Source organism: Panthera tigris, chromosome C1 (genome assembly GCF_018350195.1).
Source record: "Panthera tigris isolate Pti1 chromosome C1, P.tigris_Pti1_mat1.1, whole genome shotgun sequence".
Taxonomy (NCBI): domain Eukaryota; kingdom Metazoa; phylum Chordata; class Mammalia; order Carnivora; family Felidae; genus Panthera; species Panthera tigris.
This window is the reverse complement of record NC_056667.1, coordinates 3,549,280-3,619,626: the sequence shown is the minus strand read 5'-3', so window position 1 is coordinate 3,619,626 and position 70,347 is coordinate 3,549,280. Positions and strand designations below refer to the sequence as shown.

The following is a 70,347-nucleotide window of genomic DNA, read 5'->3' as shown; positions in this document are numbered from 1 at the left end:
TTGGGATGGTTGCCACGGCAACAAGAGGAGGATATGGGATGTGTTTTGTAGATGGAGCCACTGGCCTGTCAAGCTCTGCTGGAGACCTCGTGACTTTTCACGCATTAAAAAATAAAATAAACCCTAAAGCAAAACCAGGCAGATCACCGTCCCTGCGGAGCAGCGTATTCCTGCCTCCTGAGGGCGGGACTCATTAAGAGACAAAATTTAACTGACTACATTTTGAAGCTCTGACTGGCTTCATTTCATGATGCATGGATCGGGCAGCATCCCATCCAGCACGCGGGAGGGATATCCGAGGAGCTGCACAAAATGCCAGGCTGTTGTAGGCACAAGGGGGACGGGAGTGAGCTGTGTCGGGTGCAGTCGCCTTCCTCCGGGGGACGAAGGGTCTGTCCGGCCATGACCTCACCAGCCCCGCGCGGAGGGTTGGAAGCTGCGATTAGTCAGGTTTCCTGACGTGGGGCTTAGCACAAGCGACTTCCTGTTTTAACAAGCGGAATCGCCGTCGTTTCCCTCTGCTCACTCTCACTTCCTCCCCTCCCCAGAGAGAGGAGAGTTTTCTTGCTGTGGCTCCCTCTGTTACTCCGCACCTGCTTGGGCTGCTGGGCTGGGGGCAGCTCTGCCCGCTCCGCGTGGCTGCAGGGCGGGATGCATGCGGGCCGCAGGGGCCCTTGGCGCTGGGTCCCCAGCATTCTCTGTGCTGGGCAAGGCTTCAGGACCCAGAAGTGGTGGGCAGTGGCTCTGATCTCAGCCCCAAGAGCACTGGGCCCTCCAGCCTCTGCGGGGGGTAGCGTGGGGCGTGGTGGGGGGGCTCCCATGTCTGTTCTGCTGAGAGCAGCCCCCTCCCCTACTCCTCTGTGTTGGGAGGGAGAGGCGCCCGGCGGGGAGGTTTGCAGCAGGGTGACAGGAGGTACCCCGACCTCGTCTGCCGTCGTCTGCAGGGGAGAGGGAACCAGATCCCTGAGCCTGGTGTTTCTGTTGCTTCGCTCAGTGTTCCCCCCACAACGTGGGGTGCTGAGAATACGTACGGCTTCTTGTGGGATCGGGTGAGGCATGTGCGTGAGGCATCTGTACCCTGGAGGGACGGCCACGGGTAGTGCCCTTGCTCGGGAAGTAAAACATTTTAGATGCGATCACGGTATCTGGAAAATAAAAGCCCTTCTCTTTGGGGCTACTGCGCTCGAAGCATTTAAGCACCGCCGAGAGAAATCTTTGTGGAATCCCTGGGGAGGGTGCAGCCCAGATGCAGCGGCCCTGGGGGAGACGTCCCGAGGGTGTGCTGCTGGGGAGCAGAGGCCCGGCCGGTCTCTGACCCTCCCCTGGCCCCACACTGGGCCCCTCTGGCGGGGGGGGGGGGGGCTCGGAGTTCTCTCCACTCAGCAGCAGTCGTGCGGACCAAGCCTGAAGCGTTAAAGGGCACTGGTGCCTTTTCTCTTTGGCTGTCAGGACTCTGCCCTGGGAGTGTGTTCGGGCCGGCCGTGGGCTCTGCATCGGTGCCCGCGGCTCTTTGTGGGCACATGCGCGTGTGTGTATGTGTCTCGTGTATAGTAAGTGCCTGGCGGGAGGCGGCCACTCAGCAGACAGCCACCTGGATTGAACGTGCGCCGGCCGCCCAGCTCGAGGAAGGGCCAGGCCGCCCCCGCCACGCGGCTCCCCTTTGAGAAAGCCCTCGGCGATCTAGAAACTGACCACCGAGTGACCCTGCTTTTCCCCTCCTGGGCTTTAAATCTGCTCTTGTATTTATTTATTTTTAATGTTTTTCATTTGAGAGAGAGAGAGAAGAGAGAGAGAGCGAGCCCAGGGGAGGGGAAGAAAGGAGAGAGAGAGAGAATTCCAAGCAGTTTCCGTGACCAGCTCGGAGCCCAGCTCGGGCCTTCATCCCACGACCCCAGAATCATGACCTGAACCTAGACCAGGAGTCAGATGCTCAGCCTACTGAGCCACCCAGGAGCCCCTCTGCTCTTATATTTTATTTATCTATTAAAAGAATTTTTTTTAGCATTTATTTATTTTTGAGAGACAGAGACAGAGCGTGAGCCGGGGAGAGGCAGAGAGAGAGGGGGACACAGAATCCGAAGCAGGCTCCAGGCTCTGAGGCGTCAGCACAGAGCCCGACGCGGGGCTCGAACTCACGAACCGTGAGATCACGACCTGAGCTGAAGTCGGACGTTCAACGAACTGAGCCACCCAGGCGCCCCATGCTCTTATATTTTAAATTCACCAATAAAGAGGGAGCCCATGAAACCCCGGGCCCCTGCCTCCAGCCCCATAAAGGGCAGAACCTCCAGTCTGTACTCTCTCTTCTCTCTCTACCTGCCACCTGGCCGTGTGGCCCTGGACCCTCCAGCCCTGAGAGTTGATGAACCTTGATTTTTCTGAGTTCCCTGATGGTTGTTGCTGAGGTTTGTCCGGTGCAGCCGCGGCACCGGCTCTGAAAGGGGAGATGTGGGTGGGGACCCGCCCAGGTGGTACCACCCAGATGAGTCTCCCAGGCATTGCTACACTGCTCTGGATAGGCTGAGGCCAGCGAGAAGCAGCATACGTGCGTGTATATACATCTTGTGTGTGTTACGTATACATATACGTTTTATATACACTTCAAATCATTTTTAAAGCATAGTTTCGAGATTTATAGAAAAGTGGCGAAAAAATAGTGCAGAGTCCCCACAGACCTCCCACTCAATTCCCCCCCTTGTAACACGTTACATTATTCGGTACATTTGTTACAAGTAATGAACCAACGTTGACGCGTTATCATTGGCCAGACACACGTCGAGCAGGTCTCACTGGTTTTTCCCTAATGTTCTTTTTCTCCTCCAGGATCCCACTCAGGGCACCGCATGACATTTAGGTGTCATGTCTCTTTAGGCTCCTCTTGGCCGTGACAGTTTTTCCGACTTGCCTAGTTTTTGATGGCCTTGACAGCTTGGAGGAGGACTGGCCAGGTATCTTGCCGAATGGACTCCTCGGGATTTCATGTGGTCGTTTTCTTGTGGTCGGACTGAGTGACAGGTTTCGGGAGGAGGGACAGTGCTCTTCCCATCACGTCACATCAGGAGTGCCAGCCGCCACGACTTACCACTGCTGACGTGACCTTCGTCATCTGGCCGAGTCTGCCTTTCTTCTCCACTGGAAAGTTTGTCCGTTGCCCCCTTTCCATACGGTCCTCTCCGGAAGGAAGTCACTCTACACAGCACACACGGGAGGGAGTCGTGATCCGCTTCCTTGAGGGGACAGTTTCTGCATAAGTTGTTTGGAATCCTTCTGAATGGGAGATTTGTCTGTTCTTACCCTTTTATTCCTGTATCCAGTCATTTATTTTTGCCAGTATGGAATCATGGATTTTCTCTTTCTACTTTGGGTTACATTTATATTTGTTTGGCTGCTCACATTGCTGCAGCTTTGGCCTTTCACTTGGCTCCTGTGTCCCTTTGATATTTCCCCATCACTTTGTGCTTCTTTTTTTGATTATCTATCTATCTATCTATCTATCTATCTATCTATCTATCTATCTATCACTTTCTTATGTTCTGGCAGCTGCAGGCTCCTCTTGTATACCTCCCTGTCCCAACCGTAGAATCAGCAGTTTCTCTGAGAATGGCATTTAGAAGCCAAGATCTGGGTAATGGGTGTGCTCATTGCTGCTGGGACATCACTGCTTCTGGGCCGTCTCAGCGGACAGAGCAAGGACATAAATGTATGTTTACTAACTAAAAAGTGTTCTGAGACCAGTTTCCAGTGTGTGTGTGTGTGTGTGTGTGTGTGTGTGTGACGGGGCAGTTCCCCCCACATCCAGGGGATTCTCTGCAGCACTGGCTGGGCATCCTACGTTCAGCCCACTTCTGCCACTGCCTACCTGGGGACAGCATCAGGTCCCACAGGTGCAGGGCTCAGCTCCATCAGGCCGCCCTCCCTTTCTGATGCCAGTCTCCAGTCCAGGTTGTTGCCTGTGCTTCTGCCCCATCAGCTGTGGATCGGAGGGCCCAACGGCTCCCTCCTTGGGTTTGATTAGTTTGCTAGAGTGGCTCACAGAGCTCAGAGAAACATTTTACCTACTCAGGTACTGGCTTGTTAGAAAAGGATATAAATAAGAAACAGCCCGAAAGAAGAGATACATGAGGCCACTATGGGGCTTGGAGCTTCCATGCCCTCTCTGGGTGCGTGACTCTCCTCATGTCTCCGTGTGTTCACTAAAGCAGATGCTCTGCGAGCCCTCTCCTTTTGGGATTGTATAGCAGCTGCATCACACAGGCACAGTGGATTAAATTGTTGGCCGTTGGCAGTCGATTCATCCTCCATCCCCTCTCCCCTCAGGTCAGGTCAGGGTAGGGTGGGGATGGGGACTGAGAGGTCCAACCCTCTAATAATTTGCGTGGTTCTCCTGGCAACCAGCCCCCATCCTCAGGTGTGGTCCAAAAGCCACCTCACTGAGATAACAAAAGACAACTTTGTTACTCTAATCGCTTGGGAAATTTGGAAGGTTTGGGGAGCTCTGTGCCAGAAATGAGGATGAAAAACAAATACGTATTTCTTGTTATAAATCACAATATCACACTAACCCATTGTATATATGCAGATTATCTATATATCTACCTATCACCTATCACCTATCTACCTACCAAATCTATTGCTCTATCTCTCCTTCTGTGTCTATATCTCCAGCTCTAATCCATGATCACTTGGATCCTTCTAGCCTCCTCCCTTGACCTTCAACCTCCACTTCGACAGTGGGAAACCTGGATCCCACTCTCTTCCACTTACCTCTTTATTCATCCTTGGGCTATATATACAGTGGTTCCAGGATGGTTACCCAGTACCCCCCGAAGGAAGCAATGTAACCAGCTGGAGTACGGTGCTGTGTGCAACTTTTTTTGTCTTTCATTCAACAGACTCCTCTCGTTTCTGGCGTGGCTCAGATCAGTGCCTCCCCCACCGCCTTCAGTGAGGGCATGTCCTGCATCTGTATTCCATTTAGGGTCTTTCTGTCACAGTCTCCATCACATCCTGGGATCCCTGACTTCCTAATTTTTTTTTTTTCTAAGTTACACACATTAAGGTTCATTCTTTGTGCCACAAAAGTCTATGGGTCTTGATAAATGTGTAGTGTCACATACCTACTAACATCACGCAGAATTCCTTCGCTGCCCTAAAATACTCCCGGTGTTTCACCCGTTCAATATCTCCCTTCTCTAAACTTCTGGAAACCACTGCTCTATTTTCCGTCTCTGTAGTTTTGCCTTTTCAAGAATATCATATGTCTGGAATTGTAAAGTATAGAGCATTTTAAGACTGACTTCTTTCCCTTAGTGATATGTATTATGGTTCCTTGATGCCTTTTCATGGCTTAAAGCTCACTTCCTTTTTCGTGCTAAATACTACTCCGTTGTCTGGATCGACCGCAGTTTATTTATCCACTCAGGTATTAAAGAGGGCATCTCGGTTGCTTTCAGTGTTTGGCAATTATGAATAGAGCTGCTATAAATATCCTTTTGCAGATTTTTGTGGGGTCAGGTTTTGCACTCATTTGGGTGCGAACCACAGAGCACGAGCGCTGATGGTATAGTGAGAGCATGTCGGTCATTGTAAGAAACTGCCCACTCGAGTTTCTTCCAAATTGGCTGCGCCATGTTGCATTCCCGCCTGCGATGGATGAGAGTTCCTGCTGCTCTGCACTCTCACCAGCGTTTGCTGTTGTCGGTGTCCTGGGTCTCGGCCGTTCCAATAGCTGTGCGGCGGTATCTCCTGGAAGTATATTTCAGTCCATCTCACAGACGGAGATTGCTTGTATACATCCGGTGTGCTCAGCGACCCTTTGTTGTTGAGGGGCACCTTTGGGAAATACTGGGGAGTTCTGAAATCCTGTTGAAGTTCCTTCTGTGTGGGGTGGGGTGGGCTCCCCGGGCCTTTGCCTTTTCATTGTTCGAGTGCACACAACTGGCCACATGAAAGGCACTCTGGAAGAACCTAGAAGCACAGTTAATCGATGGGTGACTTAGTGTTTATGCAGCAATTACCCAACCTAGTAATGTCACTTTAGGGCAGGAAATATAGATCTTTCCCTCCCGATAAATCTGCTGACCTTCACTGCCACGGGCATTTGTTTTCAGGAGTGGGTGACAGATAACCACCACTAAATGACATGAGGACTTCCTTTATTTTAAAAATATGGATTGTGATTTCTAACCAGCAGCTGAAGGCGGCAGAATGTGAAGCCGCTCGGACTCGAAGCAAATTTAGCGGAAACACAGTGGCGTGCGGGTGAGGCTCATGAACGAAGCCTTTTTCTTCTCTTTCTTTCTTTCTTTCTTTCTTTCTTTCTTTCTTTCTTTCTTTCTTTCTTTCTCTTCTTCTTCTTCTTCTCCTCCTCTTCCCTCCTCCTTCCTCCTCCTCCTTCTCCTTCCTCCTCCTCCTTCCTCCTCCTCCTTCTCCTTCCTCTTCCTCCTTCCTCCTCCTCCTCCTCCCTCCTCCTCCTCCTCCCTCCTCCTCCTCCTCCCTCCTCCTTCATCCTCCTCCTTCTCCTTCCTCTTCCTCCTTCTTCCTCCTCCTCCTTCTTCCTCCTCCTCCTGCTTCTTCCTCCTCGTGCTTCTTCCTCCTCCTTCTTCCTCCTCCTCCTTCTCCCTCCTTCTCCTCCTTCCTCCTTCTCCTCCTCCTTTATCTTCCTCTTCCTCCTCCTCCTTCCTCTTCCTCCTCCTCCTTCCTCTTCCTCCTCCTCCTTCCTCTTCCTCCTCCTCCTTCCTCTTCCTCCCTCCTCCTCCCTCCTCCTCCTCCTCCTTTCCCCTCCTCCTCCTCCTTCCCCTTCTCTTCCTCCTCCCTCCTCCTCCCTCCTTCTCCTCCCTCCTCCTCCTCCTTTCCCCTACTCCTCCTCCTCCTTTCCCCTTCTCTTCCTCCTCCTTCCTCCTCCCTCCTTCCTCCTCCTCCTCCCTCCTCCCTCCTCCTCCTCCCTCCTCCCTCCTCCTCCTCCTCCTTCCTCCTCTTCCCTCCTCCTCCTTCCTCCTTCTCCCTCCTTTCCCCTTCTCTTCCTCCTTCCTCCTCCCTCCTCCTCCTCCCTCCTTCCTCCTCCTCCTCCTTTTTCTTTTCCTTTATTATGTGTGTGTCAGTTTTTCCAAAGTGCTTGTTGATTTGATTTTTGAGATAATGGGGCTTTTGACTTGTAGCATTTCTCAGCAGAGCAGAAAATTTGGAGCCTATTAACACAATCTAACACACAACGTGTGTGTGTGTGTGTGTGTGTGTGTGTGTGCACGCGCACTTGCATTTTTGATAACCTTCAAAAAGATTTTGCAAGGTGTCAGGCACAGACCTGGATATTTATGGAAAAGTAACCAGGGCTCCATTCAAAGACATGCCCCTGGTGGAATGAGACAGACAAAGAAACCAGCAGGCCATTCAAGGGAGCCCTTTGTGCTGGGGAAGCAGGAAACGGGGCTGCTCCATGGGCAGGGAGGACAGCATCCATGCAAAGTGAGGGCAGGGAGCTTTCAGAACCCTGGGGAGACGCTGCCAGGGGGCCAGCTGTGGCTCAGCCTCTCCCCAGTTGCATTTGAAGCCGGGCTTATGGCAGCTTGCCTGTTGGGGAGGTCAAGTTCACGGTGGTACACGGCTGAATTACAGTAGCAATAATGACAGACCAACTGACTGGTAGTTTATAAGGTGCTTTCAGACCTGTTTTCTCATCTGGTCCCGGTGACATCACCAGGAGGCACCTGGGACTCCTCAGCAGGATCAAGGCACAGCAATGTCATGCCTTGCCAAGGTCACACAGCTGGGAAGTGGCAGCTGGGTTCTCAAACTCGGTCTGTCTGATTTAAGAAGGTTGCTAATAATAGCTCAGCTCCTCGGCTAAGTGATCCGCACGTCGTGAGGAGTTTCTAGTGCGAGGTAGAAAGTTGCTCGCGAGAACATCCCTAACGGAGGGCCTTGGAGGCTCACCCATCACAGTGTGCAGCCAGATGTTCAGACTGTGTTTGCTGAGTGCCCACTATGGGACCAGCCTTGCTCTGCACTGGCACTCCCTACCCCCGACAAAGTTCCCGCCCTTCTAGAGAGGCAGCCAGTAAGCACGTGCGCACGCACACACACACACACACACACACACACACACACACACACACAGCTAATGTGCATCTAGTTGGTCTAGAGAGGATACAGAGGGTGCAAGTGTGGTGGCAGGGGTGGGGTGTGATGTGGCGGCCGGAACCTCCCTGCACCTCCCCAGCACGGCTGCCACCACCTGCCCAGAGGCTGCTGTATAAGCGGAAATACCTTGGGTGGGAAGGCCACAGTCGCTCCACTTGGGGATGGAGCCGGGCCGGGGGCGAGCTCAGGGGGAACACGGTCTGGGTGCCCATGGGGACGGTGTGAAGGCAGGGCACCCATCTGATGAGCAGAGCCTCCTGGCCAGCCCGCTCTCTCCAGCCAGCACTCCTAACCCCTCAAGGGAGCCCGGCCATTTTCCCAAGGCTGCTACAGATTCCTTCTGTGAAGGCCCTGAGCCCTGCCTTTGGTCTTTTGGTTCTGGATGACTTTCTCAGCTGGTTCTAGAAGGAAGCATCAGGTGGGATGTGGGGCCCAGCTCTGAGCATCCCGCCTGCAACCGTCACCTGCCTTCCCTGGCCGCAGACATGGCACCTCTTTCCTCTCCTGCCCCTACCTTCTTTCCTCCACTCTGCACACTGAACCCTGACTGTATAGCCAGTTCCATGCTGCATTGTGTGTGGTTCCTACCCTCAGGGACCCTTGGTCCCTTTGTGTCTGGTCAAAGTCAGCATCGGCAGTGCGGAGGTGGAGAAACCCTGGGGGGAGGGGAGGCCACTGCCTCCAGGGGGCAGAGCCCAGGGTCTGGGTGGGCAGCAGAGGCTCCCTCTGTCCAAAGGGACAGAAGATGCCTGGGCACTGTCACACACCAGACTGCAGTGCTGACCCATTCACGAGCACCCAGGAGTCCACGGCCTGGCCTGCCTCCCACGTCAGGGGCAGACGTGTGCCCATCCACTGGGTCCTGCAAGGCCTGCCTGACCCTGGGTGTTGGGGGCTCTATTAAATTGTTAATGCAACCATTAGAGCGTCAGCATATTATCTCTGCCTGAGAGGGATCAGATGCTATTCGCACTTCTGTCGGTTCATTTTTACTTATCTGGCTTTCACCTTGCTGGCTAACAAGTTTATACACAGCCCCAGTGGAAGGAACCAGGAGCCAGGAGCCAGGAGCCAGCCGCATGGGGGCTGCGCAAGAAAAGCCCCAGGACGTTTGGATGTCACACAGGGGTTATTCCAGCTCCAGGAGCCATAGGAGGTCAGGCTACAGTGGAGCCACCGCAGACTCGATCGGATCTGCTGGTTCCCTTATCCACCAGTCCTTCTGTCCCAGGTGCCTGGACAGCTTCAGGGGTCAGCAGCCCCTCCCGGCGCGGGGCATGCAGTGGGGAGGAAGGCACGTTGTCCGCGCCTCCATGGGGTTGACAGTGGTGACCAGTGACCCTGAGCCACAGGCGGTTCTGTCCTGGGGGAGTTTGGCAAAGTCTGGACTTGTTGGTTGTCATAACCGGGGCTACGGAGGGGCTCCAGCGACAGAGTGGAGACCGGGGATGCCACCAAGCCCTGTGCAATTTCCAAGTTAGCACCCCAGATAGAGACTGATCTCCCCAGATGTCAACAGAGCTACTAGAAGAAGGAATGGGCTGCAGGCAGGGCCTGTTGGGGCGTCTGGTCCACACTGGCACACTGCCATCGAGCAGGAGAAATTGGCAGGGGGAGGTGTGTGCGTGTGTACATGTGTGTGTTCGCGTTGGGGGGGAGGGAGGAATAGGAAGAGTGTCCCACGCAGAGCGTGAGCAGGTGACAAAGCCGGGAGGCGAGAAGGACAGTCCCTGCGTGGGGAAGTGAGGGGCGCATCCCCGAGGTGGGGTGGAGGGAGAAGCCGGACCCGCCAGCCACGAGGGGCCCCGGCTGCTGCCAAGTGCCGTGGGAAGCTACTAGGAGGGTGTAAGCACTTATGACGTGCTCAGGTTAAAGGAGAATCCCCTTGCCTGCCTAGCAGAGAAAGGCTTCTGTTAGTTCCCTGTGGCGGCCACAGCAAAGAACCACAGACAACAGAAATCCACCCTCAGCCCTGGAGACGGCGAGTCTGAGATCCTGGAGACGGCAGGGCTGGTCCTTTCTGATGCCTCTGGCCCTGGTGTGGGGGTGGTCGTGGTGGCCCTGTGTCTTCATGTCCCTTTGCCTCTGTGTGTGTCTCTCAGTGTCCAAATTACTTTTTATTTATTTATTTTTTTTAGAGAAAGAGAAAGAGAGAGAGAGAGGCAAAAGGAGTGGGAGAATCTTAAGCAGGTTCCCCGCTCAGCACAGAGCCCTCATGAGGAGCTGTATCCCATAATCCCAGGATCATGACCTGAGCTGAAATCAAGAATCGGATGCTTGACCAACTGATCCACCCAGGCACCCCCAAATTGTTCATTTAAAAAAATGTCTATTTATATTTGAAGGAGAGACAGAGAGTGAACAGGGGAGGGGCAGAGAGAGAGGGAGACACAGAATCTGAAGCAGGCTCCAGGCTCTGAGCTGTCAGCACAGAGCCCGACGCAGGGCTCGAACCCATGAACCATGAGAGATCATGACTTGAGTTGAAGTTGGACGCTTAATGGACTGAGCCACCCAGACGCCCCCAAATTACTCCTTTTTTTTTTTTTTTATAAGGACACCATCATACTGGATGAAGACCCACCCTAATGACTTCGCTTTAACTTGATGACTGCAGGAAAGGTCCTGTCTTGAAATAGGGTCACATTCTAAGGTCCTGGGGTGAGGACTCCCAACATGTCTTCTTAGGGACACAATTCAATCCGTCACAGGGTGGCAGGAGCAATGCGAGAGACAGGGAGGCTGGAGTGTTGTACTGATTGGGGTGTGAGGGCAGGATGGTTCAGGTGGCCAGTGATGGAGAGAAGGGCAAATGGCCTGGGGGGCAGTCAGAGTGTGAGTGGGGATCTGGGTTCATAGGGCCCATGGGGTCTGCCTTAGGGTCCTGGGGTTCTACCTCAGGTAGATATCCCCCCCCCCCTTTGCTGTTGACACAGTGGCCTTGCTGTTTTAGAGGAAGCGGGACAATGGGCCAGCTTCATTCCCTGGGCCTCAATAACTCTGCACATTGTTTTCAGATGCTGAGCTCTTTTAGCCTGAGGCGTGCATTAAAAAATTAATTTATTTGCTCTTAATAAAGTCATGCATACTCATGGTAGAACCCAGATGATTCCAAAAGCACTGAAAAGTATATATATGTATAAATAATAAGACAAAAACCAGTCACACTCATGTAAATGACAACGCGGAGTCCCTTCGAATGGTTATTTATTTAACTGCTCTCCTGGGGTTGGATGTTTGAATTACTGAAAAAACTTTCTCTGTAGATTAAAATGTCAGCTTCCTCCAACCTCATTATCATAAAAATGTTTGCTAATTGAAAGCAGCACTTTATCCTTATTATACCTTGCGTTTCTTTATTGGGTGAGGGTTCGCATCTCTCCCGTTATTTTGCCGTCACCCTGTGTGAATGGCCTTTGTCCTTCTCCCATTCGTTTGCAGGGTCTTGGGGATGTTCCTGCGGCCCTGCGTGAGTTCAGGCGAGGCAGGGGGGTGCTCTTCCAAAGACAGGGTTGATGCCAATTCAACCCTGTGTGGGGAGTATGCCCGGCCCGGTCCTGGTGAGGTTCCCGCGACACTCCGCACCCACGTCCCACTGTAGGTGGGGACAGGACACAGCACAGGCTCCTGGGCACCAGGCCTCGTGGTCCTTTGTCTCATTTAGTCCTTGCCACCAGGGGGCACCCTGAGTAACTTGGCTGCCTCACACATTTGCAGCTGGCTGAGCTGGGGTTTGAACCTCAGCTGTCCGCCCTGGGGTTCCCCCTGCCCCCACCACTGCCCCTGCACTCTTCTGCTTCCCTGTGTGCAGCGGGGCTGGGTCCACACAGAACTGGGGGAGGGAGGCTCCTTGGACACCTCCTGCTTTCTGAGGGCCCCACGTTTTGGGGACATCTTGCCTACCCAGGCCTGGGTCTTACTCGGATCTGTTCTCTGGCCACCCCCCGGGGCTGGAACCTGCACGTCTCCGCCATCTGGAAAACCAGCTGCCTACAGGTCTCCAGAGGGGACACTTGGTCAGTCTGTGTGCTCCGAGGGGCCGTCTGTCCATCTGTCTCAGAAGGTAGATTCTCCGATATGGAGTGAAAACATGGCGAGCTTTAGTTGCACAGCCACCGTGCGATGATTCCCATTTTACAGATGAGCATGCAAAGTGGGGGTGTGAAGTAATTGTGAGCGAGGTCAGCAGCGAGTGAGTGAGCAAAGCTGGGGTTTGAGCTCAGCGGCCTCCCGCTGTGCTCCTCTGTGTGACCGTGGCCTTCGGGGACCCTACTGGCTTCAGGGTATTGCTTCAGTACTGTCACTCACTTTTGATCACACACATGCTCACATGTGTGTTCACATGCACATGTGTTCATACACACATACACAAACACCCTGGCATATACGTACTTACACACTCACACCTTCACACACTCATGTGGACCCGCACTTTATATACACACACTCACACACACACTGGTGCATTTACACATACACTCTCCCACACGCACAGGCGCACACGCTCACACAGGCGTATAAGCTTTGTTTGCTCTCTCATTATATGAGTGTCTCCGAGCAGACACCGGGGCTGTCCGAGGTCTTTATCGCGCCGGGATATCGACTCTTTGTCACGTTCGATGCTGTTATTTCCCCCAGTCTGTTGTTTCTCTTTTATTCTAGTTTTGTGTGCTTTCCCCGTACGGCTCTCCTTTCCGCTTTATTTCTCACTGCCTCATTCTGGATGTGTTTCTATTACCAGTGACTGCAAATCGTTTTCAGAGGAACGTGCTGACTCACACGCGCATACAGAGTGGGGCCTGGCTCCGGCCCTGCGTGGGGGTCTCGGCTGCTGGAGCCTGAAGGAGATCCCCTCGGAGGGTCGGGGCCGTGGCCCTGCCAGGTGGGGGCATCTGCAGAGATCACCCCAGTCCGACCAAGCGAGGGGGTGGCGAGGATTGGGGGAGGCAGGCAGGGCAGTGGGGATCTCAGCTTCCTGCAGGGTCCGCATTCTCAAAGGGCGATCTTTCAACCGAAGCGTGACAAAAAGACATTTTCCAGGAACTATTGTTCTGGTGACTTCCTGTGGCCTCGAACACAGGACTCTTTTAAGAGTCTGGAAACAGTTTTCTTTTGCTGAAAAGGGTAAATCTCATACCCTCTCTATGGATTCTGGAAGAAGCTATTCTTAGAAATATTCTGAAAAATTCTATATGCTTGGAAATGCCGTGGATTGCAGAAAATTTGAAAGGGAGGGAAACTATAATTCCCCCAAACAATTGTCTTCTTATGTTGAACAAAGATATCATTAATTCTATTTTTAATCAGCAAATGCTATATTTCCAAATATAAATATAAAGGGGCCCTGCCAGTGCTCAGCCTACTCAGGAGAAGAGCCTGGAGCCACAGTCTTGCCAGCAGGGCCCGGGCTGGGTCCCTGGGTCAGATGGCGGGGCCCCTACTTCAGATCTGCTTGGGGCCCCTCTTGCTCAGGGATCTGTGGGCTAAAAAGACAAATTATCAGCACCCCCTTCCTCCCTGCTGTTGGTGGAACAGGGACCAGAGCTCCACAATAAATGTCCCCATTTAGAAAGAGAGTGGGGACCAGCAGGCCACAGCAGGCCACAGCCCTTCTGAGCCCCACCAGGAAAATGTTCTGAGAACCCGCCTTTACTGTCCGTGAGGGGTGTCCTTAGATCCGGGCCTGATTCTGCTCCCAGGGAGCAGCTCCCATGGTCCTGGCCCCACAGGGGGGCAGACTGCTTTCCCACTGCCCTCCTGAGCCACCTCTGTAGGTCTGGGGACCGTGCTCTCCTAGGGGACCAGCCGGATTTCCCAGCCCTCCTCCTGCCCGTGCAAGGTCAAAGCTCATCGTGTCTCCAACGCCCGTGCCGGCGGTCCCCGTGGCCCTGGAGCTCTCTCAAAACGCAGTGACTTCCTCCTGTCCTTCCGGTTAGCTCCATGTTCCGACAGCCACAGCCCGGTTTCCTCGGGCAGCACAAGTCCCACGGTTTCTCTGTTAGCCTTCCCACTCCCACGTCCTCCTCTGTCTTCTCCCAGGGTCAGTCACCATCTCCGACATGAGGCTGCGGTGGGGGAGCCACACCTACAGACTCTTTCCGTGGGCTGCTGTGTCCAGCTGGCGGGGTCTGCTGGGTGTCACGCCCTTGGTGAATCTACTATCCCGAGCTACCCAATCTATTCCTTTGTCTCTGACTGTGACGCCTGTTCCCTCGATCTGGCTCATCACGCAGCACAGTTTTAGCCAGCCTTTGGGCTGGCTTCACACCCTCCTCACTTGGGCTTGGGAAGAAGTGGTCCTTTCCAGCCTCCATGTCCCCTAAGTTCAGGAATTCCTTGCGCTCCCTTCATTTGTGTTTGCAGATCGGCCATTACTCTCCTGACCTCACCTCTTGCTTGCAACGGCCTGGCCAGGTTCCAACAGCGACCAGCACATGCTTTTCAGCCTCCCTTCTAACCTCTTCCGGTGGGCAGCAGCCTCCCTGGGTTCATGTCACCGCATGATACGGGCGCCATCTGTCTTCCCAGCCTTTGGTGTCCGTTTCCTTCGTGCCCGTGTCCGATCATGGGCGCAGGCCACACCTTTTGGAATTTTGCTACAGCAGCACCTCACTCCTGGGAACGTCTGTATTAACACCGGTTGGTTTTGACGAGGTGACAGCTCGCCCCCAGATTGCAGTGACTGAAGTGACAAAGGTTTACTTGTCACGCGTGGCGTCCACACTGCATCATATGGCAGCTCTGGCACGCCAAGTTGCCCTCTGGTCGGTCGTCCCTGGGCACCAACCACAGACTGACGGAAGCATGGCGGCTCAAGCACCCCTGCTTCTATCCCATTGGCTAAAGCGGGTCACGTGACCAACAACGAGTCCTAGACCGGCCTCTAACTTCTGCTCCCATTCCATTGGTCAAAGCTGGTCACGTCACATGTCTGCTCCCATTCCATTGGCTAAAGCAAGTCACCTGACCACACCTACATTAGGGGAGGGTGAGGCGCCCTCAACTCAGAAGGAGAGCGCGCCTGCGTGTTGGGAGCCGCTGGGCGGACGGGCGTAGGTGTTAAATGCTCGCGCTGGTTTCCCCGTCGCCTTCCCCCTGGCCCTCGAAAGACCCATCCTCTCCCGCCGTATCTCCTGTTACTCCAGACCCAGCCGCTCCCAGAAGCCTCTCCGGCCCCGTCGAGTTGCCCAGCTTGCAGCTTATCAGCTGTGGTGTGCGTGCCGTGTACCGCCCCCCCCCCCCCCCCAAACTGAAACGTGGTGCTGCTGGAACAGCCGGCAATGGGGCTGGGTGCGTTTTGTGCCCACCAGTAATGGTGGACGTGGCAGGAGGGCGCGTGCAGAAAGGGAGGAGCTGGAGCGCCGTGTCCCCGAGGGAAAGGGTGCTATTTTGCAGGTTGTGTTCATGGATTGCCCCCTCGCACTTCTGCCTGCCGTCTGGGAAGGGCTCTGCGATTGATCGCTGCCGCGGCTCCGCCTCTCCCGGAGAGCCCTACCTAACCTGGGCGGCCCCAGCTCACAGTACCTCTTGAATTGTAATTTTGAGACTTTTTCAGCTTGCGATCTCCCCGACCCACGTGGCGATGCACACTGTCGCCCGTGCCCCCGTGCACACTGCCCTGGAGGTCGCGCTGTAGCGGGACCCGGGGCTCGACCGTCCCAGCGGACAAAGCCTCCCCGAGTCAGCATGCTGCTGCGGGCACCGGCCGCCGGGCACAGACTCAGCCACGCTCTGGCTATTAATCAAAGCAGGCAGCTGTTTATTGTTCTGTGTGCTCCAAAGTTGGAGAGATTCTTCCTTAATTATAGTTTAGAGGATTCATCCAAATGAATTAGTAACTGCAGCCTCCCCCCACCCCCCTGCCGCCCCCTCCCTATGTCCTCCCTCTCCGCTGCATTATCCTACTTGTGCGCCGTGTCCCAAATCCACTGGACCCTTGGGTTTTCTCAGGTCAGCCTCTGAGGCTCGGAGCACACGTGGGCACCAAACCCTCGACCCCCAGCATATCTGAGGTGTCTCTGGGCCTTTCAGATCTTGGCATCTCTGTGCCCCAGGTGTAGCAATTGCTTTGTTTCTGCTCTTGGAAGGTAATTTCCTTCTTCAAAAAGAAGGAGGAGGTTTCCTTTGCTGCTGTCTTCCCAGGAAGAACCAGGGTGGGGCCGCTGCACGCCAGGTGCTCCCCTGTCCTTGGTCTCAGCCCCGCGTGGTTCCCGGAACAGCCTGTTCAGGGGAACTTTTCATCGCTTGGACACGGGAACAAAATGACAAGTGGAATCCCTCGTCCGACCTCGGTGTATGAGGCCGCCCTGGCAGGCTCCCTCTTGGCTCCAGCCTGGTGCAGGCGGCCCCAGGCCCTGACATTAATCTGTTCTCTCCAAAAGGTCAGAGTCTTCTCTTCTCTGAGCATTTTAAAAGGCTATGAACAAATCAGATGATATTTAAGTAGTTATACCCAGCACCCTCTCAGCTCCCAGTGTATGTGGTGTAGCAGCCCAAGTACAATTTATTGATTCATTCGGCAAATCGTCATTGTGCCCGGACACACGTCATAGGCGCCTGGCAGCGGGCTGACTTCGGGGGCGTGAAGAGGCCTGAGCCTGGATCCTTGTCTTCACTGGGCACGTGGTCTGGTGGCTGGAGAAGGTGGGCACGTTCTGTGAAGCCATCTGTCTAGAGCCTGGTCCCAGGCAAAGGAGGGAGCCGTGGGGACGGGGTGGGGAAAGGCATCAGAGATGAGCCAGCGGGCTGGGAAGTCCTAGGAGAGGCTGCATGGGACTTAGGGGTGTGTGTGTGTATATGTGTGTGTGTGTGTGTGTGTGTGTGTGTGTGTGTGTACGTGCCACTCTCCACTGTGATTCTCAAATGTGTGCACGTCAGTCGCTAGGCATCTGGGTAATAGGCAGGTTCTATCCCAGCAGATCTGGGGGGAGGGGGGGCGAGATTCCGCATTGCTAGCCAACTCCCAGGTGAAGCTGAAGGCTTGAGGACCACAAAGATGGAGACGGGTGGGAAGCTTGAGGACGGCAGAGAGGAGTTGGGGGCACGGAGCGTCGGGGCACGACGTTCCTTATGGGTGTAGCATGGTGTGGGTGGGGGCAGTGATGGAGAGGTGGGTTCTGTTTTCAGGGCTCCATACCAGGTGAGGGTACCAGGTCCTCCTCCTGGCTCCTAGAATATTCTTTTCACACGTCTACCTGAGCCCTTATCACGCTGTCTGTGGCTCCTCAGATAGGGTCTTTCTCCTTCTTTCGTACACGCGAACCTGGGATGGGGCCACAACTCCATCATCCTGACACCCTTGGGCCTGGCCTGAGGACTCAACAAATGCTTGTCTTGTGATAGATTCACCTGCCTTCTCTGCTCTCGTCGGCAGGACTAGGTCTCGTGAACCCATTTTGGATCTTTGCGCTCAAGACGGGGGTTTCCCACTTCATGCTTTTGGAGTGTAATTTTTTGCCTTTTAAAGCATTTAAAACTTCTTAGCTCGGGCGCCTGGGTGGCTCAGTCATTTGAGCGTCTGACTCTTGATTTCAGCTCAGGTCATGATCCCAGGGTCATGGGAGTGAGCCCCATGTCAGGCTCTGCACTGAGGCCTGCTTAAGATTCTCTCTCAGGCACCTGAGTGGCTTGGTTGGGGGTCTGACTTTGGCTTAGGTCATGATTTCACGGTTTGTGGGTTCGAGCCCCATGTTGGGCTTTGTGTTGACAGCTCAGAACCTGGAGCCTGCTTCGGATTCTGTGTCTCCTGCTCTCTCTCTGCCCTTCCCCACTTGTGCGTGTGCTCGCTCTCTCTCTCTCTCTCTCTCAAATAAACAAACATTAAAAAAAAGAATCTCGGGCGCCTGAGTGGCTCAGTTGGTTGAGTGTCTGACTTCAGCTCAGGTCATGATCTCGTGGTTCATGGGTTTGAGCCCCGTGTCAGGCTCTGTGCTGACAGCTTGGAGCCTGGAGCCTGCTTCAGATTCTGTGTCTCCCTCTCTCTCTGTCCCTCCCCTGCTCATGCTCTGTCTCTCTCTTTCTCTCTCAAAAATAAATAAACATTAAACTTAAAAAAAAAAGATAATCTCTCTCTCTCTCTCTCCCTCTGCCCCTCACTCCAGCTTGTGCTCTTTCTCTCTCCTTCTTCTTAGCTTGCTTGCTTGCACGGAGTCCTGTGTCAGTTGGCAAAGTTGTTTTGTCTGGTTGCCCAGGTTGGACACTGCACCAGCATTCTCTACCAACACGACTTAAGCAGGGCAGGAATTGTCTCAGTGACGAGGTGTGTGAGGGCTTGCTCTGAGGTTTGCATTCTTTTGGCCTCGGGTAGCACCTGGCCACCAGCTGTAACTTCCCGCTTAGTGTCTGTCCTGCAAAGGCCTTCAGCAGATCCTGGCCTGGTGCCTGATCGGAGTGAGAGGCTGGCGTTTGCTCTCTGGCCCCGTGGCAGTGCTCTCCATCTCATATGGTTATAAGAACGAGGCATCTGGGCTCTGATGCGAAAATCATGGCATTTAATGCACTTGTTGCCTCGTGTGTTAGGAAATGTTCCCGGTGGGTGGGGTGGCCCCTCAGGCCCGGCTTCCCTCTGGGGTTCCCGGCCCCAAAGCTCTGTACTCGGCTAAAAGATGAGCAGGGGGGGCTCATGAGGTGTGATTGGCGCTGGGTGAGTTGGTGACAAGATGAAAGGAGACAACCCGGCCCAATGCTTGGAAGCCATGATGGCATGGCGTGGACGTCCTGTGGCGATACCGAGCCCTGTGTGGGATCGGCCCCTGGGGGGACACGCTTCTTCAGGGCCTGCAAGCCTCCTGCCGAGACGTGAGTGAACGCTGAGGTCTGGTGCCCTCCCAGACCCCAGGAGCCTAAACAGATGGGTCCAGATTGAAATGACCGAGGACGCACAGGGATAACTGCCACCCAGTTATCTCTTCCAACAGAGCAGCCTCTCGACGCGTTTGCCTCGCCTTCTGAGTCCGTGGCTCTGGACACTTGGCGGTGGCCCCGTTGGGTCTGTGCCAGGGGACTCACGACACCCAGAGGGAAGGGACGGGCGGTGGCTGTGGCGCAACCCGTTCGTTTAATCTAAGCGGAGCCCATGAGACAGCGTCCGTGACGCTGCTTTTGCTGGTCACCTGGTTCTTACAGGACCCTCTCTGTAGTTGTCTTTGTGACTCTGTCGGACTGAGCGCCTTCCGTTTGGAGGTGGAGCTCGGGGGGCTGAGAGGTGTGGGCGACGTTGCCGTCCCAGCCGGAGTCCCGGGGAGGTGCTCCTCCGCGTTCCGTTCCCCGCGTGACTCCTTCCGCCAAGGAGCGGGGTCGTTCTCCCTCGCCCCTGCCCCTTGGCATCTTTGCAAAGGAGCTCTTGGGTTGGGATGGGGCCCCTGGGGAGTGTTGCTGGAGGGCTGGGTAGGATTTGCACCAAGGGCTTAAAACCTTTGGCAGTAAGAATGTGAGACCCACCTGTGCGGGCACGGGGTGCAGGGTGGCGGCTGGTAAGTTTGCTGCAGAAGCAGATGCTTGCTCCTCCCTCTCTCCGTCCTCCCTTTCCCACCAGGAACTGGGAAGCCATCCCAGTGAAGGTCCCGGGCCCCAGAGCCCACGCGGGTTCAAATCCTGGCGGCACAGCTTACCAGCCGCCTTTGGGCTGGCTCCTCACTTAGGCTGGTCCGGTTTCCAGCTCCACAAAACGGGGACGTGAAACGTGGCCACAGTGAGGCGTGAATGGGGACACGGCAGGGAAGGTGCCCGGAGCGGGGTCTGGCGAGTGGCAGACCCTCGGCGCTCCGAGTGCGTCTGTGCCTCGGCGTGGCCGCAGGGAGGGGGAGGCACGCTGCCCAGAGCCCTTCGAATCGATACGACGGTTTTAACTCGGCTCAAGGTGCGCACATCCATCGTCTCTCGTGACGAGTTACTGGGTGGAAGGTGGTGCAGGCTGCGTGCACAAGTTCGGGCCGGGACGAGAGCCAGAGGGACGGACGATGGGCTCCGTCACACGGGGCGGGTGTGACGAGATCGATGTCGCCTCGTTGCAGGTGAGCGAGAGGGGGGAGGAAAGAAGAGGAAGCTCCCTGTTGGGCCTGAGATTCCCCCCCTGGGAAGGCTGGGTGGGCGGCGGGGGGTTTGCAAGGCTGGAGTGGGTCCTGGGAGGACTCACTGGGCCAGCGGGTGAGGAGGGGTGGGCAGCTGGCGGGGTCTCCGGGAAACCCTGGGCTGTCCTCCCCTCCTGTCCCGGGCAAGTGCACTGGCTTCCTGGCCGAGACGGGCGGTGCTCCCAGGCTGCCCGCAAGGTTGGGGACCGTGAACCTGCCTCGTCCGCCAGTCCTCGCGGCATCCTCCGGGCCTCCCGAGCCTGACGCTGGCCCCCAGCACCCCTGCAGAACATGTCCTCAGCCAGCCGTTCTGGGCCTCAGGGGCACCAGGACAGCTCGAGCGGAAGCTCTCCCTCCGGGAGGGAAGACTGGACTTCTGCTCACTTAGACGGTCTCCCTTTTTGGTTTAAACCTCTGTGGCAGGACTGTTTGCAAGAACGGCTGCCTTCTGCACTGTCCAGACATGCGCCCTCAATACTGATGCGAGGTTGCTGTAATAACTGAGATGGGAAACTCGTGTCAGCTTCCAAGATATTGACAGAGGACCTGGTCCTCTGCAGGAAGGGGTGGGGGAAATTAGCGTCACTTTTGGGGCACAGGTTTTGGAGGCAGTAGAAATAAAATACTTCGTGTTTCTGCCCCGATAGGTTGAGTCTTCTCTCCCATGGGTGCAAAGGATTCATCTTTTGATTCCTCTTAGAATGCCAGTGCCTTTAGTGGTTATTGGCCATTTAGACCTCAGTGAGAATGAGTTTCAGGCTTCTTTCTTGGGGGTGAGGTTCTATGGAGTGGTGCAGCAGTGACCCCGGAGATGGGCAGAAGCCAGGACGCAGGGTGGGCACGCAAGGGGGTGAGTGGGTGGGGACGTGCAGAGAAGGGAGGCTGGTTGTCAGAGAAAACTTGGGGATGGCAGGCCCGGGCGTGGCTGCTGGTGGTGGCCCAGCGGCCTCTGGATGGCTGTCAGGCGGGGAAGGGATTTGTGGAGGGGCCCGGACGTGCTCCTCTGGAGACGGGGGGACGGGGAGCAGACTTGAGGACAGAGACGGTAACTGATGCTGCTTCTGGAGAACTCAGTCCTTCTCCTCTCCAGGTGGAGCTAAGCCAGCGGCTGTTCTCCCTTCGCCAGCAGCGTAGGGACTGAGCAATAAATTACAGACCATTAGTTTCACTCCAGCTGGAGAAGGACCCTCTTGGAGGAGGGGGCAGTGGCTACTGCCAGGGGTATGTGTGTGTGTGAGAGAGAGAGAGACAAGGAGAGAGAGAGACAGACAGACAGAGAGACAGAGAGACGGTGGTGAATGGAGGTGGCCAGCCGGCTGGTGAGTACGTAAGTGTGGTCGGCCAGCCAGGCAAGGGCTGAAGGGACAGGGGCCCCGCGGGCAGGACAAGGCGGGCGGCTCTCCCTCCGAGGACAGCGCCCGGTACCAGGAAGACTTCTCTGCTGCTCGAGCTGAGCCCGCGAAGGCTGTAATTAATTGAGACAGGACAAGATGCTTTAAAAATTTTATGATCGATTTGCATAATGGATCTTTGTTTTAAAAAAAGGAAAGAACAAAACGCAAGCTCTCAGGCATCCTGGCGAAGCTCCCCCTGCAGACGCGACCTGCCAGAAGCCAGCATTTCTGACCACAGAGCTTTTCCACGAAAAATCAGGTTTATTGCCTTTTCTCGTCTGATTATATATATAAAACAACAACAACGCGGGCTCACTGGATGAGGTTTGGGGAATGCGGAAAGGGACAGCGACGCTTTAATATCTTGCCACGGGAAGGATCTGGCAGTGATGGATGGTGTGTTTTCTGTTCTTACCTCGGAAGTGGTCCCCTGATAGCCTCTCCTGTAGCAGCGCAAGCTTCCGTGCACTTCATAAATTCCTCTGGCAGCCCAGCCGACGGCCCCGTGTACTTTTATTACTGGAGGCTAATTGCCCCGTCTCCGTCTGCTCCTGGGATGGAGAAGGCTTCTGCGGGCGGGGGGAGGGAGGGTGGCGCTCTGGGGGACGAAGCGTCTCGGTTCCGGCATGGCAATGGGGAAGAGTACGGAAACCAGGCCGAGGCACCCGAGCAGGTGTCTGCCGAGCGCTCCCTGCTCGCTCAGCAAAAGGCGAAGCAGCCACGTGCCTCTGTCACTTAACCTTGGGGGCAACTTGCCAAGGAGGTGGTGTCATTGAGCCAGTTTCCAGATGAGGAAGCTGAGGGAGAGGTGGCTTGCCCGAGGTCGCACAGCTAGTGGGAGCCAGAGCGGAGGCTCAACCCAGGCCACCCGAGCTGCAGTGCCGCTGAAGCCAGGAAATTGTACGTGCAAAAGGTGGCGCGGAAGCTGCAGCGGGCAGGTTTTTAAGATGGCTGCCAGGGGTACACCCTGATAGGTCTCGTCCCTTCAAGTGGGCGGGACTCAGAGTATGATGAGACGTCACTCCGTGGATAGGTTACATGCGACGGCAAGGTGAAGTGACCCGGCAGATGTGACCGAAGTCTCTAATTGGCGGCCTTTAAGTTCGTTAAAAGGGAGATGGTTCTGGGTGGGCCTGACCTAATCAGGTGAGCGCTTCAACTGAAAAGCCTAGAAGTCAGAGAAGAAAAAAGTCAGAGAGATTTGAAGCAGCAGATACTCCTCTGTTGACCTTGAGAAAATAAGCTGCCATATTGTGGAGGGGGGGCGGAAATCACATGGAAAGGAAGGGCAGGTGACCCCTAGGGGTTGAGGGTCTCAGTCCTACAACTGCAAGGAGCTGAATTCGCACGACAACCAGTGCATTGGGAAGAGGGACCCTGAGTCTATGACGCGAGAGCTATTGTGCGAGGTCATAAAGAGCATGTGGTCACCAGTTGACCTTCAGGCTGGTCAGCCAATGGACACTCATCACTCCCTCCCCCGTCCTTGGACGGTACATTCTGCTTGCCTCCCCCATTCCCAGAGGCTGCCCCAAAGATACAGCCTTGAGATAGCTTGTGTTGACAGCCTGTGGCTGGTATGTGTGATTGAACCCAGTTAAGGCCTCTGTATAAAGCTTTGAGATTTGGTGGGGGAGTGGGGAGATCCGCTCGTCTCGGGGTGCCCCCTTGCTTGTTGGAACTGCCACCCACCAATCTGGGGTGGTATGCTTCTTTCTTCGCCCTCTCCGCGCCCTTCAAGTGTGGGGGCCAGATTCAGATGGCATCCGAGGAGCTCCCAGCCCTGGCTGCCACCTTGATTTCAGCCTGGTGAGACCCTGAGCAGGGGACCCAGCTAACCTGGACCTTGGCTCTCGACCTTTGGAAACTGCAAGGTAATCATTTGTGTTGTTGCCAGCCTGCTAAATTGGTGGCAATTTGTTACGCAGCGTAGATCACTGATGCACATGCAAATTAATGCAAACTAGAGACTAGAAGGCACAGGGTCTTTGCACGGCAGGTGCTCAGTGAGCACAGCTCCACCCTCCCCTTCGTCCCAGAAGCTATGTGTCTCGAGCAAGGGCCGGGGGTAGACGTGAGGGCAGCGTGTTCAGGAGCACTTGGCTTCTCCGTCGATGCTGTCAGGTAGCCCAGGCCCTTGTTACTTAAGAAAAGTCAGCTGAGGTTGGATTTCTTCCCCCGGCTCCCAAAGGCTCTTAAGAAGCCACCGCAGTCACACGATCCGCTAACTTCTCCCCCTGTAGGCGGAGAGGCTTAGAAATGAAAATATTTTGTCTCTTTCACACGGTGGGGGGTGTGGGGGTGTTGGAGTCTTCGGCTGTAATACACGGCTCCGTAGGCCGCCCTATTACCAGTCCCTAAAATATGCAATTGGGGGGAAATGGGTAATGAGATGAGGTTTGGAGACAGAGCTCTGCCTGGCTTAGGATGCAGCCAGAAGACAGAAAGGGAGTCCTACGCATCAAAAGTGGAAGCGAAAACGTAGCAATCACGTCCTTTGAACAAACACCCTAATCATCTTTCCAAGGCTGCGTGCCGGGTTGCCACGGGGCATGTGTGTTAAGAATGACACCCTCTGCTGCTTCTGTTCCAGCAAGTCACAGCTTCAAAGCCCCTCCATGTGCTCATCAAGACCCAGTCTCACCAGGCAGAAGAAAGGACTCTTAAGGACTCCAGGATGCTCTGCTCTAAGCTGGAGGCAGTCCTGCTGTCACAAATGAGTGAGTCTCCGGGGGCCCGACGAGGGGTCCGCAGGGCTGGGCTCTGTCCCACCTTCCCAGACCTCGGCGTGAGACCACAGGGCACCTGTCGTCTCTTCCTCATTGTCTACCTGATCTCTTCTTGTTCATCTGTGGGGACCATCTCCTCCGGGAAGCCTCCCTGAGTGCAGTCTGAGTCAGCCTCCTTGGCCAGGGTCCTGTTGCCCACGGACTTTGCCTTCAGAGCAACTGTGATTGACAACCTATCCGACTTGATTGTTGGACTCTTAAGTTTCGGGAGGGCGGGACTAGTGCCTGTGTGGCTCATTGTTATACGCCAGCATCCAGTCCAATGGCGGGTAGGTAGGAGGAATATTTGTAAAGTCAGCAAATGAAGAAAATGCGGGGAAAGTGGATAAGGGGTTGGGCAAGCCTTCTAAGGAGGGGTTGCCTTGAAGGTTTTTGGGAGCCTCCCACCTTTCTTTTCCACCCCTATTTTGAACCAGAGGTGAGTCCGACCTCCCTTGTTTTACCAAGAGGGAAACCAAAGCCCAGAGAGGGAAGAGACTTCTTCAAGTTCACACAGCAATCTGACAACACGGATCTGGATCCAGAACCGTGCAAATGATCGCTCTGTTACATCACCTTGTCTCAGTGAAGGTCAGAGAAGGGGAGGTGGAACGGACCAGTGGGACATCCTGGGCATTCGCATCAAGGCACAGTGACAGATCGGTCTGTCTCTGATGGAGGGTCCATTTTCTTTCTAGAAGTGTATGGCTAATGCTTAATGGGGTTGCGACAAGGTTGAGGTCATTGGTGTTCCTGGGGCACCAAATTTAAGGAGGTATTCACTCTCGGGTATTTCCCAGTCTCTGAGAGTGAGCCCCTCACTAGAGTTTGTGCCCTCAGCACTTCTCTGACCTCACCTTCGTTCTGACCCTGACACATGGTGTCTTAGTAACATGGGGTGATGCTAAAGGATTGCAGACTTAAAGATAAGGCCGGATATCAGCATCTCAGGAAGATCTATCCGTCTATCCTTCCATCCATCTATCCGTCCATCCTCCCTCCCTCCCTCCCTTCCTACCTTCCTTCCTTCCTTCCTTCCTTCCTTCCTTCCTTCCTTCCTTCTATCCTTCTATCTGTCCTTCCTCCCTTCCTCCCTCCCTTCCTTCCTTCCTTCCTTCCTTCCTTCCTTCCTTCCTTCCTCCCTTCCTCCCTCCCTTCCTTCCTTCCTTCCTTCCTTCTATCTGTCCTTCCTTCCATCCTTCTATCTGTCCTTCCTTCCTTCCTTCCTTACTTCCTTCCTTCCATCCTTCTATCTGTCCTTCCTTCCTTCCTTCCTTCCTTCCTTCTATCTGTCCTTCCTTCCTTCCTTCCTTCCTTCCTTCCTTCCTTCCTTCCACCCTTTCTTCCTTCCATTCTTCCTTCCATTCTTCTATCCATCTGTCTTTCCTTCCTTCCTTCATTCTCCTTCCTTCCTTCCTTGCATCTGTCTGTCCTTCCTTCCTTCCTTTCATCCTTCTATCCATCTTTCCTTCCTTCCTTCCTTCCTTCCTTCCTTCCTTCCTTCCTTCCTTCCATTCTTCTATCCATCTGTCTTTCCTTCCTTCCTTCTCCTTCCTTCCTTCCTTCCTTCCTTCCTTCCTTCCTTCCTTCCTTCCTTCCTTCCTTCCATTCTTCTATCCATCTGTCTTTCCTTCCTTCCTTCCTTCTTTCCTTACTTCCTTCCATTCTTCTATCCATCTGTCCTTCCTTCCTTCCTTCCTTCCTTCCTTCCTTCCTTCCTTCCTTCTCCTTCCTTCCTTCCTTCCTTCCTTCCTTCCTTCCTTCCTTCCTTCCTTCCTTCCTTCCTTCTTCTGCCTCTTGTCATCTTTTTCCTTCTCCTCCTTCACCACCATCATCATCATTATACTCCTCCTCCTCCTCATCTATCCACATATATATATTTACTCTGTGTGTCTGTATGTAAAGATCAGTTCCCTTTCTTCTAGATGATGAAATTTACCTCTTATTACTTGTTCATCTCTGGGCCTTTGCACATGCTGTCCTCACTTCCTAGCCTACATTTCCCTCCACTTTCAGAAGTTGGTTCCTCTTTATTTTCCAGGCTCAGTTCTGGCCAGTGTCTCCTCCTGTGGTTGACATTTCCACCCACGCAGCATCTGCTCTCCTAGCAGCACCTAAGTTTTTGCTGAGAGCCCCTCTCTCCTATTATGAAGATCCTCCACGGGACAGCAAAGGCTAAGACGTTCTACTGTCACCCAGTCAGGGAGCAGACGTGGGGCCCAAGGCAGGCAACCAGACTCTGCCCTTCCTCACCCCACTTCCCAGGACTGTCTTGAGTAGAGAGGGAGGAAGGAAAGGGAGAACACGTTGTTGGAAGGCGCTCACTCCTGCAGCTTCACTGGGAGTGATTTCTGCTGCTAGACACTGGGACGACCCCAGTCTGGACCCCCTCTGAGCTCTAGCTGCCCTCCCACTTTCAACGTACCCCCTGCCCCTCTAACATGCCCTTTACCCCGAGGCACACGGAGGTGGTCTTCCTTGCTTGCCCAGAGGCTCCCGACAGACAGACCTCTTCAGAGAGGACTTCTTCCTTCCCGGATGCCTCGGTCTCCTCTTTGTGTCTTAGAAGCGGTCTGCACAACTTGTGTTTATTTGACTTATGCCTGCGTGCTTTTTGGTTTCTGTTTATGACTGCGTTGTGTTTCTGTCTGTCTCTCTCTTCCGGTAGAACGTGAGCCGTAAGTGTTCTGAAGGCAGGAGTGCTGTCTGTCTGATCGCCGTTTTCTCAGTGCCTGCACAGAGTAGCCACTCAACATGTATTTATTTAATTGTGGTGAAAATTTGAAGGGACTGTCAAGGAAGTGCGTTCTCCCAAAGCCTCCTCTCAGCTGTGGGGTCAGGGCACCTCACCTTCCGAACCTCGGCTCTCTCACTTTCTGTCCTATATTCCTGTTTCCTTCCTGCAGTATTTATGCAATCGCAGACCTAAAGCTGCTTTAGGGGCACAAAAGCCATGGGAGGTTGGAGTCAGAAGTGCCAGCTCTGGAGGCAGAGAGACCTGAGCCCTGGTGCCGCCGTCTCTGCCCTCTTCTTCTCTGCGGGACCTTGAGCCTCAGTATTCTTATTCTTAAAATGGGAATAATAGCAGTGCCATCAAAGGGTTGTGCGAGGAGTAAATTAGGCAGAGAGGTAAGGAGCTTAGTATAGTATGTGGTACGTGGGAAGCATTCAATAAATATTTGTTGAATAAGAATGAACTGGCGAATGAAGTTTGAGACAGTATCTGTACTTGGAAGAAAATGTTCTCCCTTAGAATTCTGATGAGCCATAATGCATCTGAAATGCATGCTGTCGTCACCGTCCTCTTGTTCCTCAGGTCCCCCTCCCCCCTCTCCACCTGGATAATCACGGGGAGCTATTTTTACATCTGACGTAGTGGAAAAGTAGCAGATTAACAACTCCAGAGATGTACATGGCTTCTATTAATATTAAACAGGGTATTAATTTTACCAGCACTGAAACATTAAACATGTATATCCATTAGTGGTCATTATTTTAATCTCCAGAAGCTGCCTAGCGTATTCCAGGAATAGGTCTGACCCATTCTTCTCTACTTCCTTTTCCTAAATTCACTGGTGAATCAGGGATCATGGTTTTTATTTCCCTGAGGGGACATAGATAATTATAAACTCATAGTTGTTAAGGGAGAAAGTCTGAGAAATCATCACATTCAACTCCCTTATTCAGTACCACAAGTCCCTCAAGACCAGACTTCAGCATGTGGAGTACCTTCTGAAAGTGGTCTTGCTAAGACACCCCCCCACCCCCCTGGGGCTGCCTCCCTGATGCGCTGGCTCTGAGCACCAGCTCTTGACGGTAATTGGTAGACATCCCCATCTCGACTGCTAATGACACAGTCAATGGATCTAGCTCAGCACCTTTGGAATGACAGTAAGAAGGACCTATACTAGTTAATAATGATGAGACTCATGGTGTGGGTTGAGTGATGGGCAACTTACCAAGCAGTAATATGGGACATCCAACAATGGCTCATAATCTATAGAACAGTAGTGACTTCAACTCCCAGTTGCTCCTCAACCAGAAGCTACTGAAACTCTCAAGGTGGGCCTGAGGGACAAATGTTGCCCAGTGGTTAAGGATGGCCTCTGGTGTCAGACCGTTTGTGTTTAAATCTGGTTACACAGCAGGCGATCGGACATCAGACAGCACAAGACAGTGATTCCCGAGAGAGTGCGCAAACACCGAGCAGAGCCAAATGATTAGCCCAACTCACTGCCTGGAGAGCTCCTAGGACAGCCTGGGAGCAAGAGCCCAGGCTGAGTCTGGCGGTATTCCTGAGTTGTGGAGGTGGAGCTGGGAGTCTGGGGATACTGAGGCAGCTGAATTATGCAGGGCGAGTACCCACAGTACCAGAGAGGAAAACACTGCTTAGGGACAAAAGCTCCAGAGTATTCATCTAAGTACCGATCAGTGCATGTACATGAGTAGTCAGATCTGGAAGAAGACACCACCTGAACAGAAGGAACGATGCTTGAACCTCACACAGAACCAGATACCTTTCGTGTTCCCACCGGCAACGGTGGAAAGATTTAGAATTCCCAAGACATGCAGTAGTTTACTGAGAAAAAAATTGTCTCAGCTGTGTGGAAAATTAGCCCGAGGCCTTCGCTGCTCTAGCCCCACTTAAAAATGCTTAAAAGAAAGTCTTCACAGGACCAAAAAATCTTTCCAGGTAATTCAATCACACCCTAGTACAAACTCAGGAATATTTATAGAAACGCAGTGATATCCAGCACTCAATAAAGTAAAATTTGCATTGTCGCTTAATAAAAAATCACCAGGCATTCAAAGAAACAAAAAACCGCTATCAATAGTGAGAATAGTCAGTCGATAGGTGCAGATGCAGAAATGACGCATATAATGGAACCAGTAGGAAAGGACATTAGAATTGTCATTATAATGATATTTTCCACATCAAGAGAGTAAAGGAAAGCTTGAGTGTGTTAAGCGGAGAAATGGAAAACCAATATTGAACTTCTAGAGGTGGAAAGTATAATGTCTGAGATGAGAAACACACTCAATGAGATGAACAACGGGTTAGACACTGTAGAAGAAAAGATTAGTAAACTTGAAGACGGCAACAGAAAATATAAAAAATGGAATGCAGAGAAAAAATGATTAAAATAAGTGGACAGAGAATCAACTTCAACGGACTAATATATGTGTAATTGGAGTCCTTGAAGAGAGGGTTGGGGGAGAAGAAAATATGTTTGAAAGAATTAATGGGTGAAAATGTCAAGTTTGATGCCAACCATAAACCCAGAGATCCGAGAATACCAAAGAACGCCAAGCGTGCACGCGCACACACACACACGCACACACAAAGATGAAAACTACATCATCAAGACAAGTCATAATCAAGTTGCTTAAAACCAATGAAAAAAGGAAAAATTTAAAAGCAGCCAGAGGGAAAATACAAAAAAGCCGCCACAGATGAAAGATGCATTATGTAGAGAGGAAAAAGCCAAGAACGAGGGCAGACTTCTAGTCAGTAACAATGCCACCCAGGGCATAATGGGTAACACCTGCAAAGTACTTAAGGAGAGAACAGTTGTCAGTCTAGAATTCTGTAGCTGCCAACAGTATGGTTCAAACATTATGGGAAAGAATTTGAGAGACAAAAAGCTTAAAGAATTTATTGCTATCAGATTATCACTATAAGAAATGTTAAAGGGAGTCTTTTGGGCAGGAAGAAAATAATACCAGATGGAGATCTGGATTTTTATACAAAGGAATGAAGAGTACCAGAAATGATAAGCGTACAGGTAAAAGTGAAACAGTAAAAATATCTTGTAGGGGCACTTGTGTGGCTTCGTCAGTTAACCATCAGACTCTTGATTTCGGCTCAGGACATGATCTCAGGTTCGTGAGATCGAGCCCGATGTTGGGCTTTGTGCTGACAGTCCTGAGCCTGCTTGGGATATCTCTCTCCCTCTCTCTCCTCCTCCCTCTCTCAAAAATAAGTCAATAAACATTAAAAATATCTTGTAAATATAATTGACTTTATTAAAAATATTTTTTAATGTTTATTCATTTTTGAGAGAGAGACAGAGAGAGAGAGACAGAGTGTGAGCAGGGGAGGGGCAGAAAGAGAGGGAGACATAGAATCCGAAGCAGGCCCCAGGCTCTGAGCTGTCATCGCAGAGCCCAATGTGGGGCTCGAACTCACAAACCGTGAGATCATGACCTGAGCCGAAGTCAGACTAACAGACTGAGCCACCCAGGTGCCCCTGATTGACTTTAAATAAAAAATAACAACAGCAGAGTAGGAGACTTACAGAATATGTAGCAGAAAATGCATACAAATAACACAAGAGCCAACGGGGGAAATGACAGTGCCTTATTTTAAGATTTTTATACTACATGTGAAGTGGCACCATATCATTTGACAGTAACCTATAATAAGTTGCCGATGGGGACACATAGAAAGCAAATAGCAAGATGGTAAATTTGAACCCAGTTCTCCGACATTCTGCCAGTCGTGTGTGATTATTGCACAGCTCCGTGCCCCAGACAACAGCGTGCTGTCCGCACGCCAGCACCCCCTCAGCACCACTCGCTGGTCTTGCTCATGGCAGAGAGCCGTGTCTGTATGTTGGTCACGTCCAGAGGCTCCTTCTCGTGGCCCTGTCTCCCCAGCCCTCCTGCTCTGACCCCTTGCTGCACTTCCGCACCCCGCCATCCGGGTCGGGGAAGAGTCTCAGCCTGTTAGTCTGCAGGTATCTAAGTCCAAGACACGAGGGTCTTCCTGGTATTTAGCTGCCACTCGTGGACCCAGAGGGGTTGCTTTCTTTTCTGCGCAAAGCTTGTGGCTGGTAGTACCAGGAATGTGCTGTCTCGATCCTGTCTCCTTGACCGCGTATTTCTCAGCTGCCCCGCGTCTCTGGGAAGGCCTCGTAGGGACAGCTACAGGTTTTTTGTGGGAAGAGAACGCAGAGCCTGCTTGCATTGCGTAGGTGCTGAACATACATCTGTTGAAGGGATTTCACCATCACTGAGCCTATGGGGAGGCTGGTGGCTAAGTGAGTTGCTCGCTGGTCAGAGGCTCAGCTGGGCTTGGGTCTAGGACCTTCTGAGCCCCACTCTGGTGCTACATTCATGCTGGACACGGTCTCTGGCAGTGGTCCGGCTCTGCTCTGCGGTGCCGCTGCTGAGAGGGGGATGGGTACAGCTTTCTGCAGGTATAGCTGGTTCTTGGGGGTGATGGCCCCTCTTTGTGCTGCAGGCCTGGAAGGACCCGTCAGCTGCCTACCCTCCTCCCCGACGGAGGTTTCTGGATCCCTCCAGCCTCCTGGGTCAGACAGCTCCACCCCGTCCTTACCTGTCCCACCTTTCCTGGCCCCCTCTTGGAATTAGTAGCTGCCTGGGGGGGCCAGCGGTCATTGCTGTTAGTTCCTGCTCTTGGCTGCTGGGTAGCAATGCCCAGGCAGGAGAGTCTCTTCTCTGCCGTTTTCTAAGAACGCAGGGGCTTCCTCCAATCTCCTGACCCCACTCTCCTGATCACCCCCTTCCCCTTGGTGATAAGGGGCAGCTGGGGACACAGCACAAGACCTTCTCCTGTGTGAAGAGCTGCTAGTCTGTGGCTCACGAGTTTTCTGCTGACAACCAGACAAGAGACCTAAGGTGAATGTGCTCCAGAATCCCAACGCATTGGCAATTTTCTCTCCTTAGCTCAGAACACCCCTTGTGCTCCCCCCTTGCCACCAGGGGCCCCCTCAATCCATACCATAAAATGTACAGTGTCAGTTTGTTCGACTAAGGATCCTGCTGAGTATTTAATCCTTATTTAACGCTGATGTTTATTTTATTGTAGAGTTTAAATTAATCAGCCTCTGGATGCAAAATTAGATAAGGCAGGGATTTAGGTCCCCTGGGATGATTCATTGCACATCAAGCTTTCTTAACTCTTTGGCTGCAGGGGGGAAGTGTCTGTATATTTCCTGGAAGAGAAAGTGAGCTGCTGTGCTCCCTCCTCACCAGCCTCCCAGCCGGGCATGGTGCGCTCCGATGCAGGGGTTGAAAATACATCTTAACAGTAAGAAATCCTCACAAAAGGGAAGAGGGATAACATGAAAGTAGGAAAAAGTCCAAAGAACCTACCTGTAATTCTACCACCTGAAGATCACCGTTGTTACCATCCGGGCACGTTTCCTTTCATTCTTTATCAGCCCTTTGGAACGATTACGCGGTGTTACGAACGCACAAACCCGTGTAGAGAACAATGATATCAAACTTTCCCATACCTGCCGGTGAAGCTTAATGCATGCCAGCTTTATGACACGTTTGCTGCAGAGTGCATTTTAAGGACATAATACAATGTAGCTTTTATTGATGCTTGACTTACGTGCCCCTTATGTATTCTACCTGCCTCTTTCCTCCTCGCTGTTCTGAAGTCAGTGTCTCCGCTTTTCACGCGTGTTTTTTACACCGAGTACGCATATGCCCATGAAGGGCGCATAGTCTTTTGTTTGGTTTTGAATTAAAAAAAATTTTTTTTAGGTCTATTTATTATTGAGAGACAGAGAGACACAGAGCGCGAGCAGGGGAGGGTTAGAGAGAGGGGGGAGACACAGAATCCGAAGCAGGCTCCAGGTTCCGAGCTGTCGGCACAGAGCCCGACTTGGGGCCGGAACTCACAAACCGCGAGATGGTGACCTGAGCCGAAGTCGGTCGCCCAACCAACTGAGCCACCCAGGCGCCCCTGTTTGGTTTTGAATTTTTACACAAACAGTGGTCCACACGTATTCTTCTGCATATGCTTTTCCCCTTCACCCTGATTTTTCAGAGGAGTCTAGAGTTGTGCGTCTCTGACAAGCAGGTGGTGCTCCCCTCCCCCAGGTGCTGCTGACGTCCTGGTCCCCTGGTGAGGTGGGGTCTTGGGACCTGTCCGTCTTTATTTGTGCCGGTGAGATGCAGCCGACCAATGTCCGAGGCTGGGGTGCCCCCTACACTCTCACCTGCAGCTTGCAAACTCGCTCATCTTCCATCAACATTTGTTGTGTACCTCATATTTTGCCCACGGGGTGGGTGTGAAATAATATTTCCTTGCTGTTTTAGGTTGCGGTTCCCTCATTACTATGCAGTGGCATACCCTGCGTTACATTTGTTACCCTTTTGGGTTTCTTCCTCCATGAATGGTTTCTTTGTCTCTGGCTCATTTTTCTACTGGGTTTTCGGTTTCCCCTTGCTGACCCGTATGATTTTTTTTTTTTTTGTCATCTGGAAATCAGTGCTTTTGTGGCCAAATACATTTTAAGTATGTCTTCCCTATTTGTGCACAATGATTGTCTTTTAACTTTATTCATGGTCTCCTTTGTCAGATCAAAATTCTACTTTTAAGGGCTGTCAGTATTTTTCTTTCTTTTTTAAAAATGTTTAAATGTTGATTTATTTTTGAGAGAGAGACAGAGCACAAGCAGGGGAGGGGCAGAGAGAGAGGGAGACACAGAATCGGAAGCAGACTCCAGGCTCTGAGCTGACAGCACAGAACCCAATGTGGGGCTCAAACTCACAAACTGGGAGATCATGACCTGAACTGAAGTTGGACGCTTAACTGACTGAGCCATCCGGGAGCCCCTGTCAATATTTTTCTTTATGGTGTTTGTTTTTTGTGTTTAATTAAAAAAAAAAAACAAACCTGTGTCTGTCTACTCTGCTGTTATAAAAACACTGTCCTGCATTTTCTTCTAAAAACTGAAGATTTGTTTTTCACCTTTTGTTTGTAATCCTTTCGTCACGTGTTCTGTAGGAAGTGAGGTAGGGATCTGTGTTCGTTAGCTCCTGTGCATAACAATGAGCGCAATTCTCAGGATCCCTGCAGAAGTGGGCTAGAGTCTGGGCTGGCCAGGCAGTTTGGCTCAGGATACAGCAGGTGTCCTGGTGTCCCTCCTGGGGCCAGGGGCCAGCCTGGGCACGTCCTTCTCATGGCAATGGCAGCAGCACAGAAGGCAAAGGGGGCACGGAGGTCGCTGGAGACCCGGACTCGGAACTGGCACCTGTCACTACCACCACATTCCATTGACCAAAGCAAGTCACGTGGCCCCAGCAGAAGCCGGGGTGCGGGAAGTTCAAGTGTGGCCCTCATTTCTGCTGGTTGTCACCGTGCACATATCAGAAGGTGCGTTTGCAGAAGGGAGGCACTAAATGGATAGTGGACTCGAGGGAATGAAGACGGCGTGGGGGGAGCGAGAAGGGACGGACTGTATTTGGCGTGAACGAACTGTCTTCGTGTCGGTCCCTTCCCGTCATCCTCCCTTAGGACATGGTTCATCTCCACTCTCTTAACCGGGCATTCTGGGCGACAGCAGAAAGGTGTGCATCCCTTCTGGCGGAAGGTTTCAGAGGCAGGCTGTGGCCGATCCCGCTTTCCTTTCTCAGCCTCTGGAACTGTGCAAGCAGCTTTGGCAGAAGTGTCCCTCTGTCTGAGTCTCTGGGTGACTATGATGAGCCCCCCAACCCCGCCTCTCCCTGTGGTCCTGAGACAGCCATGAAACCCGAGTGGAGCTAGCTGTTGGTTAAGCGCTGAGAATTTTTTACGTTCCAGCAGCATGAATGGCCCGTCCTGACTGATGCGTGGCCCCACCGAATCCCCCACACAGCCCGTGAGACAAGTGGGTGTTTCCCTTACTTCACAGATGAAGGAAATCTCACAGCGAGGGATGGCATTGGGATTGGAACCCAGTTCTGTCTAAGTTCAAAAAAGGGGATTAAAATAAATCATTGGGGGGAGGGGGCGGGGGGAGCGTCTGGGTGGCTCAGTTGGCCGAGCGTCTGATTCTTAGTCTTGGCTCAGGTTGTGATCTCATGGCTTCGTGGGTTTGAGCCCCAAGTCGGGCTCTGTGCTGACAGCATGGAGCCTGCTTGGGATTCTCTCTCTCCCCCTCTCTCTGCCCTCCCCCACTCAGACAGAGTCTCTGTCTCTCTCAAAATGAATAAATAAACTTAAAAAATAAAATAAAATGTAAATCATTGATGTGTGGCTCATTGGATGGTGCTGGGGATGTTTCCGGTTCAGAGGCAGGAGGATTATAAATCCACACGTCAAGTTTTTCCTTTTGTAAAAACAACCAGAAGTTTCACCTGCAATGATGCCCAAGAAGGTCCTTAAAAAGTGAAAAGGCCTGGGTGGGTTGGACTTCAGTTATCATTCCTGACCCCTGGGACATGTCTCCTGTTCCTTTTTTGAGAAGCCAGCCTGGGGCCAGACCTCAACAAGCTGCTGTCTCAGGGGGCAGCCCCACAGAGCACAGGAGTCCGGGGATCACCTCAGGGGTGTCCCCACAGAGCCCAGGAGCCCAGGTCACCTCAGGGGTGGCCCCACAGAGCCCAGGAGCCTGGGGGCACCTCAGAGGGGCCCCATAGAGCACAGGAGCCCGGGGTCACCTTGGGGGGCGGCCCTACAGAGCACAGAAGCTTGGGGGGTCACCTCGGGGCGGCCCCCCAGAGCACAGGAGCCTGGGGTCCCCTCGGGGGCAGCCCTACAGAGCACAGGAGCTTGGGGGGTCACCTCGGGGGCGGCCCTACAGAGCACAGGAGCCCGGGGTCACCTTGGGGGCGGCCCTACAGAGCACAGAAGCTTGGGGGGTCACCTCGGGGCGGCCCCCCAGAGCACAGGAGCCTGGGGTCCCCTCGGGGGCGGCCCTACAGAGCACAGGAGCCCGGGGGCAGCTCGGAGGGGCCCCCCAGAGCACAGGAGCCTGGGGTCCCCTCGGGGGCGGCCCTACAGAGCACAGGAGCCCGGGGGCAGCTCGGAGGGGCCCCCCAGAGCACAGGAGCCTGGGGTCCCCTCGGGGGCAGCCCTACAGAACACAGGAGCTTGGGGGGGTCACCTCGGGGGCGGCCCTACAGAGCACAGGAGCCCGGGGTCACCTTGGGGGCGGCCCCACAGAGCACAGGAGCCCGGGGGCAGCTCAGAGGGGCCCCACAGAGCACAGGAGCCCGGGGTCCCCTCGGGGGCGGCCCTACAGAGCACAGAAGCTTGGGGGGTCACCTCGGGGCGGCCCCACAGAGCACAGGAGCCTGGGGTCCCCTCAGGGGCGGCCCTACAGAGCACAGGAGCTTGGGGGGGGTCACCTCGGGGGCGGCCCTACAGAGCACAGGAGCCCGGGGTCACCTTGGGGGCGGCCCTACAGAGCACAGAAGCTTGGGGGGTCACCTCGGGGCGGCCCCACAGAGCACAGGAGCCTGGGGTCCCCTCAGGGGCGGCCCTACAGAGCACAGGAGCTTGGGGGGGTCACCTCGGGGGCGGCCCTACAGAGCACAGGAGCCCGGGGTCACCTTGGGGGCGGCCCCACAGAGCACAGGAGCCCGGGGGCAGCTCGGAGGGGCCCCACAGAGCACAGGAGCCCGGGGTCCCCTCGGGGGCGGCCCTACAGAGCACAGGAGCTTGGGGGGTCACCTCGGGGGCGGCCCTACAGAGCACAGGAGCCCGGGGGCAGCTCGGAGGGGCCCCACAGGGCACAGGAGCCCGGGGTTCTGCTCCTGCCAACACACCGGCTTAGCAGGTCCTCACCGAGTGCTGTGTGTGCAGAACGCCACGCTGAGCCTGTGAGATGAATAAGCCTTCGTGTCTGCCTTCGGTTCGCTGGGAGGAAGATGGTCCCCCTCCTCCGGGCCAGCTTCCTTCCGCAGCCCCCGAGCAGGTGCTTCTCCTGTGCGTTTTCCTAGAGCCCCGTGCGGCTCTCTGTGCTGTTTGTGCTGCCTCTTCCCTCTGCTCAGACGGCGCGCTCCCTCCCTGCGGGCACAGAGTGGAGAGTCCGCCTCTGGTCCCCCGTCTCACCGGTCCTGCGCATAGTAGGTACCCAGCAGACACCTGGGGCGGGGGAGAAGGAAGCACACGATGTACCCCTGTCTGCCCTGCTGCCCCCCTGTACACACAGGTGCATGCGTGCACACACAGGCACACACAGGGCAAACGGGCATGCACACATGTGGACACAAACACGCGACGTGTGAGCACGTGTATCCGTGCTGCACACGCACACACAGGTGCACAGCCCTGCTGATGGCTGACGGCTGGGGGGAGGGGACCTGGTCCTTGGGGCCGTTTTTCCCTCTGGGTGATGGTGCTTCGACTTCCTGACTGTCCACACCAGCAGCCAATAAGAAGAACCCTCTCTGCTCAGTTGCAGGCTCTTCTGGACCTTTCATTCATATTTTATAAGCAGGTGTTTATTTTCCTGGGCAGTCTCGATTCTGCCATCAAATGCCTGGTTCTGAGGCCAGGGGCGCTCTGAGATCGCCGATTTGGCTGACCACCTTACGAGGCTTGTGCGTTCTGGCTGAATCCTGCTGGCTCTGATGAGCCCTGAGAGCTGAGGCCCAGCACCCGCCGTTCATGCTCTGTCTGGAAGACGTGGTCCTCTGAGCCACCAGCTGCTTGTCGTGGACACCGTGACACCCGCTTTCCACGAGCCACACACCCTGCCCGGGGCCGGGCCTCTCAGGCCCTCACCCCAGCACACCCGTCTCTGTGCACCAGGGCAGGACCCCGGCAAGGGGTGCTCGAGGGGTTGGGGAAGAAGCACGAGTGGTCTTGGCATGATGCTCTGGGAGGAGAAGTGGTGGCCGGGTGCCCCCGCCGTTAGCTGGGGTCAGGTCACCTACTGAGGCATTTGGAAAAGTGGATAATGAACAGTCCCGCGACCCGGGAGCCTGAGCGGCTGTGCTCCAGTCCGGGAAGAACCCTGGGGTCCCGGGAACTGTGCCTTGTCAGAGGCCACTGGGGAGGCAGCCTGACACCCCCACAGGGCTCCGCGGCTGTGCGGTGGAGGGGGGGAGGGCTCCTCACATGTGATTAGAAGCATCCAGGAGACGTTTATAATCGAAATACTCAGGGCCTTGGGAAGTCTGGCCCAGCGAATGCAAGGTCAAAGGCATCCTCAAAGCAGCCCTTAGGCACGGGGCCCTGGCAAGGCTGTGGAATGCAGCTTCCGGGAAAAGGGGCTCGTGGCATGTGGGACTGTGGTGGGGAAGACGCCGGCTTTGGACACAGGCAGCACTGGGCCCTCATCTTGGCTTCTGGAACGATTTGCTCCGGGCCGTTTTGTCACTGAGCCCTGGCCTCAGTCCTCTGCTCCTGGACGTGGGCCGGACCACCTGCTCTGCCGGGCCGTCCTGGAAGCACCTGGCACTCGAGGGGTCCAGGTGAGAACAGAGCTTTGGAGTCAGGCAGTGTGGACCTGGCCTGAGAGCAAGCTGTCTACGCCTCTGTGAGGGGAGTGAGTGTTCCTCCTTCCTTCCAGGGCCGGCCAGGATTTTCCTCCTCGGTCATCCCCCTGACTGATGTTTGCCGCAAGCCAGGGCCCCAGGAGGGGTGCGGGGTGGGAGGCTGGGGGCTGGAGCCAGGGCCTTGGCTCTTGTGTCCAGCTGGAAGGCAGCAGTGGTGTTAAGGCTTCTCGTGGGTCCCCGGAGCGGGCCCCAGGCAGCTCGTGATCACTAATTTCCCTAGCAATTATGGTCACAGCAATCATCATGAAGGTTCATTTGCGCTTAATGTGAATGTGCACCACGTGTCATTTGCAGGGGTTGAGAGAGTGGTTAGGGCCCAGGGGGAGGAGGTGGCTCCTGGCAGGGACAGGTTGTCTTACAGAGTCTGTGGTTGGGGTGGGGGTGTCGACCGAATTTCCCCGGAGGTAAGAGGGCAGGCGTATGGGGTGGGGGGGCGGGGAAGAGAGAGAGAGAGAGAGAGAGAGAGAGAGAGAGAGAGAGAGGGAGAGAGAGCGAGCTCACATACCCAGTACTGGGATGCATGGGAAATTCTCAGGCAAAGACTCACTTCCCCCCAGCACCACGAGGCCCCAGATGCTGTTGCAGATGTGGCCGGGAGCAGGAGAGGGAGTTGGCTCTGGGGTTCACCACACGCCTGGCAGGAGCCCAGAACATTCACCGAGGGGTGCGCAGCTCGATGTGTGTGTTCGGGTGTGAGACGGCTGTGCAGCCCATGCAGATCTGAGCAGTGGGTCCTGGGGGTCAGCACGGGGTCAGGACGAGGAGGATGTACGTCTGGCCTCTTGCTTTTGTCACTCACTAAACCTGCGTGACATTTTACCTATTATCTCTCTCTCTCTCTCTCTCTCTCATCTATCTATCTATCATCTGTCTGTCTGTCTATCATCTATTATCTATTATCTATCATCTATCTATGTATCTATCTATCATCCATCTCTATCTATCTGTCATCACCTATCGTTTATTTTGAGAGAGAGCATGTACACTCCTGTGGGAGAGAGGGGCAGAGAGAGGAAGAGAGAGAATCCCAAGCAGGCAAGCTGCTAGCACAGAACCTGACATGGGTTTCAAACCCACAAACCCAGCGATCATGACCTGAGCCAAAACCAGGAGTCGGTCGCTAAGCCGACTGAGCCACCCAGGTGGCCCCCGAGAACATTTTAGAGGTGAGGGTCTGGAGGCTCAGGGAAGTGGGATGTTCCACCAAAGCCACACCACACTAAGTGCAGGAGGTGACATTGGAACCATGTCTGTCTGGGTTTGTCATGCCAGGCTGCTGGCCTCCCCCGGGGACGGATCTGGCAGATGATAGGAGGCAGCTCGTGGATGCCAGATCTGACCACCGTGTCTGGCTCTGGACCCTGTGGGCTAGCTGCCCGGAGGACTTGCAGGGGTGGGGCCAGCAGAGCAGGGGCCAAAGCAGTCAGGGCCACCGGTGGGGTGGGCCCTGGGCCGCGGGACTGGCCGTTGGGTGAATTTGAGGCCAAGCCCGGAGTTGCTACCCTGGATTGAACTATGTCCTCCCTCACCCCTCAACCCACACATTTCAATTCTTCACCCCCAGACCTCAGAATGTGACTTTCTTTGGAAATAGGGTCGTTGTAGGCAATAGTTAGTTAAGATGAGGTCATGCTGGAGGAAGGTGGCCCATCTCGCACAGGACTGGTGTCCTTATAGAGGGGAAATTCGGACACAAAGACACGCACAGAGGAGAACTCCACGTGGAGCCTGAGTGAGGCTTGTACAGCCAGGGACACCATGGATGGCCAGCAAACCCCCAACAGCCAGGGCCAGGCCCGGAACAGACTCTCCCTGAGAACCTCCGGAAGGAACCGGACTTACTGACGCCTTGATCTTGGACTTGTGGCCTCCAGAACGGTGAGGCAGTAAACTTCTGGTGTTTAAATCACTCAGTCCGTGGTTCTTTGTTCCGACAGCCCCAGTAACTAAGGTCCGGCTGGGGGTGGGCTCTGCCCGAGGGCGGGAGAGGCCAGGCGATGCCGTCCACGTCTGAGCGGAAGCTTTCAGGGCCGCTTCAGCCGTTCCGTCCCCGGCCTGCGTCCTTCTGCCATGAGGTGGTGCTCCTGCAGCCTGGATCCTGGGGGAAGGAGCCTCGGCCAACGTGCGACACAACAGGGAGTGCACCCTGATGCAGCTGTGAAGTTCGGCAGCCGCGACGGCTGCCCGGTCTGGCAGGTGGTGACCAACGGAAGGCCAAGGCCCCTGCTTGCGAGGTTGGGGGTCAGGGTGCCGGGAGATCCCCGGATTCGGTCCCCCTGGGTCCTCCTGTCCTTGCTACGGGTGGACTTAGGCCTCCTGGAGGGTGGGCCCGGGCTGGGCCACAGGGCACATTCGGTGAAGACTTACCGGAAGGCGGGAGGAAGGCTCTTGCAGCAGACGAGGCCGTTCCTGTCCCAGGCAGTTGTCGCCCAGGGGCCAAGACTGTTTTGTAACAGCAGCGTGATTTACTCATGTGCTAATCCATGCTGTCTCCTCAGGGCTCTGTGTTCCTACCTGCAGGCCTCTGGGTTTTCTGTTGGCTTCAAGGGTCTCTGCTAAATCCTTAAACAGAACCGCAGGAGGGCCACCTGCGTGGCACAGCTGGTTGAGCGTGTGAGGCTGATTTCTGCTGGGTTCATGGGATCAAACCCTGCATCTGGCTCTGCTCTGACAGCTCGGAACCTGCTTGGGATTCTCTCTCTCTCTCCCTCTCTCTCTGACCCTTCCTTGCTCTCTCTCTTTCTCTCAAAATAAATAAATACACATTAAAAAAAAAAAAAGAACCACAGGAAGCCGGCCCCAGGGCCAGCGGGCTCCCCACCCGCCTGTGGGGATGTGAGATCAGGTGCAAATGGCCTCCGTGCCGTGGGCGTGTCTGATCATTCATTTACTTGCTTAGCAGTTCTTCCCCGAGCACCTGCTATGCGTCCGGCACTGTCCTGGGTGCTAGGCATACCATGGTGACGGAGACAGGTGAGACCCCTGGGCTTAGAGGGTTCCATTCTCATGGGAGACGTAGGCCACGGAAAAATAAAGATGATTTTATCAAGTGACAAGTGCTGAGGGGAGAACAGATCAGGGCATTGGAATCTGTGAGGTTAGGAGAGAGGGAGGGGTTGGCCTGGTGAGACCAGCATGGAGACCGTACCGGGGGGGGGGCCGGCCAGCCCTGAGGTGACCTCCAGGAAGAGCATTTTAGGGAGAAGGAACAGCAAGTGAAAGGCCCGGGTGGGAGTGTGCCTTGAGGCGGGCGTGGCCGAGCTGTAGGGACTGCGGAGGTCACCACACAGCAGCTGAGGGACCCCCACTCTTGGGCTTTAGCCTACAGAAGCGCCCACACCCCTGGAGGGGGCCTGGCTGGGAAGGGACAGGATTCACAGCAGGGGAGGGTTTCCCCAGAAGGGGTAGAGGAAGGACTGTTTCATGAGAGAGATTCATAGCGGCTACCTTCTGTGGGGTCTCCGTGTGCACCATGCCCGGTCCTAATACGTGTTTTGTTTAATCCCTGCACCGATGGAAAGTAGCAGAGTGGAGGAACACAGACCCTGATGCCACTCAGTCCTTCTGGTGACCTGGAAAGTTCTCTTCCTTTCTCTCTCTTCAGTGTCCTCATCTGGCAGATGGGCTGATGATGTTCCTGCCTCAGTGGGTTGCTGCTGAGGGGGACACATCAAGTTCACACTTAGGGCAGCTCCAGGCACTGAACACTACTGGCCCACTTTCCAGATGAGCAGAGTGGGGAACAGAGAGGGGAGTTATGCCACGTGCCCAAGGTTACCTGGCCAGCTAGTGGCCAAGTCAGCATCGAGCCCAGGTCATCTGGTCCCACTGGAGCCACTCACCCACCTGTTATACTCCGATGCGCCATTTTCCACGGTGATGGCGTTACCACTGGAATGGAAGCCATGGTCCCCGTGTTGCCTCTGACTCCTCTTGGGGCTGCTCTTGTCTGCCCCCCGTCTCCTCTCTCCTGGGCCCCCATGTCGCTCATCCCCACAGGTAGATTCTTTAGAAGTCCCCTTTGGGTCTGCTCTTTCCTCCCACTGCTGCCCTGCTGCCCACTCCTCTCCTCCCTCCACACCCCATGGGAAGCACGGGGCAGGATCATGGTGCATAAACTCAGAAGTCAGTCCTCAGCACCTGTCTCACGAACTGAATGAAATTGGGGGCCTGAGAATCTTTGCTGCATAATTAGTCTAGGAAGAGAATAAGTCTCAAAGTGAGAGATAACTGAAGACTTATCCAGTTTCTCATCCTGAGTCCATCTTTCAGGGCCGTAATCTTGTGGAGTTGCAAATATGTGTTTTTTCGGGGGCCAGACGGTCACATGAATGAGTGGATTGAACCTGCTTTGATACAATAGGTAGTTGTGGAAAAGTGAGTAATGTGACCAAATACAAAATATTTGTGCTAAGTTTCAGTCTTGGACCACCATTAGAGACCCCTGGCAGATAGGGAATGGGTTGGGGGAGCTCACCCCCCACAGGGATGTTGTACAAGACTGTGAGCCCTAAGTCAAGGAACCTGGCAGTGGGGATCAGCATTGTCCATGTATTGGGGGATTGATCGAGTATATGGGGGCAGACAGCCACAAATATTTTGGCTGAGGGCTGTGTTGAAGAAGCTTAAGCCATGGTCCATCCTTGGGTTGACATTTTGATGGACAGACCACAGATGGACCTCTGAGTGCTCTGAGAAGGGAACAGTGTGACTCAAAATGGAGGGTGAAATATCAAAACTGGTCCTAGGCAGGATTACCTGGGCACAAGGGGCCTGTGGCCTCCGGCTTCCTCTCTCTCTCACGCAATGTCTCTGGCTGATGTGCTCTGATCCCAAGCACACTGTGTGGCACCAAAATTTACTCAAGAATCAAGAAGAAATAGAAAGCCTGAGGAGTCCTATAACATAAAGAAAATGACATCTTTCCCAAAGAAAGCAGGCCCAGATGGTTGTATGGATGAGTTTTACAAACTTTCAAAGAACTGATGATTCTAATTGTGTGCCACACAGCTGGAGCTGGAATATTGTCACTTGATTTTTCATGAACCATGTTTCCAAACTCTGCAAGCTTGAAGGTTGATCGGCATATGTGTTGGAAAAGCTGTGAACGTTGTGGGATTCCTTGGGATTTTAGTGTTAAGAGAGGGCTTGTCTGCATTAGCTTTTCATTTATTAACAGTTACCAGTTAATGGAGATTCTTCATGCATTTATCTACAGCCCTATTTTACAGGAACAGAGGCATATTATACACATTATTCTGCACCTACATTTTTTACTTTAGACCATATGTTTGGCATTGTTTTTGAGTGCCCTTTCTTTATTTATTCTTTTAAAAAAATCAGCTGCAAAGCATTCTGGGTTCTAATATAGATGGCTGTATTTTAAATAGCCCAGCTTCAGGGGCACCTGGATGCCTCTGCGGCTTGAGTGTCCAACCCTTGATTTTGGCTTAGGTCATTTATGATGCCAGGGTTGGGAGATCAAGCCCCATGTCAGGCTCTGCACTGAGCATAGAGCCTGCTTAAGATTCTCTCCCCCACCTGCCTCCCTTTCTCTCTCTCTCTCTCTCTCTCTCTCTCTCTCTCTCTCCCCTCCCTCCCTCCCTCTTCCCTCTCCCCTGCTTGTGGTCTCTCTCTCTCTCTCTCAAAAAGAAAAAATTAACATGGCTTCTGTTGAAGACCATGGAGGCAATCTCCAGATTTTTGTTCATTAAAGCAGTAGTATAATAGTTAGAATTACTCATATGTAAGTTCAGACACGAGGAATGTATCAGCAGGGTAAGTTTCTGGAAGTGAAATTGCCGAATTAGATACATTCATTTGGAATTTTGGTAGATACTGTTCAATCACAATCAATAAAACTCTACCAATTCATAGTCCCAGCCACAGTTTTTGAGTACTGCTGTAACTACTCCAACAAGGTTTATCAAATTTTTGATCTTTTCCAAGCTGATGAGTGAAAAATGTTACCTCGTGATTTTGCTTTTCTCTTATTATGAGTGAGGTTGGTCATATTTCCATATATTTAAGAGCCATTTAGAGCTCCTTTTCTGTGAACCATCATTTTCTATTGGGCTAGTTTCTCTGGGACTTTTTTTCTTTCCAGATTTTTATAGAAACTCTATTTAATACAGAAATTAAGTCTACACATAAAGGAATTGGAAGTATTTTTGTGGTTTATCCTTAAGGAACAAAACAAAACAAAACAGAACAGAACAAAACAAAACAAGACAAAACAAAACTCTGTTTATGGTAGCTTTTACCCAGCAGAAAAGTTTAATCTTTATGTGGTTGATTTAGCATTTATTCTTTTTCTTTTTTTGAGGGGTGGGGGCAGAGGGAGGGAGAGAGAGAGTCTTAAATAGGTTCCATGCCCAGCGTTGAGCCCGAGTCAAGGCTCATTCTCCCAACCATGAGATCATGACCTGAGCCAAAATCAAGAGTTGAATCCTTAACTGACTGAGCCACCCAGGTGCCCGGTGTTTTAGCATTTATTCTTTTAAATTTTTTTTTAATGTTTATTCATTTTTGAGAGATGAAGAGAGACAGAGCATGAGTGGGGGAGGGGCAGAGAGAGAGGAGACACAGAATTCAAGGCTCCAGGCTCTGAACTGTCAGCAGAGAACCCAACATGGGACTTGAACCCACAGACCACGAGATGATGACCTGAGCCGAAGTCAGACACTTAACTGACTGAGCCACCCAGGTGCCCCTAGCATTTATTCTTTTGTAGTTCCTGGATTTTGTATCTTTGTTAGAAAGACCTTTCCTTGTTGTGAGATTTGTTTGTTTGTTTGTTTGTTTGTTTGTTAAGCCACGGTTTCATCAATTCTTTAGGGCTTTCTTCCTTCCTTCTTTCCTTTCTTCCTTCCTCCCTCCTTCCCCTCTCCCTCTCTCCCTCTCTGCCTTCCTTCCTTGTTTCTTTTTTTTTTTTCTTTTTCCATCATTTAAATGTTTGACTCATCTGTTACTTTCTTTGGTACAAAGTTTGAGGTAAGAACTCATCTTTCTTATTTTTTTTTCAGATGGTTCCCGAGTTAGATTTCTATAATGCAAATTGGATAGAACTGTTCCCTACTGCAGATGTTTTGTCCACACCTCCTGCTACAGGGCATAAAGCTGATTCTGGCCCCCGCCACCTTAGTTCTAGCTCGACCCTCACGCTCCTCCTGCCTGAGAAGTAACACATGTGCTTCTATCAGTGTCTCTCCCACCTTTTCTTCTAGGTATTGGGACAAGGGAGGGGTTAGCAGAGAGCAGGGAAGGTGCATAAATCCACCAGGACACCAGACTCTTGGAATATTTATTTCCTATGTAGAGTATAGACTGTAGCTGCCATGGGGGAAGTGTCTCTGAGGGGCTTGGCCAGGTGGCTTCTTCCCCTCCTACCTCCCCGCCTTCCTGGAAGTGCTCTCTCTCTCTCTTTCTCTCTCTCTCTCTGGCTTCTGCGTGTTTTTTGTTCACTGCCAGGGCAGCACCACTAAACTTTGCCAAGAGCATCAGGGAAGGCATCCAGCTTCCTGACATTTACCAAGTGAAATGGCCCTCCTACCAAACCAAAACACCCACCAATTAGATTTCAAATTATCCTCGAAGCCCTCCATCAATGTCACGTAAGATCCGGCTCATTGGGATCAAGAGACTGGTGTCCATCCATTCATTCTCCTGCTCCTTGGATGCCGGCCGCGATGGCTGCTGATGTTCAGCGGCGCTTCCTGGTCCTGATGCCCTCTGTGCCCCTCCTCCCCGTATCCTAGCAACGCTTCCCAGCAGCCTCCCTCCATCACACGCTCAGGTGGTGTTTCTGGAGCAAGTCTCTGCCAGGGATTATCTTGGAGGAAGTGGGGGGGGCGAGCATTTCCAGACCCCAGAGAGGCTGTATGAGCTGCAGAGGTCAGAGGAGCTGGGCCGCACCTCCTCGTGTCCTCTGGCCTGGACGCACCCCGAGTCACCTGCACCCGCAGCCAGCAGGGTACGGTGCATTCAGACAGAGCATTATTCCTCTTATCTCCTCAGCCTGGGTCACATTAATCATTTTCTCAGGGCCCCACAGATACGTCAGCTCAGGCTGGCTCACGCCTTTTCGAGCGCCAGACTTGGAGGCGTTGGGAGTGTGGGAGGTGGTGCTCAGCCGTCCTCTTCTCCAGACTCTCCCGCTGGCCAGCTGGGCACCCTTAGGCACGGACCTGACCTCTGTGCCTCAGTTTCCTCAATGTACACAATGAAGATGCTTTTAGCACCCCCGTATCAGGGGTGTCGTGACAGCTGAGTGATGTGATACGAAAAGGTGCTTAGGTTGCTTTCACATTAGCGATTACTCACCGTTCTCGCTGGTCCGACGTATCGACTAGAATTAGCTTCACCCAGTTATCTTCAGTGCTTTAGAGGAGCGCAGAGGGTCAGGGCTCCCTGGAGAGGGAAGGACACGCACATCTGCAAACAGTGAGTTTTGGGGTCGGGATGACCTGGGCTGAAATTCTGGCCTGCCACTCACCAGCTGAGTGACCCGGGACAGGTTACCTACCCTCTCTGAGCTTCAGTTTCTTTACAGGCAAAGAGGGGATTAAAATGCCTGCTTGCAGGGTTCTTGTCAAGGTCAGAAAGTGCCCCGCCTGGGGCCGGGCACACAGGGAACACTCAAAAGAAACAAAAAAGGCAGCTGCCTCCGTGAAGGTGTCCTCATCCCGGGCCCCCCTTGGAACGGCCCTCCTCTGTGGTTTGGGACCCACACGGACATCACTGCCTCCGAGTCGGTCCCGATTCCCACCGGTGCCTCCCGGCATCTAGAGGCAGCCCCCTTGGATGCACCTGACCCCTAAATCCTTTCTTCTGGGGACCGCCGGGGAAACTGAGTCTTCCTCCCCCAGAAGGGACTTCCTGACTTGGGGTCACTCTGGCTTTCATGGCTCTTCACGACCGACCGGCTGCTTCCTCCTGCACCGCTGGTTCCTCTGCTGCCCCGCAGGCAGAGCCACAGGGCTAGCCTGGCCCCTTTCTTCCCCAGTGTAGCCTGCTCACACCTCCGCACCCCTGCAGGCTCAGGTCTCTGGCTGAGAACGCCCCTCCCCGTCAACTAGAATGTCACGCTTTCCCATGAAGCCCAGCCCACATCCCCGCCTGCCTGGCCAGCCCTGACCCTCCACACCCCTCCGTTCCCTCTCCTCGAGAGGCACCTGGACACTGTGTCGGGGGTGGGACCCCCGTGCTGAGTGCATTTCCTGCGTTATTCCAGACTCACCCCTGCCCTGCTTTACCAAAGAGGAGACGGGGGTCACAGTTCAGCTGTGCAGCTAGACTCAAGTCTCTTGTGACACCAACGTCATGTCACTGGTAACAATCCCGGGGGCTGGCCTGGTTTACCCCTGCAGCCCGACCCCACCCATCCTGTCTTGCCTCCTCTGAGAGCCGGTGGGGGCAGCAGGGAGGCCCTGCTCGGTGTCCTCCATGGGGACACGGTTTCCCGGGTGGCATGTGGTGGCATCTGGGCCTCAGACTTCAATCACTCGTGCCGTTTCTCCTGCTTGAACCCACCGAGGCTCCCAGTTTGCACCTCCGAGCCTACCCAGCTCTGTGGCTCCTGACCTTCAGCTGGGGGTGAGCCGGCACGTGTGGTGGCTTCTCTGGGCTGGCTGAGAACCCTGTGACGGGAAAGGTGACCCCGCCAGCCTTCCCATCTCCCCCCGGGCCAAGCTGGCTGCCAGATTAATGGTGTGTGTGCAGAGCAGAGATATGCATCACTCACCCAACGCATCCAGTTCCCGCCTCTGTCAGAGACAAATGTCCCTCTCTCAGGCTCCCGGAGCGCAGAGCCTCAGCTCCAGTGGAACACAGGGACCCCTAAGTCTTTGGGTCCCACACGGATGCCTCTCCCCCTCCCGGCCGAGTGTTGAAGGCACGTATCAGCCCTGCCATCCGTCCTTCCTAAAGCCAATTACATCCGGCCAAACAAACCCCAGCCTCCAGCTCGGGTTAATTACTGACTTCTCCAGGCATGAAGACGTTTTTCTATTTTTTACCGCCTGGATGCTCTGGAGGGTTTATTGATTATCTGATTCATCTGGACTGAAGATACAGCTTCAGCCTGCAGCAAAGCGAGGAAGGCAGCAGCCGAGTTTGGGTTCTGGGGAACTGTCCCCTCAGCCAGCCCTGTGGCCCATCAGGTCGTCACTCTCTTGCTCAGGAGAAGCGGGCGGGTGCAGAAGCATTATGGAGGGGCAGGGGCGGGGCTCCTGGGGCAAATCCTGCTCTGCCCCTTGCTGGTAGAGTAACCTTGGAGGTTGGCCTCACGTTTCCCAGGCGCCATGGCTTCCCAGCTGTAACTTCCAGTGGAGTGACAGGTGGCACTAAGGCCCGTCACTGTCCTGGGTACCTTCTATGTGTTCACTCAGATAACCCTCACAAGCCCCTCATGGGGGAGAAAGTGTCATCATCCTCACCTTACGGAGAAAGAAACTGAGGTTCTGGGAGGACCCCTGCTCACAGGCGTAAGGTTAGCACCTACCTTCTGGGTGATGATGAATTAAGTGAGCGTCACGACCCAAGCACTTAACCTGTGCCTGGCGTGTGTAAGTGTGCTTGCTGCGAGTCCAACTGAGGTTCTGGGGCACGCCGTGTGTCTGCATCTCACAGAGGCTCAGAGGAGGGGCTGGGCCTTACTGGAAGACGCCAGGACTGCAGGCACCTGGTCCACTGTCAAAGTCATGCTTTAGGTGAGGGTCTTCCCCCGGGAGTGTCACTCGGGTTACATCCTCCTTGCCTTCTTTGCTAGAACCCTAGTCAGGCACAATCTGTACCGGCTGACTGATGGCATCCGGGGAGCGCTGGCTGGTTTGGAGGGAGGTCTCTCTCCGGTGAGATGCCCCAGGGCTCCAGCGGTGGCACTGTTCTGAGACAGATCTTTGGCGACTTGGTGGTCAAATACCAGTGCGCATCCTTAGAGCTCTAAGAGCTGGAGCCTGGTCTAAACGCTCCATATTTGACGAACCTCCCCCCTGCCAGCCCTTCACACAACCCTATGAAGAAGGGTCAACATCCCCCTTTACGGCCAGGAAAACTGAGGCACAGAAACCCCCGGTAACTCGCTTAGGGCCACACATCTCCTCACACGTGTGTCAGACACGCAGGCGGTCTGGCCTGAGCCCATGTTCGCAGCCCCCCCCCCGCCCCCCCACGGCCTCCTGTGATAGCTCAGGGCAGGGAGAGAATTTCAGGTGACAGAACCAGGATTTAAAGCAGCTCTGACAGTCTCAAGCGATAGAATCGATTCTAACGGGATGAGACTTAACAGGGTAACGTGGAAGGTTGTGAGCCCGGGTCCCCGAGCCAGCAGCCCGCTACACAGCAGAGACTCTGTGTGCCAGCCGGGAGCGCCCAGGGAGCCGGCGTGAACGCCCGGGGAGCCGGCAGTGCCTGTCCCGACGCCGTGCAGTGTTAGTGGCGTTTGTAGGACCGCGTCCAGAGGAAGGGAGACCGATACCTGAGTCCTCCCTGAACCGGTCAGGCCATCCGCGGAAAGGGAGGTGGATGGAACTAGGTTGTGTCCGGAGGGTTCCAGCCAGGGCGGACAGGGCGCGGGGAAGAAGCAGTTCGGATAAACTCACGGGAGGTCCCGGCAAAAGGCTTCTCACGAGCTTCGTAACCTTAGACCAGGGATTGACAAATTACAGCCGTAGGCCCAGATCTGACCCATTGGTTTTTGTAAATAAAGTTTTATTGGAACGCAGCCTGTTCCATTCATCAGCGTGTGGTCTCCAGCTGGCTTTTAAGCTGCGAGGGCAGATTTGGTTAATTGCAACAGACACGGCGTGTCCTGTAAAGTCTAACACGTTTACTATCCGGTCCGTCCCGGACACATTTGTTTGCCGGGCCCCGAGAACACGGATCAGTCCGCTGCGTGAGCGTTCCAAGCCCTCCTTGCCCCAGAGCCTTCGCGGAGCCACTTCGGGGAGGCCTTGGATTCTCGAGCCCTGCTCCTCACCTGGCTGGTCCGGCTGTGAGTCAAATAGCCGCTTCCTCCAAGGCGCCGTCCTCGTGGTCACTGGGCCTGCCTGTCGCCTCATCCTTTTCTTGCACTTGTATGGGTGAGCACACGTTGATGCAGTTGCCGCTTGTCCGTCGGTGTGCACACCGAGAGCCCCGCATGTGCGTCCGCTCCCAGGCCAATCCCTGTGCGCGGCCTAGGTCCCGGAGGTCCTGACTTCCCATGGCTGATGGGTGGAGGCTGAGTGGCACCCTCTTTGCCCGTCTCCCTCCCCCCCGCCCCCCCCCACCTCCAGCCTTCTTTCCCAGGATGCTCCACAGGCACTCAGACTCACCACGTCCCCAAGTGACCTCACTGCTGCCGTCTCAGCCGCTCTGTGCCAACAAGCTCCTTCCAGCTCCCAGGCTTGGACCTTTTGGGTTGGGACCTTTTGGGCTGCACACTGTGATGTCAGGGACAGTCCCTAAGACCACCCTCACGTCTGACGTTCGGTAGCTCGTTGGGCCTGGCAGGCGTCTCTAAAAGCTGTTCTATTCTTGGATATGCTTTATAACAGCAAAAAGATGCAGATCAAAATCAGCCCAGGGAAGGGACGCGTGGGCCCAAGTCCAGCGAAGTTCCAGAAGCTTCCATTGGAGGTGTGGATAGCGCTAAATCCTCCCAGGCGAGACATGATGTGTAACTGTAAGACATGGGGTATTGCTGACCCATGAAGCTCTCCTGAACCTTGGTGCCCAGTGTCCCTTTTGAGGTCCACCCAGTGAACTAGACCTGATTGGTCACCCATGTGGTTGACTTTGGGCTCCGGCCCCTGGTGAGGTTGAGCTGATACCCCCCAACCCAGAGCTGCCACCCTAAAGCACATCATTAGACCACCTGGTGGCCAAGGCCCCCACATAGTCAAGAACATTCTTATCTTAGGGGTCACCTCCCAGGAGCCGAAGGCAAAGGTCAGACTCTTTCTGGGCCGGGTTAGAGGCTTCACACACCTCACACCTTCCAGCTCTAGCTCATCCCCCACCCGCCATCTTGTTGATTCTGTCTTCGTCTGTCTCCTGGTCCAGCCCCTCCATCAAGCTTTCCCACTTCTGCTCGACCAGAACCTTCATCCCTCCTGTTTGGGGCTCCTGTAGCAGCCTGCTAATCTCTAAGCCTCCTCCTCTTCCCGACTCCACCCTGTAAGCCGTGGAGCTCCACTGGGTGTGCCGCTCCCGTGGGCCATGCTGGTCCCCAGCGGCCCCTGGGCTGCCCTGTCCATCTTTCCCAGCTGGCCGGGGCCGCCTTTACACCAGTGCCTCCCGACCAGCGTGGACCTGCCCCCTTCTCCTCCTCTTCACACTGTCTTATCAAGGTCTGCAGCCCAATTTGCGTTTGCAAATGATGCCCACTCTGCACGGTTAGACTGAGGGCTCATGCGAGGTCAGTGCTTCGGGGGCCACAGCATCCTCTCACTGGGTCAGAGGCCCCAGGAGGCAGGGACATTGCTGTTTCCCGCTGTGGTTCTCGGGGCTGGAGGAGGTCCTGGAGCAGCAGGGGGGCTCTGTGAGGCCGGATGCATCAGTGAGGGGAGTCAGCAGGGCACAGCTATGCATCCCGGGACACACGGCCCAGGAGCCAGCCCCGAGCTGGGTGGGCAGCACTCTGGGGGGAGCGGTCTTACAGCGGGACCTGCACGTGGCGGAGGGGGGGGGGGCTCGGCACCTCTCTCCTTGCCCTCCCTCCTCCAGCTGGCTCCTGTGACCTCTCCAGAACCCTTGGCTCAAACTCTGGCCCTGAAAGTCGCCAGTACACTGTCGGCTGTGTTAAGGAGGGCACACATTCATCACAACACAAGTGGTTCCAATTCACTTTCAAAATGTGCCCCACAGTTCCTGGAAGCAGGAAGGCAGGTGGTGACGGGGCAGGGTATGACACCTGGGCTGGCAGCGGTGGCCGAGGGAAGGAGGGTGGTCCAGGAATCTGGACTTCCTCAAGCCGTTGTCCAAGGACACATCTCACAGCAGAGGAAACAGCTGTGGCTCTTACGCGTACAAAAAGCGAGTGACCTCATCCGTAGTATGAAACCTCTTTGGAACGAGCATGTTTTAATCTATTGGATTGACAAAGACGGTAAGCAGACAGTCGTTTTTGTGGTGGGAATGTAAATTGGAATAACCTTTTTTGAGGGGAGGACAATTTACTGACATCTGTCCAAACTTACGATGCACACAGCCTTTGCTTCATCACGTCCAAGCACGGGGTTTGATCTTACAGACATATTTGCACACGTGCACAAAGACGTGTGTGTGAGAATATCCACTGGAGAAAAGAAATGGAAAGATCCGAATGTCCACCAGCAGGGGCTGGATGCATCCGTTAGGGTGCGTCCTTGCAGTGGAACCCTCTGGAGCCTTTGAAGAAGGAGGCGGAGCTGGGCACATGCGCCCGGTACGGTCTTCAGGGCCTACCCCGAGAAAGCTACACAGCACACACGCCGTGTGCTCAGATGTGCTGCTTGTGCTGAGAAGGGACACGTGTGCACCCTTATGTGCGTACGGGGCACAACTTGTCTAGAGTAACGCACGAGAAATCTCCTCGTCACGTTTAACCTTCGGTTCCTTTGGAACCCCTGTGCGTATATCACCTGTTCAAAATCGGCGACAAAACCAGCCACGCTTCTCGGTGACAAACCCCCGCCTAAGGGCCTTCCTGGTTGAAGACTGTTCTCCAGGCTCAGCGGCCGAGAGGCTGCTGCTCACACTTTACTATGCGGTTTGCCATATGCAAATAACCAGGTCTCTTTCCTTTAATTTAATTTAATTTCTTTTTATTTTTACTATTTTTTAAAATGTCTATTCATATTTGAGAGAGAGAGGGAGGAAAAATATGGTGCAAGCAGGGGAGGGGCGGAGAGAGAGGGAGACACAGAATCCGAAGCAGGGTCCTGACTCTGAGCTGTCAGCGCAGAGCCTGATGCAGGGCTTGGATTCATAAACTGTGAGATCGTGACCTGAGCCGAAGCAAAACGCTTAAGCGGCTGAGCCCCCCCAGGCACCCCTCTTTCCTTTAATTTTAAAGGGTTTCCACGTGAAGCGTGGGGCTCTGTTCCTTCCCTCCCCAGGGGTACTTCACAGAAGGATGGGGACCCGTGTGCTCTGTTTACTGCTCTGTCTGCAGGCCCGTGGAGCACTCCCAACCCCGAGCAGGAACCCCACGAAGACTTGTGAGTCTGGAATGTGTTCCCCTAGGCAGCGCATCTTACTCCTGACCACCCCCGTCCTGGCTGAGGGTCGAACACCTCCTCCCATCCCCTGAGACCCTCGTCTGGGCCTCTGGAGCAGAGCCACCCGGACCGACGAGACGTTGGCTGAGGTCCCAGCTGAGAAGAAGGGAAATCTGAACAGAAACAGACAAACTAGCCAGATAAGAGCATGGCCACGAGCTTTAACAAGCATCTGGGAGGTGAAATCCCTTTCCTGACATGCGATATTTAAATGAGCCCTGAGAAACTCTACTCCAGATCACAAGCCTTCCAGCAATTTGCTTCGTTAAGCTTGTTACAGCGGTGACAGGAGAAGCTGGCTCAGATGGCAGATGGGGGCCCGTGGTGCAGAGCCCGTGCCCTCGTGTTCTGCGGGAGCTGTGTGCGGGGGCGACCAGCCTGTGGTCCTGCTCCCGTGGCCTCCACCTGGGGCGTCTCCCACTTGCCCCCGGGAGCCGTGTGTGCGGGGGGAGGTTCTCTGGCACGTCCGTTATCATCCCCTGATGTGAGATACGTTAGCTCATTTTTGCAGAGCTTCCGATGCCCATCAAAACAAATGTTTTCAATAGTGAACTTCACCCTGCAAGTTAGAAATGATTTCCCCCTGGATGTGACTTGCCCAGGGGAAATGTCTTAGCTGCCGCTGAGCCCCAGGAGGTGTCGGGGTGGGGGAGTCGTTTTCTGGTGGGCTGGGCCAGCTGTCGGTCAGCTGGGGTCCCCAGGACGCCCTTGGAGGCACGTGCACTTGGATTCTGAAATAACAGACAAAGGACAGCACTCACCACGGGGCCTTGTTTGGTTTTCTGGGTCCCGGGAAGGGGCTTTGAGCTCTCTGGTGAGAACGTGCCTTGTTATATCTCGAGGCTGCTTCTGTGTCGGTCAAAGCCCAGCCCCAAGTGGACAGTTGTTTGAACCCGGGACCCTCGTGGCAAATGTAAGCATCTCGGGGCACATCCTGAACATCCCCTCCTGAGGTCAGGCCCCTTGCGGGGAACCCACTACCTTCTGTGTTTCTTTGCAGGCTAAGAGGACTCTCAGTGATTTACTACAAGGAACGAGAAAAGGGATTTTTCTCAGGACGTAAGTTGTGCTCCTGACGCGGCTGGGCGGCCTCCACCTGCCCCACCTGCGTTCGCCTACCTGGGCGTCGGTTCAGCGTTCTGGACGAAAGTCCGTCAGTCAGGCCCCGCTCTACTCTCTCAGCCTGGCTTGTGCTTCTCACAGGACTGATCCCAAATCACACGGATACTTGTGGGTTTGCTTCCTGCCCTCGCTGTGGGGTCTGGGAGCACTCCCCTGCTGCCCGCCCCCTCGGCCCCCAGCGAACACAGTGCCTGGCACGCAGTAGATGCCCGGGCACACGGACTGAATGAGCCGATTGCGTTTCTGTCTTAGGGCTGTCGTAACAAATAACCGTGGACAGGGATGTGTTTTCTCACGGTTCCGGAGGTCAGAAGTTTGACATCAAAGTGTGGGCAGAGTCATCCTCTACCGGACGGTCCCCGGGGAGGATCCTCCTCCCTTTTCCCGCTTCTGTTGTCGCCGGTGTTCCTGGGCTGGCGGAGGCACCACCGGCCCCCTCCGTCCTCACAGGGCCTCCTCCCCCTGTGGTGTCTCTGTCGGTGTGCAAGCCTCCCCCTTCTCACAGGCACACCCATCATTGGATTGGGGCCCAACCTCATCGAGTACAACCTCACTGCAACTTGATGGCATCTGCAAAGACCCTATTTCTCTATAGAGGCGCACACACGGGGGTCGGGGGTTAGGATTTGGACAAATCCTTCCGGGGGGGACGCAGTTCAGCCCCTGATACTGACAGGTGCAAAAGTGGCAAGAAGAGGGAAGCCTGGCTCTGCAGTCGGGTGGCTGCAGGATTTTGAGAGGAAGGAGTGGGTGGTAGGCAGCACGCAGGGCCCACCCTGGGCTTCCGGCTGCCATTGCTGCGGCTGGGGGATGACGACAGTGAGGACATCCAGTGTCGGCCGAGTGGCGCCCCTGTCAGGCACAGAGCTGCACGTTTTATGGGGTCTTCTCAGTTGATCCCCATGGTGGCTCTACAGCGGAGTCGCTCGCGTGCACCTGCTTTCTTATCCGAAGCACGTTAGGGAGAGTCTCTGCTCTCTGCCGTGAATGCCGCCACCGTCATTTCCAAAGCCTCCAGTCCAGGAAAACCATTGTGGAGTTTCCTTTCTCCTCCCGGTCCCTTCTCAAATCATCGCCACTTTCCCCCTCAGTGCACTGCCTCCTCATAAATCTTGTAGCCCTCAAATTACATTTCTGTCATTCGCCCATTCATTTTAGTACCTGCCGATAAAGGAAAGGTCAGCGTCGGTAATCCCAGATTTCAGAAGCATTTATTCATTGCTGATAAATAGAAATCCTTTCTCTGAAAAGGCGAAATGATAGCATTAAAATTAGAAAAAAATGTTGTCGGAATATTTTTGAGAGCGCCGTAACCTTTCTGTCTGACCTGCTCTCTGGTGAGCGAATCAAATGACACAATTATGTCTTCCTTGAACTTTAGCAGCTTTGAGTCTTAATGCGGTAGGTTTGGCTTAACGTAAAGAATGGCCTTATGATGGTTAGTGTTCCCCGGATGGAGTGAGTGTCCTGGGGAGGCAGTACGTCCCTCCCACAGGAGCTGGAGATTCGCAGCTCTGGGAATGAGTGGGAAGGTGACAGAGGAAGGGGCAGCAGGAGAGACCCTAAATGTCCACAAAATAGCCACGAGGGTTTATTTTAGTCCCAGCCATCAGCAGATCAGCCCACTAATTGGGTTGACCTACTAATTCTTTCATTCATTTGACAACTGCGCTTCGAGAATACTCTCTTTTTTAGCTTTGGTGAGGTATATGTGATATACAAAAATCTGCCCACTATTAGGATACACATGTTGATGTGTTTGGACACATGCCAACACCTGTGATGCTATCAAGGTGCTAAACCTGTCTATCCATCACCTCCCAAAGTGTCCTTGTGTTCTTTGGTGTGTGTATGGTTTTGAAAAGAATATAACATGAGGTTTACCCTCTTAATGTATTTTATTTATTTATGTACGTATGCGTTTTTTTAAAAAATTTTGTTTAATATTTATTTGTTTTTGAGACAGAGAAAGACAGAGCATGAACGGGGGAGGGTCAGAGAGAGAGGGAGACACAGAATCTGAAACAGGCTCCAGGCTGTGAGCAGTCAGCACAGAGCCCGACGCGGGGCTCGAACCCACATACCACGAGATCGTGACCTGAGCTGAAGTCGGACGCTTAACCGACTGAGCCACCCAGGCGCCCCTATATGCGTTTTAAAGTTTATTTTAAGAGAGAGAGAGAGAGAGAGAGAGAGAGAGAGAGAGAGAATCTTAAGCAGGCTCTGAGCTGTCAGTTCAGAGCCTGATGTGGGGCTCGATCTTCTGAATCATGAGATCATGACCTGAGCTGAAACCAAGAGTTGGATGCTCAACCCACTGATCCATCCATGTGCCCCTTATTTTTATTTTATTTTATTTTATTTTATTTTATTTTATTTTATTTTACTTTATTTTGTTTTATTTTATTGACACAGAGAGAGTGCGGGTGGGGGAGAGGGGCAGAGAGAGAGAGAGAATCCCAAGCCGGCTCTATGCTCAGTGCAGAGCTAATGCAGGGCTCGATCCCACAACCCTGGGATCATGACTTGGGTACTGAAATCAAGAGTCGGATGCTCAACTGACTGAGCCCCCCAGGGGCCCTCCCCCTTAATGTATTTTAAGACACGTGATACCGTATTGTTAACTGTAGGTATTCCGTGTGCCAAGCGTGGGGCTAAGTGATGGGGCTGCAAACATGGTCTCAGCTCTCAAGAGGCTTCTGGAATCATAGGTGCATGATTGGAGTCCATAAGGAAGCGTGGAGCTGTGGGTCAGCGGTATCCCTCTGGCCCTGTCTGGGGGGCATAGCTTAACCAACAGATGCAGCAACCCTCACTGATAAAGTGACTGTCACCGACCCAGTAACCCCCACCGATGCCTTGGGCTCTTGGGTCTTTCTCTGTCTCAGCTCCAGCACCTACAGATGGCATGAAGGGGCCTTGCAGAAATGGAATCAGGGCCCAGACCTGTTCAGACTCCTTAGGGATGATGAGGTCGCAAATGGCCAGTCCCTGCCCACGGATGGGGCCCCTGCTGCATTGCTTTCACTGTATTTCTTAAAATGCAAGCATATCCTTCCCCTCCTGTCTACCTGGAGAACAGATTTCTTTCTGACAGTGTCTGATGTGTGCATTTTACGCTCTGTATCACACTGGCAGCTCTCCAGTCCTGTGATCTCAGGGGATGTTTGAGGCCCTGGAGAGGCCAGTGGTCTCTGTTCCCTTTGCAGTCTGGAACTGGAAGGGATTACTGAGGTGGGGAAGGCTGAGAGCTGCTGTTACCATGGACACGGCGGCCGTGGGGACCGGAAACCACCGACTAGCCACAGAGAAGAGCCGTGAACTCCATTGTCCCGGGTGCCATGGGGGGCCCTGGGGGGAGGGGCATGAGCTGGGGCCCCAGGCAGGTTCGAGAAGGAGGCAAAAGGAACCGAGGGCTTGGAGACAGGGGCCCCGGAGTCCTGCCCAGGGCCACACTGAGTGGGCTATGTTTTTGCGGAGCCCAGAAAGGGCCTGGGGGCTGTCACACGGGGCTTCTCCGGCACTGTGGTCTGGGCGGTGTTACCTTGATGTGAACTCCCAGGATACCTTTGAAGGAAAGGGAGGAAGAAATTGCCTGAGTTGCCTGATTGAGGAACGTGGGGACATGGGGGTCCTCCAACCCCATGTCGACAGTGGAGGATTCTTGTCCCTGCCGTCCTTCAAGAGCTGAGAGGCCCTCAGGGGGGTGGATCACTTGGAGGTCATCGTAACCACCCGTACCTGAGAGGGTCTCGCATCACTGGAGCAGCGGGTGGTGAGGGGTGGGGTGGCGCAGGTGGGTTTCTGGGGTCCGCTCAGGGGTCCGAGGAGTCTAGCATCAGCCTTCATCCCCCTCGCCTCATCTCGTGCTGAGTAGTCTTGGGAGGAAGCCTGGTTCGCTGGGGTTATGTGTAGATTCATTCACGTCCAAGGCTGTTGAGGCGTTCTGTGGGTGGAGTCATTCATCCAGCACACACGTTGGGCTTCTGCTCCGTGGAGGTGCCACGGGAGGCTGGCTGTGCCGTGGACACTGACAGGGGAGCAGGTCCTCCTGGGTGTCTGCGTGAACACACCCACGATGATGAACAGGTGTCACAGGTGAGGGTCTTTATGGTGACGGAACTGTCCTGTATCTGCACTGTGGTGGCCACAGGGGTCTGCGCATGTGGTGAAATTGTGTAGAACCACGTATACGCACACAGAGAGACACAGACACACACGCATGCACAGGGACACGCACGCGCACAGATGCACGCACGTATATGCACACACACACACTCATATGCAGACATATACTCTCCTTCACACACACAGACACACACACGAGCGTATGGAGAAGCCGGTGAAATCTTCTCATGCCTGTAGATCACAGCAGTGTTAATTTTCTGCATCGGGTTTTCTACTATGGTTGTGTTGTTGTCATCGGAGGGAACTGGGGTCAAGGTCTGTTGGAACCTGTGTGTTGTTTTTGCAAACTGCTGTGGGCTTGTAATTATGTCACACGTGAGAATAATTTAATAGTTCGACATTTAACACATTCTTTAACATTTAATAAATGTCTCTTAATTCACTCTGATTTATATTAAAAATAAATTAAGTTAAATTTAATAAATTTATATAAATATAAATAGCGATCAACAAATGCCTGCACTGGTGGCTTAAATATTTAAAGCACATTCTAGTAAAGTTTTTAGATGATTTCATAATTATGAAAAAAATAAATGTGCAAGGGAGCACAAAATCAACCAGAGAATGGCAGGTTTCCATGAGCACAAAGGAGCAGGTCACTAGGTGCTGGATGGATGAGGCAGGAAGGTGTGATCAGGGCTGTCTCACACCAGGTGTAGAAGGGAGGCAGGCTGGGGCATGGTCTCACCACATCAGACGTAGAGGGGAGGCGGCCTGGGGCATGGTCTCACCACATCAGACGTAGAGGGGAGGCGGGCTGGGGCATGGTCTCACCACATCAGGCGTAGAGGGGAGGCGGGCTGGGGCATGGTCTCACCACATCAGGCGTAGAGGGGAGGCGGGCTGGGGCATGGTCTCACCACATCAGGCGTAGAGGGGAGGCGGGCTGGGGCATGGTCTCACCACATCAGGCGTAGAGGGGAGGCGGGCTGGGGCATGGTCTCACCACATCAGGCGTAGAGGGGAGGCGGGCTGGGGCATGTTCCGCCTCTACCTCCATCTCTCTTTATATCTCTATAGCATGGTCCTTTCAGCTGTAAATTCAAATTCGGGGGAGCCCGCTCACCTTCCCTTTGGGGGTGGCAGGGTGCAAGCATCCCCAGATGGCAGGTCTGCGAGGCCGGCCCGCGCCCCGCCACCCATCGCTGCCGGGCCACAGAACGGGCGGGGGAGGTGGTGAGCACCTGTTCCGGGGCCGCCCGACTTCCTCCGCTCCCTCAGCTTTCTCAGGGCGTGCAGTACCCGCCATAAGGGGAACATAAAGATCACTTGGGATAGCCATTTAAAAAAAGTGATGAAACCACCTATAAACCAGCAAATTATACAGGGGAGGCATTTTATGTCTTGTTTTCTTTACAGCCTTTCGGAAAGGGAACATAAAAGTCACTGGAAAGTTCCGGCTCCTGCCACCTTCGGGCCTCTTTTGAGGCTCCACGCACGACTCATTTGTCACCAGAGGTCTCTGCCTCCGTGCTGGCACCGGGAGGGACAGACTGGGGGCTGCCTTTAGGATTCTGTTATCAAGAGGAAGTAAATGTGTCCCCTGTGTCAGGAGGAGTGAGATTTCCTGGGCATGGAGTAAGAGGTCCGAGGGCGCGGGAGGAGTCAGAGAACAAAAGGCACTTCTTCAAGCCTCAGGCTCAGTCCTTATCTGCAGCCTCCAAGTGTTCCCTCGGTGGCAGTGCCTTTGGTACCCTCCCCATCTGCGGGTGGAGACGGTGATGGACAGCAGCCTCTGGTCTCTGCAGCTGCCGCATGGGAGGTGCCTTCCAGAAGGGTGAAGAGTCATTCTTTCTAGGGATGAGGTTCAGGGTGGGGTGCAGGGGCTTGAAGGTTTCGGGTAAGATTGAGGACCCTTCACCAAGTGGCCTTGGGCCCCTGGAAGTCACTTATGCCTCTGGGCCTTGCTTTTATCACCAGTAAAATGAGCAAGTAACACATTTGTCCTGATAGAGTTGATCTGAAGAACAATGGACCTGTGCACGACGCTTTGAATTGGGCAGGAAGAACCCTCTAGAGCCTCGCTGGAGCAGATTCGTGTCTCCGGCTCTTACCCAATCACATCCTGGCACATAGACAGCTCTTGGTAACGCGAGGAATCGTGGGGAATGCGGGAGGCTCCAGAGAATCAGAGATAAGGACACATTCCAATTTCAAAATGGGGAGACAGGCAGATTCTAGAAACTCTCCAGACCAGAAAGCATTTGGGTGGCCAGAATCTGGGAACTCACAGGCTCACTGTATTCCATACTGGTTAGACTTACTTGGGATGCCTTTAATGTTTGGTCACACATGTAAAACCATCATTTATAAATCTAAACAGATTCTGAAGAGGGTTGAAGCAACAAGCAGTGTTTATGCTGGAGTGGAAAAGTTGAGTAGTTGGCACGGTAGCTGCCTTTGGATGTTGGATAGATATTTCTATGAATGGGAAAAAACTCATTTCTCTGTGTGACCTTGAGGGCAGAATTGACATTGTGGAGAAATAGGTTTTCAACTGATAAAAGAAAGGAGCTTCTAAAAGTCTGAGCTCTTCAAAGTTGCAATAGGCCACCCAGCCAGGCAGCGAACAGCCTGTTCCTGGGGCCGCCTCGTTGAGGCTGGGCTTCCATAGGTATGACTCATGCAGGTAGATCCTTGATGAGCTGGGGTGAATGGATTAAATGGTACCCAGGTTACTCAGAAAGAGCTGAGGTCTTGGACAGTTAGCACAGGAAATTTTTTGTGTGAGATTTTTTTTTTTTAAAGGGCAGCCTTCTAGCATTTTCCCAACGGGAATCCAGTGTGTGCTTCCAGTATGTGCCTCTCTGCCTGCTGGTCATTACTGTCCTGTCTCATTTTATCAGGACTCCAAAGGATGATGCTCATGTGGTGATGAGGCTTGGCAGTTAGCTAGGCGCTCTCTCCCCGGGGAGCAGGCGCTGGCCTTCGCAGACCTACAGCCCCCATCTGGAGTCTACAACACCTGCCGTCATGGCGGGGCTGGAGCTGAGCTCAGAGAAGCTGCTCGTGTTCCGTTTGCGGCCCTGAATGCACCGCTTTGTAAAGTTCAGCAAGTCCAGGGGCCAATCCTACAATCTTGTCCTGAGTCTTGTGCCTGGAGCATTTTGCCCCACATGTAAGTACCACTCTCCACCAGGAGGGCAGGGAGAGAGAGATTGAGAGAGAGAGAGAGAGAGAGAGAGAGAGAGAGGGAGAGAGGGAGAGAAGGGAACACTGTCGTGTCCCGTGAATGATGCCACTTCCTGTTGTAGCTGTGGGTTTTGCATCCAGAAAGCAAATCTGATCTGAGCTGTTATGTGATGGACGGATCACTCTGGAGAGGTTCAAACCGCTCATAGCAGAGAGCATAACGATGGGAAAACCAGGCGCCATTTGTACCTGGAAGAAGAAGCCAGTTCTCTCTCCCTGGTCCTGGCACTGGAGCTTGCTTCCTGCTCTCCAGCCCCCTGCACCCCCCTTGTCATTGCTGGCACCTTCCAGCCTGTTCCACTGTCTGCAGACAGCAGATTTCCTCTAGGCCGCCTCTGGCCCTATTTTGTCCCCATCTGCTTTATCTTTTGCTTTCTATCTGGGCGGCATTACGCCCATCCCGCCAGCCTCAGATGAAAGCAGAGGAGAGAGAAAGAGACACCAGTTAAACATGATAGAGCCTCTCTGGTCCAACCTCCTACCTCAGGCTCTGGAATCAGCACATTCGTTGGTTCGTGAAACGTTCTTCACGCACAACAGTGGAGAAGATATTTGCAGACTCCGTTTGTGAGATCTTAAAGGGAACAGCATCTTGAAGGGCGTCACTGCTTTGGCTTTGCAAAAAAAGTCTAATAAAAATAGCATGATGTCTTTCTTATTTTAAGTCTACATTTGTGACTTGTAGATATTCAAAAAACAAGGCTATCCCTTTTTTCTTTAAACAAAAATGTTCATGGAACCGCGGTAGATAAAAGAGGCAAAAACGAGTTATTCTGATTGTGGTGGGAGCAGCACACCCATCCCCCCACCCCCACCCCCGACATCCGAGGCAGCTCCTAGAGCCAGATTTCCAGCCTGCTGTTAGAAATAACGGGGCCCCAGCTCCTTGTGTGCTTTAGGTAGGAGCTTTCCAGAAGCTCAGGACTTCCCCGAAGAGTTCACAGCCCAATTTATTCATTAAACAACAACAACAACAACATTTACTGAGCACCCGGCATGTGTCAGGTTTTGTTAGGTGTTTGGGACACTGTAATGGATGAGGAAAACAAGGTCCTTGCTTTACAGGGCTTACGTTTCAGTGAATGACACAGACATGGCGTGCTAAGTGGTGCAAAGGAAATAAACAGATTAATTAATGAGGTAGAGTGACAGGGTATGGGCTGCTTCCTTAAGACCTGTCCTCAGTGACTTACGTATTTGGACTGGACGGAGTCCTTCTCTCCCTGGTTCAATTGTTTCTCAGAGCCACATGTCATCTGGACCAAAGCCCCAGCACTGCCCCAGGCGGGGGGTTTGGGGGGATCCTGTCCAACGATTCCTGGGCGGATGCATGCCCCAGGGGTTCCCGAGGCAAAGTAGGGAGCAGAGACACCTTCTGGGAAGGATAGAGGGAGGAGGAAACATCTGTAAGACATCAGCCTTTTCTTGAGAATGATTACGGTACCATGCATGATTGTGGGCATTTGTGGACAGACTGAGGAGCATGGCGGGTTTAGGTCTTCTCTCCGAGAATTGTAGGTTGCTTATGGGGCAGGGGCGGGGGGCGGAGAAATTCCTCCTGGATTTGGGTCCAGGAAGACTCTCAGGGAGGCTGTTCAGCTACCAGAGCATCTGAAAAGTCAAGGTAAGTTGTTAACAAGTATTCGCCCTGCCAGCATGAGCTGAGTGCGGAAATGGCGGCCTTGATCCCACACCGGTTCCTTCTCAAGACCAGTGAGTCTTTCTTGTTCTCTGTGTGGAACTCAGGGCAGTTGGTCTCTAGGGTGGAGCGAGCACAGAAAAGCATGAAAAGTTACAAGAAATTGTGGAAAAGAAACATACGGGCAGGCCTTCTCATAGAAAACTATTTTATTCCCAACAATTATGCCCCAACCGCACTCGGATGAACCAGATTGCATGCAGTGGAAGAACTCATTATTAAACAAGCACAAAATAATCTGCGAGTAGTATTTTCTAAAAGTCAGCTTTATTGAGGTATAGCTAACAGAAAGTAAATGATACTTCCCCCCGTTCCAAGGCTGAAGTCCTAACCCGTATACCCCAGAATGTGACTGTATTTGGAGACAAGGGCTTGAAAGAGGTAGTTCAGTTAAAATGATGTCATTAGGATGGGCCCTAATTCAATATGGTGGATGTCCTTATAAGAAGAGGAAATTAGGACACAGAGAAAGACCAGGTAAGGACACGGGGAGGAGACGGCCATCTACACGCCAGAGAGAGGCCGCAGGAGGTACCAACTCTGCCGACCCTTTGATCTCAGACTTCCAGCTTCCGGAAATGTCAGAAGACAAGTTTCTGTGGTTTAATCTACTCAGTGTGTAGTACTTTGTAATAGCAGCCTGAGCAAACTAAGACATTTTCAGAACAATGCAGGTAACGAACACATCCATTACTCTAGATGTTTCCTCATGGTGCCTTTGAATCCTTCCCCTCTGTCCCTCCTGTGGCCCCTCCCACACTATGCCTAGGCATGATAGATTAGTTTGCATTTTCTAGAATTTTATAGAGATGGAATCAGATTGTGTATACTCTCTGTTTTTAGGAGGGGTGGAAGTCTGGTTTCTTGCATTCAGCATCATTATTTTGAGATTCATTCACATAGTATGTATCAATAGCTCATTCCTTTTTACATTTCTGAGAAGTATTCCACCGTGTAGATGTACCATGACTCATTCATTCACCTATTGGTGGACAGTTTCGTTGTTTCCAGTCTTTGACCATTACTAGAAAGCTACTAGAAATATTGGTGTATAAGCCTTTGGCATGAACACATGCTTATATAAATGTAAACACCTGAGTTTGGAATGGCTGAATCATGTGGTTTGACTCGTTAAGAAATTCCCAATTATTTTCCAAAATAGCCGTACCATTTTACACATCCCTTAGTATGAGAGTTCTGGTTCCTCCATGTACACACAACACTCGTATAGAACATCTTTTCAACTGTGGACTTTGTAATAGATGTGCAGTGGGATGTCACTGTCGTTTGAATTTGCATTTCTCTGATGACTTATGACACTGAGCATCTTTTCACACTCTTCTTTGCCATCTGGACATCTTTGGTGAAGTATCTATTCAGATATTTTGTTGCTAAAAATTGGGTAATTTATTTTCTTTTTATAAGTCCTTTAAGTGTTCTGGAAACTTAGTCTTTATCGGAAATACGCGTCGCAACTATTGTTCTCTGGGTCTGTACCTTGTCTCTTCGTTTTATTCTGTATCTTTCAAAGAGCAGATGTTCTAAATTTTGATGAAGTCCAATTTATCAGTTTGTTATTGTGTGGATTGTGCTTTTGGTGTCGCACAAAAATCTTTGCCTACTCAAGAGCACAAAAGCTTTCTGATAGAAGGTTTTTGGTTGTACACTTTTATCAGTTTTGAGTTGACTTTTATACACTGTGCAAGGTATGAATAGAAGCTCACTTTTTTTGGTTCATGGATATCCAATTGCTCCAACACCATTTGTTGAAAAGGTTATTCTTTCCCCACTGAATTGCCTTTGCACCTTTACTAAAAAAAAAAAAAACCCAGTTATCCATATATGTATGTGGATCTATTTCTGGGCTCTATTTTATCCCATTGATCAGTTTGTTGATACTCATGCAATAACATACTGTCTTGATTGCTGTAGCTTTATAATAAATCTTGAAAGCAACCAACTATTTTTAAAAATGGTTTCAGCTATCCTAATTTCTTCATGTGCATTTCTACATGAATTTTAGAATCAGCTTGTCAATTTCCAGCAAAAAGCGTGTTGTCATTTAGAACAAGATGGCGCTGGATCTGTAGATCTGATGGGGGGAAACCGTCGTCTTTGCTCGAATGCATATTATGACCCATGCACACTGTATACCTTTCTGTTTGTTTAGGTCATCATTAATTTCGCATGGCAATGTTTTATAGTTTTCTGTGTATGGATATTGCACGTTTAAAAAAATCAGATTTATCCTTAAGCATTTCAGTTTTGATATTCCATGAATGGTTTATTCTTTCTGATGTTAACTTCTGATTGTTGGTGGCCAGTATATAGAAATACAATTAACTTCTGTATATTGATCTTGTGTCCTGAAATGGTTAACTAAACTCCCTTACTCATCTGGAGAATTTGTAAGGATGCACCTGTCTTGTTCCTGATACTGGTAACTTCTGTCTTCTCTCTTCTTTAGTCTGATCAGTCTGGCTAGAGGTTTATCAATTTTATTGGTCTTTTCAAAGGCCAACTTTTGGTTTCATTGATTTTTCTCCACTTTTTCCTTCTATATCACTGATTTCTGCTCTGATTCTTATTATTTCCTTTCTTCCACTTCCTTTGGGCTTAATTTCCTCTTCTTTTTCTAGTTTCTTCAAGTGGAAGCTCAGGTCATTGATTGCTGTTCAGTCTATGGATAATTATTACCCCGAGGCAAGACATTCTGTGTAGTCTCCCCCAGGCCCTGGGAAGTTGAGGTTCTCTAGACCACCTGGGGTTAATAGGCAGCATCCCTGCTCTGTGTGAGCATTGGGTTCTCTTCTCTCCAATCTTTGGAAAGGGTTTTTTTCTGAGGGCTTGAGATGTTTCCTTGCACTCATGTGCTGGCCAGTACGCAGCAGAATACTCGAGGGGACCATTTGCAGATCCCCAGAGGTCTCTATGTCTGTGAAGCTGTCTTTCCTCTGATACCCTGTCCTGCAACCTCTTCCTGCCTGGGTTTTCTGAGACTCTCAGCGAGGCTTTCTCCACCTGGGGAGTGCACAACGCTTGTCTGTGCCACGTCCTGGAAACAGGAGGAGTCAGTGGGGGTGATTTTAGGGCTTGCCTCTTTCATTTCCCATCTCTTAGGGATCAGTTTATTGCTGGTGTCCAAAGTCTTGAACTTTTTTTGGTCTTTTGAAAATCTGAGCTGGAACATTGGTTCTTCCTGGGTTCGGAGCCTGCCAGCCTTTGTATTGGAACCACACATCGGTCATCCTGGGTGTTTAGTGTGCCAACTCATTCCCCCAGGTCCTGGGACTCGTCCACCTCCATAATCATGTGAGCCAATTCCTTACAGTAAATCTCCTTCCATGGACACGTTGCACGCACGCGCTCTGTCTCTCCTTTTGTTTCTGTCTCACTGGAGAACACTGACTACTACAGACTTTTGTTTGTTTCAGGTACGAGGATCAGACTGGTCCCTGTGAGAAGTGCAAGGGCTGAGTCTCATTATTTCCTGATACAAAGAATTGTTTTGCATAACGTGGATAGTGTCTCCATCTTTTGTTGACTTGGGGAAAGTTTGGGTTTTCACGGTTGGGTTTTCCCACGAGGGAGCTCATGGCCACCTTGACAGACATGGCTGGTAGTCAGGAGTGGCAAGTTGGGGCCGGCTGGAGGGGACTCCTCCGTGGCACTCTGCTGTGAGTGGTGGGCATTCTCTGCTTTCAACTGCAAAATGCAAGCCAGATGGTACACGGTTTGCTCAAAATTTCCCAGTCCTCCCCTAGTTTGGCCAAATGGTTGCACAGCGGCTGGGGTGCTGGCCACGGAGAAGTAGAGGTGAGGCCGGCATGTTTTCTGCTGCCCTCTGCCTTGTTCAAGCAACAGCTTCAGCCCCCGTCCACGTATTACAGGCTCCATAAAGCAGGCTTGATGACACAGTTATGTTAGCTTGCTGACACGTAAAAACAGCCGACCCTGGGATTAATCAGCTCCGCGCTGGGCTCTCTGGGCACAATGGCCGTCCCGAGGAACATTGGACGGCGTGTCTGCCCTGGGTATTGCACGGACAAAAGCCATTTCTGTTCCCGAGACAGTTTTCCATGCTGCACTTACGAGTTTTTATGGGTTTGTGGTGACATTTCCATTTTAATTTGCTAATTATTATTGGTGAAATTGAGAGGCAACTCCAGATTTATTACATTTCACAGTCTGTTGTGTTCCATGTATAGCTGTGAATCTTAACAGCCAGACGGCAACCTGCCCAGTGCGGCCAACGTTAACCCTCTCGGTGCCAGGGGAGCACAGCCTGCCGGGCATAGTCCTGCTCCTGCGGCCCGGGGCCCACAGGGGGAGCAAGTTCGTAGCTACTCCGCCCTCCCCCTTGGGCCAGACAGCTTCTTGGAGGACCAGCCACAGGGCAGAGAGCACCCTGGGCCTTCAGGGCCCCCAGCCTGGTCTTCCTCTATTCGTACAAGCATCGCTGGCCGCCCGGAAGCTCAACTCGGACATCACAGACCGGAGCGATTCTCTGCAGCACTCCACGTGTGCCCAGGAGCGCCTTTGCCCTGGCTCCACTGTGGCTGCTGTTTACAACCCTCAACACCTCTCAGTTTTCCTCTGGAATTAGATTTCTCTGGAGTGTGAGGTGCATGCACACACACACACACACACACACACACTTTTATTTAGGGTTGGTGCTATCTTTTCCCATAGTTTATTCATCTATTTTAAATGTTTTTGCACCAACACCTTCCCCCACCTCTATGTGCTCCATCATGGTTTTTAAATTTTTTTTAATGTTTATTTTTGAGAGAGAGAGAGAGAGAGAGAGAGAGACAGAGCATGGGTGGGGGAGGGGAAGAGAGAGAGGGAGACGCAGAATGTGAAGCAGGCTCCAGGCTCTGAGCTGCCAGCACAGAGCCCGACGGGGGGACTCGAACTCATGAAATGTGAGATCATGACCTGAGCTGAAATCGGACGCTTAACCGACTGAGTCCCCCAGGCGCCGGGCCGTTGTTTACTACGTTATCACTGTCCACCCCCGCCCCCAACCTGCATAGATGACAAACTCCTTGAGGACAGAGGCCATACTGGTTCCTCTTCCAACCCAGTTGCACAAGACTGGGAGAATAAGAAATGGGAATGCTTTGATAATTAATAATTTGGTTTACAGGTTTGCTGAAGCATTTACAACCCAGAAGCCCTAGAGATAAATGACCAGCCCCAGAAAAGGGCTTTAGTAAATTATAGTGCTTGAAGAAACTGAACGGTGATTAAAAATTAAACTTTGGAGCCCATAATGATGTGGGGAAAAGCTTATACCTTCGAGCTAAGTGAAAAGGTACGATTAGGATACAGGTAACCTATGATTCTAACAATATGAATATGTTATTATTTTGTTATTCGTGTAAACCCGACCTGTTCCGAAAAGAATTTAAGGCAAATTGTGCAAGTATTTCTATGGTTACACACATCTGAAAAAATTTTAGCTCTGAAAACTGTCTATTCTCTCCCCTACTGAGCGGCATCTGGGAAAAGCCAGGACCGTCCCTCAGGCAGAGTCCCTGCTGTCCACGCAAGGAGCTGATGCTGGGATTCTTTGTCTCCTCAAGGGGGCTGCCTATGAAGACAGGTTTCGAAGCCCATTGTCTGCCGGGATGATAAAGCACAAACACGTCTACTCTGAGCCCTTGTGGTGAACGGGGTCTGTGTCCCCGTGAGGGCTCTGAGGGCGCCCAGGGCGTCCTCGCCAGGCCAGGTGATGCCCATGAATGCTGCACCTGACAGAAGAGGCTGAAAACGCCCAGCTGCCTGGTGGATTAGGTCGGGCATCTGATTCTTGGCTGGCGGCTCTGAGGCAGGCGTGGCCTCACTCCTCACTCCCATCGGAGCCTTGCTGCAGTATCCTTTCCTACCCTGTGTCTCCCATCCCCGGAGCAGCCGCCACTCTGTCCGTGGCAAGGCTGCTGGGTCTCCCACCTTCCAGACATCTGGGGAACTCGGCTCTCTGGCCAGAAGTGAAATCTTGAAAACCACAGGGGAGTTTTCGTCTAGCAAGGAGGCCTTGCTAAGTGTCCCCTGTGGCCTGGCAGATGGGGTGTGGTTCCCAAAGCCTCTATGCTCTGGCTTGGATGCTGGGCTGGGACGTAAGCATTTAACAGGGTTTTAGAGCCTGCAGCGGCCTAGCAGGGTGACTGGGCTCTGTCTCCTCGTCTCCCCCACAGGCTTGCCCAGGGGAAGGAGTGAGACAGGTCCTCCTTGGATTTAAACAGAACCCAGGGTGGTTTGTTTCATACACCAGCTTAC

The 70,347-nt window shown here is 53.0% G+C and overlaps 2 long non-coding RNA genes across 6 annotated transcripts; one reads left to right on the top strand and one right to left on the bottom strand.

Moving 5' to 3' along the window:
* Positions 1 to 22,997: 22,997 nt before the first annotated feature.
* Positions 22,998 to 60,640, top strand: LOC122241042. 5 transcript variants are annotated; one of them, XR_006220972.1, is made up of 5 exons: positions 22,998 to 23,178; positions 23,343 to 23,475; positions 24,195 to 24,321; positions 54,862 to 54,920; positions 60,531 to 60,640. It is a non-coding gene; the product is annotated as an uncharacterized LOC122241042 (long non-coding RNA). The 5 variants fall into 5 exon arrangements; XR_006220973.1 differs by lacking the exons at positions 54,862 to 54,920; positions 60,531 to 60,640 and adding an exon at positions 32,309 to 32,722 and having other exon boundaries at positions 23,007 to 23,178; XR_006220970.1 differs by lacking the exons at positions 54,862 to 54,920; positions 60,531 to 60,640 and adding an exon at positions 26,411 to 27,679 and having other exon boundaries at positions 23,007 to 23,178.
* On the bottom strand, positions 31,915 to 47,860 carry LOC122241043. Its single transcript, XR_006220974.1, has 5 exons — positions 47,793 to 47,860; positions 46,942 to 47,028; positions 36,902 to 37,201; positions 32,491 to 32,560; positions 31,915 to 31,988 (listed from the first exon to the last, which is right to left on the bottom strand). It is a non-coding gene; the product is annotated as an uncharacterized LOC122241043 (long non-coding RNA).
* Positions 60,641 to 70,347: the final 9,707 nt, after the last annotated feature.